Here is a 72,089-nt window from a genome sequence, read left to right on the forward strand (position 1 = left end):
AAGGATCTGATGTTGCCAAGATGGCCATTCGCACTAGATATGGTCATTATGAATTCTTAGTGATGCCTTTTGGTTTGATGAATGCTCCTGCAGCTTTCATGGATTGATGAATCGGTGTTTCGACCATATTTGGATCAATTTGTGGTGGTCTTTATTGATGATATTCTAATCTATTCTCGTACTGAGGTAGAGCATGACGAGCATTTGAAAATCGTTCTGCGGACTTTGAGAGAGCATCGTCTATATGCCAAACTAAGCAAGTGTGAATTTTGGCTTCAAGAAGTGTCGTTTCTGGGGCATATATTTGCGCGAGGTATTCAGGTCGATCCAAGCAAGATCGAGGCTATTGTGAATTGGAAACGACCCAAGAATATCTCTGAAATCCGCAGTTTCTTGGGCTTGGCTGGTTATTATCGACGTTTTGTTGAGGGCTTCTCGATCATTGCTTCTCCCTTGACAAAGTTGTTAAGGAAGAATGTGCCGTTTGACTGGGGTGAGGCACAGGAGAGAGCTTTGAGAAATTAAAGGCAGTATTGACTCAAGCACCAGTGTTGATTCAACCAGAGTCCGGGAAGGATTTTACAGTGTATACTGATGCGTCACACTCAGGACTCGGCTGTGTTCTAATACAGGAAGGTAAGATGGTGGCTTATGCATCCCGTCAGCTGCGACCGCATGAGTGTAATTATCCTACTCATGATTTGGAGTTAGCAGCAGTTTTTGCCTTGAAGATTTGGAGACACTATCTTTATGGAGAAAGTTACATTTTCACGGATCATAAGAGTTTAAAGTATCTTCTGACCCAGAAGGAGCTTAATTTGAGACAGCGACGCTGGCTAGAGCTTCTAAAGGATTATGATTGCGTGATTGATTATCACCCTGGTAAAGCTAATTAGCGGATGCTTTGAGTCGAAAGAAGGTAACAGAGTTGAGATTTTTAATGGCCAGGATGAATTTATATGACGATTGCACTCTGTTAGCATAATTACAAGTTAAGCCGACCTTGGTTGATGAGATCAAAGCTAAGCAGCCCCTTGATAGCTACTTGCTTTCCATCTTTGAGCTAGTAGAGCAAGGGACAAGCTCAGATTACGCCCTTGATCAGGATGAAGTTTTATGCTTCAAAGGTCGGTATTGTGTGCCGGATGATGCTGAGTTGAGGCAGACTATCCTCACGGAGGCTCATAGTAGTCCATATGCTATGCACCCCGATGGAGATAAGATGTATCGGAATTTGAGAGAGAGGTATCATTGGGTCGGCATGAAGAAGGAATCTCGAATTTGTGGCAAGGTGTTGACTTGTCAGCAAGTTAAGGCGGAACATCAACATCCATCAGGTTTGTTACAACCTATCAAGATTCTGATGGAAATGGGAGCGTATTACTATGGATTTTGTTACTGGTTTACCTATGACTCCTTCGAAAAAGGACTCAATTTAGGTGATTGTTGACAGACTTACAAAGTCAGCTCACTTCATTCATGTACGATAAATTATACGTTGGACAAGTTGGCGAGGTTGTATATTTCAGAGATTGTTAGATTGCATGGTGTTCCGTTATCTATCCATTTCAGATCGAGATCCGAGATTTACTTTGAGATTTTGGAAGGCGCTACATACGGCTTTGGGTACGAGATTGGATTATAGTACCTCCTTCCACCCACAAACTGATGGTCAATCTGAGAGAGTAATTCATTCTGGAGGATATGTTACGTGGTTGTGTAATCGATTTTCATGTAGCTGGGAGAACTTTTTGCCTTTGGCTGAATTCGCTTATAATAACAGTTCCAGACCAGTATTCGTATGGCACCCTATGAAGCACTCTATGGGCGTAGGTGTCGCACCCCGATTTGTTGGACTGAGTTGCGTGATAGGAAGACTTGGGACCTGAGTTAGTGCGGGAGACAGAGGACACATTCAGATTATCCTGACCGTCTGAAGAGGCATTTGATAGGCAAAATCTTTTGCAGATCAAAGAAAGAAAGATATACAGTTTGAGGTTGGAGATCAGGTCTTTTTAAAAGTTCACCCTGGAAGAAAGTATTGAGATTTGGACGTAAGGGTAAACTGAGTCCGCGATTATTGGGCCGTATCGTATTTTGAAGAAAGTTGGACCTGTTGCTTATCAGCTCGAGTTGCCTTCCCATCTTAGTCGTATTCATGATGTTTTTCATGTGTATATGTTAAGGCGATACCGTCCAGATCCAAGTCACATCATTCCGGTTGAGGAAGTAGAGCTGAGACCTGATTTATTATATGAGGAGGAGCCCATTCAAATCTTAGAAAGAGATGAGCGAGTTCTTCGGAATAGGCGTATTCCAATGGTCAAAGTTCAATGGAGTAACCGAGGCCTCTCAGAAGCTACTTGGGAGACATTGGAGTCAATGAAGGCTCAGTTTCCTCAACTGTTCTCATAAGGTAAATTTCGAGGACGAAATTTCTTGTAGAGGGGGAGAATTGTAACAACCCGAATATTTACAAAATAATATTTAATTGAAATTGGAGGTTAATTGTGAAAATTGGTAAATTGTTGGTGACTAAATCAAAATTTATGAGAGTTTATAGGCCATTTTAGAAGTGAAGGAAATCCAAGGACCAAGCCTTGAATTTACCCTAAAACTGTCGGCAGCTTTGATTATAAGCGTGCATTTGGTTCTGATTTTCAGAACCAAAATGCTCCCAATTTTCCTTTCCCATACGCAGTTTCCAACTCATATTCCAACGCCGTCTAAATTCCGATCATCGTTTTAAAACCACCGTTGTGTTCATCATCGAGCGTGGAACAAATCCTTCAATTTAATTGAAGTGAAAAGCTGCAAATGTTGGGAATTTACAGTCAAAGTCTCGACGTTTTCTTTAGCTCTATCGCCGGAAAAATCTTAAATTCACCGCCGATCGTTGCTCGTTTACGACACCTCCTGCACCATCGTGTTCCTTGTGTCGTTTCGAGTCTGCCGGTGTCAACCTTGTTCATCGTCGACGGCGGCGCGTCAGGAGGTGGAGCAGTCAAAGATTCGGCCGAGTTGAAATCGAGCTCTCCACCGTTCAAAAATTTGAACCGATCTTTGTAAGTATCTCGAAATCGCTTAAAATAATTTTTAGAAATTTTTCCAGAATTTTTAGACCCCCGGAGGAGGCCTCACGCGCCGCCGCAGGGAGAGTGGAAGGCTGGAAACCGGTTTGACCGGTTCTGACTGGTTTGACCGGTTCAAACCGGTTTGACCGGTCTGACCCGACCCGACTGACCCGACCCGACCCGACCCGACCGTTGACCGTTGACCGTGACCGTTGAACGTTGACTTCCTTTGACCAAAACTTAAAATGGCTTTGACCGACCCTTAAACGACCGTAAATCTTTTCCGAGTATACCTATTCTGATAGTTTTCGACGTCCCGAATCCGTTTCCGAAGTCCGTTTCATCAAATTCGAACCTGAAAGCCTCCAAATTGACGATCAAAGTGGTTGACTTTGACTTTGACCAAGAATCTGAATTTTTGAAAATTCATACTTTATGTTTTTCGACGTCCTGATTCCGATTTCGCAATCCGTTTGGCCAAATTCAGACTCGAAATACCCCAAAATGATAGTCAAACCCGAAAAATACTTATATACTTAAGAATTTTAGCTTTGAACAATTAAGTAAGATTTGGGGTTGATTAATTATTATTGTTTGAAGGTACAAGAGACTCTCCGGATCGTTCGACAGCTCGACCCAGCTCTTCTAGATCAGTTAAACCACGTATACCAGTATTCACCCGTTCGAAAACTGTAACAGAGCGTGGTGAAACCAGCAATCAGTAGATCTACTATCTGAACGCATTATCGAGGTGTGTTCCTGTTTACTACATAATGGTTTTATATGTTTTGAAATATGGTACATTGAAATCTATGAATTATTATTGTTGGTACACCGATTTATTGTTGATGATTTATGGACTTTGATGACTGGTATATGGATATTGATTTTGGGATTGATTGAACTACAATTGTATAGCTGATCAAGCTAAAAACGGGCCTAATGTGACTCTTGAGGGCCCCAAGATGTTTCATTAGGTCGGCTTTCCTTTGCTGTGTGCTTAGGGTAAGCTATATGGACTTATTGACTTGGGCTTAAGGATACAAACTTCATAGCCTATCCTTAAGTCGGCTTTCTTTTTGCTATGTGCATAAAGTAAGCTATATGGAAAATAATTTTGGGAACTACTAATGGTATACCAGAAAAGGGTTTAAACTATGATTTTCAAAAGTTAAGCTCTTTAACGAATTTGTGAGATTTACTAGACTATGATTTGTTTAATGTATCTATTGTGATTTATGGTAATGTTGGGACACACTGAGCCTAGCTCACCTTTCGAAAATGTTTTTCCCCTTTCAGATACTGTTGGTTAGATACTTCGGTTCGAGCACTTGGAGGATCAACATATCTCTTGAAGTATATCTGATTGTAATATTTTAAACTTGCAAGTTGACTTTATTCTGGTGACATGGACTTATTTTAAAGTATTGAATTTTATAATGATGATACTTTTGCTATTACTATTCAGTTTATCGTGGTTTTGATTTTTAAGATATGTTTTAAATTAATTTATTACTGATTGGTTTTATATTTAAGAGTTGAGTTTTAAATAGTATAATTTATTATAATTTCATGTCATGAATAATGTGGTTTTACATTGATTGGATAACGATTTTGGAAAATGTCTTTGTGATCCACTAGACTTAGTCGAAACGCATAGGTAGGGTCTAGGGGTTACATTTTATTTATCTTCATCATCCAAAATGATCATGTAAGAAACTTTTGTCTCTGTCGGCTATTTAATAAAACAAGCTGTTCAACGTTGATGTGTTTTGGTATAATCTAAAATTTAGAGTGAGCCATTCTTGACTGGTACCTTTATGATTTAATTTAGCTATCTTTTTTTAGTTTAATATGAATATACAATAATATTTGTTTAAAAATTAATTATTTAATAATAAATATTTATTATATTCTAATAAATATCACGATTAAATTTGAGACTTTAAAAAATTACATGAAAAGAGAACTCATTGACCTAATTCTTTAAAAACTTGATTTTCAGTGCAATTGTCTTCAAATTAGAGATGTAACAGGTGAGGTAAGCACGAATCAACTCATTTTAGTGGCTAAAGGAATTATTGTTATTCTTAAAAATTAAGAGTTCGAGCACAATAACTGCAAGGATGATTGCATGTTAATTAAATGATTGAAAGTATTTAGAACATATATAAATTTATAATCAACTTAACTTAATAGCAATAAAAAAAATGGTGAGGGTAAACCTGTCATAATGGTCACTGGTGCCGAAATAGGGGGTGGTAGTTGATTTCTTTTAGATTCTAAACTATATTAATAAACATCATTGAAATAATTTTTTCAAGATTAAGATTATAAAAAGTTATAAAATGATCATTAGATATCTTGTTTAATTATAAAATGATCATTATGTTGTTAACTATCATGAAAAAAGATAATATGATATATTAAATCAATAATAATTTTTTTTATTCTTTAATTATAAATAAAATTTTGTTTTTGTTTCTAATGTTTCTAATTCTAACCAACGATTTTTAAAAAAATTAATAAAATTCTGTTTTTTTAAATATGAAAATATATATTTTAATTTTAAAACTATATAAAAATATTTTTCAGATTATAATTTTATGAATTATATATATTCAAATGAAACCCTATTATTCTTTTTTAAAACAAAATTTTCTATAATCAATTTCATCAGATTGTAATTTCTGCATATTGGAACACAATGCAACGTTGGTAAATTAATGCAAACTTATAATTTGAATACAAGTACGACTATAACTTTATAAACTATTGAACTATAAGAAAAACAACAATATTTATGAAACATCTATAAATTAAGAATATATAACGAAATTTTGTAATTCAAAACTGTCTTAATCATTTCATATATATAATTTCAAATTGAAGGAAATATAAATTTTATATATAAATATCTTTATTCCTTAACCCAGAGTAGCACGATAAAGAGAATTATTGAGTTTATGTGGGTGGAAAATGCTATGGTGGAAGTAAAGAATTCATGGTGCCAATCTATATGTTTTTTTCTTTTGCAAATTCAACTACCAGGATTTGGGTGCTAGAACATGGTCTTTGGCACATTCAAAACAAACATTTATTTTTCAGGAAATGGAAACCTATTTTAAGATATTGGATTTTGATTTGGTTAGGATGCAATTTTATCTCGTGCGCAAGCACTTAGGTGTAAATCGATGCGTATCCATCCTAACTAGGGTTAGATGCACTTGCATAATGTGAGTGACGTGAAATATTTCCAAGCATGGATTGTGTTTAAAAGACCTTGAATGTTATGACGATGTATAAGGGTATGACATTCCTCCCTAACTACTAGGGTCTCGAAGGAATCAAACATCGCAGATTAATCCTAAATTTAAGCAATGCTTTAGTCGTCCTTCGGTTTCAAAAATTCAGAACTCAAATAGTACTCAATCTGCTCTTTTGAGTTTTTAACTTGAGACCTCCTTTAATTTCACAAATCCCAAGTTTGATTAATACTCGAGCCACACAAAAAAATTCTCTACTTTAAACAGTTTCAATAATAGAAAAAGGTTAGATTACATTTCATTGAACATTGTAGCCGTGCTATTGTAGTGCCTATCTCGTTATTATACAATGAGAGATAGTCAATCAACGTTTTCCAGCATCGTGAGAGCGAATAAATTTATTTTAAGGAAATCATGTAAACAAATTTAAATGACCATACATCTGATCTCATGACTACTGACGAGTAAACTATTTCGCTTTTATTTTCTTTTTTCTTACTCTGTTCGATTTAGTAATTATATCATTATTAATTTTGTTGTTTTATTTCTCGAACTAGTGTACTGAAAGCAGTTGGTTCTACTATACCTAAGTCAAGTAAGGTGATTTTGTGTGATGGTTCCATTGTTACTGTTGAAGTTGCATTGCCTTGGTTTCTGCATTATTTCTGAAATCGTAGTATATTTGGGCATATTGATAAATTTTTATCTAAGAATGATCAAAAAGTTTCTAGAGTCTATGATAAAGAATGGCAACGGAGTTATGAACGTTGCTCATCGTTGAAGAATCAAACCTAGAAAGATCTAGTCTCGATCAAAGAATGAAGGGGAAAGAGATAGAGGGGCAATGGCAATTAAGGTTTTTAGGGTTTGTTGTAAATTGAATAATTAGGGGTTGTTGTAAATTGAATAAGAAGAATAAGATTAAAACAATAAAGATAAAATAAATATAAGGGATAATAATAATAATAATATGATAGGAATAACTTAGTCAAGTTAGGGTTTTGTTAGTGATGGGCAAGAATGGTGATTGGATGGTGATGATGATGATTGATAGATAGTTATCCTACGAACCCTCCTAGCTGCAATTGACTAGGCAAACTCGATAATCAGCTCTAACCAGCCCTCCTAATCGCAATGAGAAGCCAATCCAAAGTGTGAAGATCTCCCTCACGAAGAACTTGAAAGAACTTAATGATGAAGAATGCTTTTAAGGCACAAGACAATCAACACTTGCAAAAATGAACTCTCATTGTATTATAGTCAAGAAAAGATGTATTTACAATGGTGGGAGAAGCCTCCTTTATATTGGGTGGGAAGTCCTTGTCGTAACATGACTAATGAATAAAAGATAATGTTTCGAGTCTATCCTAATTTCTAATAAAATAACAATAAACTAGGAATAATGTTTTAACTTGATCTTAATTCCTAATAAAATAATCAATCTAATTTTAAAAGATAATGCATTTAAATTATATTACAAATAATCAATAAAATATTGAAAATTTGTAATATTTAGAAATTGACACTTTAAAGGATTTTAAAGATATTTTCAGGATTGTCTCTGGTTGTGTCATTAATTGACCTTGAAGTTATTTTAACTTTGAGTTGTTGAGATCCAAGTAGATGTAATAGGAATGAGTAATGGATTTCCTTCATTAAATTCTTCAATCTCCATGTGAGCATGAAGTCCCTTGCTAATGAAGGCTTGAACCACAACTTGAAGCTTGTCTTTCAGAAGTTTGGACTTAGCCCATGTTATTGGACCAAGTGGAAGAGTCGGTCCATCTTCTTTTGTCCTATGATGTGTCGTGGATATACCATCTCCCCCTCTTTAAAAGGATTTGTCCACGAATATGAAATATCAAAGGGAGATAGATCAAAAACATTAAAGGATACACTTACGTCATACTCACTTGGAAAATCAATGTGGTAAGCATTGTCATTAATTCTCTTAAGGACTTGGAATGGTCCATCACCACGCGGATCAAGTTTAGATTTCCTTTTCTTTGGAAACCTTTCATTTCTCATGTGGATCCAAACCCAGTCACATGGTTCAAAGACAACATGTACTGACCTTTGTTAACTCTGTTTGCAACTGCTTCATGTCGAGACATTTCTCTGCCCAACGACAGAGAGTGCAAATAGTACACCTCAAGGGGTGTAACTAGTATAAAAAAAGTAAGTGCTTATCCTCCTTGAATCAGATAAAATACCAAATTGTAGAGTCGCCACCAATCTTTTAATTTGGTGAGATTGGTCACCAAAATGTTATATTATTCTAATAATATTCCTTAGAATAATATTAAAATAATACAACTCGAGTATGCTTACCAGAAAAATGAGTTCGGGAGTCGATTACGTATGGGGAAGGATTAACACCCCCATAACGCCCAAAATTGGTACTGGTATTTATTAATTATAGTCTTTGCAATAAATAATAAATTTGCTCTTTAAATTTAAATTTACAAATAATTTAATATAGATACTAAAAATATTTAACATAAATATTATTAATACATTATAATATTTAATATCAAAATTATATAGATTAAATTATAAATGTATAATAATAATAATCCTAAAGTACTATTAATAATTAATCATATAATAAATATTTAAAATTTTTATCATAATTCAAAATAATCCTAAAATAATGTACTAACAATGTAATTTAACCTTAATTATTAATTAAAATTTAAATAGAATTTATTAAAATCCAAGGACTAAACATGCAATTTTACCCTAAATATATATATATAAACATAGTCAAGGACTAAAATGAACATAAATAAAATAAAAAGACCAAATTAAAATGCTCAGGAACTGTTTTCGTGACCAAAATGGAAGGATTACAAAAAGTGAGGTATTACGGACATAGTTTGACCACACACTAATTACCTAGAAGCCCCTCTCCCAAAACGACACCGTATGGGAGATGATATAAATGGCCCGAATTTGGCCCAAAGAGGGTAAACCCTCTCATTTCTCTCGTTTCACTCTCTCTCTACAGAATGAGAGAACTATTCTCTTTATCATCTCTCTAAACATCCTCCATCGGAAGAAGTTCGGTCACTGACCGGTGGCCGAGAACCACCATCTGCCATGGTGGCCGAAATTTAGCAAACTACCCTAAAATATAGATCGACTTTCCTTCTTTCCAAATCCGACTTCCCTTTTCTCTAAAAACCCTTTAATAAGCTTAAATCTAGTATTTTTACCTTCGGTAAAATCGTTTTCCCGACGACCTTTGGGCTTCGACGATAATAAGTGCTCTTAACTTCTTCCATATATTTACTGCTTGGTCGTTATCTCTTCTGTTTCCGGTGCTTGGTTTATCTTCTCTTGCTGTTATTGTGTATATCGCTTCTCTCTTTGTGTGTTCTTACTTACTCTCTCGTTCTTATTTGCGTTTCTTTTTGTTTCTCGCTGCTTGCTATGTTTTTGGTTTTCTTGCATGATAGGGCTATTTATAGTCCTCTGGAGATCCTCTGTAATGATGAGGAAATCCGGTGAGTCACCGGACCTATGGTGATTACTCACCATAGACCGATGTGTTGTATGGTTCTTGTTCATCCTCTGGAACCTTCGGGATAACTCTGGAGAGGCGACAATCATCGTGGCAGCATCTGGTTGGGGCAATGAGAGGCGGTGGATGGAATATGACCTAGGGTTGTAATGAGCAACTTAGGGTTTTACTAGTTCGTTTCTGGCCCTTGGATATGTCTATGATCGAACGAAGAAGAGCTTCTGGTAGCTGGAGCATCTGATGAAAACCCTAGCGTGCACGGGCCTTCCCACATGCTTACTGAAATTGGGCCGCCCGAACTGGTTGCTGGGCCTGGGTCTAATCTGTGGGTTTGAGTCTAGATTGGGCTCATTGTAATTAGGCTGTGTGCCTTGCTTTGTAATCGGGCCTTTGGGCATTGTAAACAATAATATAATATTAATATGTCACTCGGACAAAAATGACTGTCGACAACTACCCCTCTTTGCTTATTTTTTTGTAAACAAGAATAAAACAAAGATAGAAAGACAAGAAGTTTTCGTCGAGTGAATCTCTTGCTTTGCTGGGAGATTCGTTCCACTACTCTTTTGTGGAGATCGAATTTTGATCTGATCGTGCTCCTGCTTCACTACTCTTCTGTGAAGGCTGAGGATGACTTGCAAATGATTTGCTTCACTATTCTTCCGTGAAGGCTGAATTTGCATTACTTCACTACTGTTCCGTGAAGGTTGATCTTGGATGACTTGAAAATGATTTGCATCACTATTCTTCTTGTGAAGGCTGAATATTCATTACTCCACTACTCTTCCATGAAGGTTGAATTTGCATTAAAAATGAATTGCTTCACTATTCTTCTGTGAAGGCCGAGGATAACTTGCAAATGATTTGAACAGAATCAGTTTCACTATTCTTCTATGAAAATCGAGAATGATTGACTTGATAAGAATCTAATTTCACTACTCTTCCATGAAGATCAGACTTGAAGTTGTGTTACTTCACTACTCGTTCATGAAGATTTCATACTTTGCTGAAAAATCTGTTCCACTATTTTTCCATGGAGAGCGAATTTTGATCTTGCTCTTGCTTCACTATATTCTGTAAAGGCTGAGGATAATTTACAAATGATTTGAACAAAATCTGTTTCACTACTCTTTCGTGAAAATCAGACTCGAAATCGGATTACTTCACTACTCTTCCGTGAAGGTTCCATACTTTGCTGAAAAATCCGTTCCACTACTCTTCTGTGGAGAGCGATTTTTGATCTTGCTCTTGCTTTACTACTCTTCTGTGAAGGCTGAAGATGACTTGAAAATGATTTGCTTCACTACTCTTCTTGTGAAGGCTGAATTTGCATTACTCCACTACTCATCCGTGAAGGTTGATCTTGCATTAAAAATAACTTGCTTCACTATTCTTCTGTAAAGGCTGAGGATGACTTGCGAATGATTTGCTTTACTACTCTTCCTGTGAAGGCTGAATTTTCATTACTCCACTACTCTTCCGTGAAGGTTGATCTTGGATGACTTGAAAATGATTTGAATAGAATCTGTTTCACTACTCTTCCATGAAGATCAGACTCAAAATCAGATTACTTCACTACTCTTCCGTGAAGGTTCCATACTTTGCTGAAAAATTCGTTCCACTATTTTTCTATGGAGAGCGATTTTTGATCTTGCTCTTACTTCACTACTCTGTGAAGGCTGAGGATGACTTGCAAATGATTTGCTTCATTACTGTTCTTGTGAAGGCTGAATTTGCATTACTCCACTACTCTTCCATGAAGGTTGATCTTGGATAACTTGAACATAATTTGTTTCACTACTCTTCTGTGAAAATCGGGAATGATTGACTTGATAAGAATATAATTTCACTACTCTTCCGTGAAGATCAACTTGTAATTGGATTACTTCACTACTCTTCCGTGAAGGTTCCATACTTTGCTGAAAAATTCGTTCCACTATTTTTTCGTAAAGAGCGAATTTTGATCTTGTTCTTGCTTCACTACTTTTCTGTGAAGGCTGAGGATAATTTACAAATTATTTGAACAGAATCTATTTCACTACTCTTTCATGAAGATCAGACTCAAAATCCGTTTACTTCACTACTCTTCCGTGAAGGTTCCATACTTTGCTGAAAAATCCATTCCACTACTATTCTGTGGAGAGCGATTTTGATCTTGCTCTTGCTCTTGCTCTTGCTTCACTACACTTCTGTGAAGACTGAGAATGATTGCCTTGATAAGAATCTAATTTCACTACTCTTCCGTGAAGATCAGAATCAAAGTTGTATTTGCTTCCACTACTCTTTCGTGGAGTTTGATTTGACTTGAAAAGAACCATCTTGCTAAAAGATTTTCAAAAAATCCATTTTTGGAAAATATTGAATGAGAAACGTTGAAAATTGCTTTCTCATTTTTTCAAAACAACTTGTTGGTTGGGCATGTCCCAAAATACTACTTCCTTTGTGGACTGCATCTATCTATTTGTGAATTTGGATCCTACCTTATACTCGTAAGGTATTTTGTCCTTGCATCTTTCTTAAAATGTATTTATACAAATGCAATGAAATGCATGATCTTTATGCAAATAATGTTCTTATGAATGTATGAATGCAAAATATCGGTTTAATCTTTAATTCAATCCAAAGTTTGTTCTTCCACTCGATCATTCCTTTCATTTTTGAATAACCATCTGATCAACTTATATCTTGTGTCTTCTTTTACCTTCAGAAGAACCGTTTCATTTATGGGACTCTTGCCATATTCAGAATTATGATCTTATTGCCCCACTTTTCTTGATAACACCGGCTGTCTTTACCTGAACTTGTATAGAAATCTGATAAAGCTTTCATCTTTGAAAAGAATCTATCATCTTTGTAGAGCAAATGTAACTATGCTAAACTCAACAGAGATTAATCAGGATATCAGCCACGTCTATTCTAATTTGACTCTTGAAACACATCACAAGAAGGATTTATCCTAATTCATTTCATGTCTCCACATCTAACCTAGATATCGAACAAGATTATTCAAATTTTATCATGTCAAGATGTATAACAACAACTTGTCGTTCAATCTTAGTTGGCTCCACTAGTTTTTTGTCGTTAAAGTTCCAACGTTCTTTCTATGGAAAGAAATCTTCATCATATCTCAATTCTGATTCTTGGTTGAAGACAAACTTCATCTTAAGTCAACCACATGATCGCAACATTGGTTCAACACTGTAATTACTGGTTCGTAAAATATTTGACAACATATTCATCATTTCCTGTGGTTTCTATCTAAATTCTCAACCAGGGAACTCTTTGAATGGTGTTCAGAGCTTTTGTATAATGTCACAATGATACTTCAGTAAAAATACAAGTGATATCATATTTGGGAACACTTCACAAAACATTCATCTTTTCCTGTGGCTTTAGCCTGGATAATGTAATCGCAAGGTGGACAAAACACTGATGTATGGGGAACTCGATTGTCATCATTTCCCCATTTTCCTTCTTCATACCTTTCTGTTTTAGGGGAATGATTTTTCCTAGAATGATAAGGGTCCAGCATGCCCTAGCATTTTGCTAATACAAATCTACTAATGTAATCATTCAGAATACCCGGTAGATTATTTTTGTCTGAAATGGGCCTTCATGATGCCCAACATTAAAATGCCCCAACATTATTTTATATTGATGTGAGCCTTCAAGATGTCCCAACATTCTAAGTTGTAATTCACTCTTAATGTCCATTCATGCTTCTCATGAGATCCAATTTTGATAATGCCCCCTTATAGGTACACATGTCTCTATTCGTGCCAAATATCTTGATCTTGAATGCTCTCATTCCAGTGTTACTAAACAACAATGTTGTTAAGCAACTTGAGGGATTCTGTTGAGTTAATTGATCGATGAAATAACCAAGAGGGGGTGAATTAGCAATTAAAATTTTGGTGGAAGCTTTTGCAGAAAATAGAAAATATTTGCACAACGATTTAAAGTGGTTCGACTTTCTCAACCAAAGTCTACATCCACTACCTTAGCTATCCACACTAAGGATTTTCCAAAAATTCACTAATTTGTCTTTCTTTTGAGGACAAAGAGTAACCTTACAAATCTCTCAAGAATTATACCCAAAATTCTTGAGAACACTATCTCCCAAAGAGAACAATACAAATTTCGTAAACTTACAGAAAAACCTCACAAGGCAAGATGTTTGCACAATTCTAGAACAAAGAAAGAACACTCAAGAATGAATACAATTGAGTACAAGTAGTGTTCTTGAAAGCAAAAATGAATATTGAATGAAAATTGGCTTGAATTGCTCAAACTTTATGTTTAAGGCTTTCTCTTTGATTCTCTCTCAATATTTGTTGATCAATGGCTTCAAAACTTTTTTATATACACCTTGGATTGATTCTAGCCGTTGGGAATCATTTGGGTGATATTAGAGCCATTGTAGTGTGAAAACCTTCTTGAAAATAGCTGCTGGGAGCATGGGGTATCGATACACCTTCAATGGGTATCGATACCTGTAGTGTAAAATTCAAATATTTCGACCGTTAAATGACCAAGGGTATCGGTACCCATTGGGCATTATGTTTTTCTCAGAGCCAAAATTGGCATAGGGGTATCGATACACCCTATGAGGGGTATCGGTACCTCCCTATTTAAAACTTATATTTGGCTCGATTAAGTCTCGAAATACTTTATAAAAAGTGTTTCAAAAATATTTTAAGATTGAAACACAAATTTACACTTAAGTAAGGATTAAAATTGACATTTGAAAAACTTGGAGTAATATTTTGATATTCGAATAGTTTAATCGAATATACTTTTAAAATAATTATAAAATCTTAAAATTCAATAATACTTAATTTGTTATATTGAAACATAAAAAATATTTTCAACAATCTCCCCCTTTTTGATATAACAAAACATTTGGGTAATTTTAAGATTTTCTTTGAAAGATCATTTTCGAAATCAATTTTGAAAAATTACTCCCCCTTACTATTACACCTTCTCCCCCCTTTTTGTTAAATAAAAAAGACTCTAAAACGATTTTAAACAAGGTTTTAAAAAAATATCCAATTGATATTTAGTTATAGCGTAAGCTTCTAAGATCAAAGTCAAAAGAAAGATTAGCCATTAGTCCATAATCAATATTCATAAACAGTGTGTAATGGTAATTGGTCATGTATTCTAAATGATGAAAATGTAATATTTAAAGATTAAATTGAAGTTCAAATAACTAATAATCATTAAAACCAAAATAAACATCCAAACAAACAATTTAAACATCCAAATTCCAAAACACAAATCCAAAACAAGCAAAATGTTTTAAAAACAATGTTAGGATCCATTATGATTCATCCTAAGAAAACTCTCTTGTTGTGTCGGCTCATCCTTGGGAACTTGATCGTCAATATCTTGAAATAGCTCTTGAAGTTCTGGATCATCATCCGCTACCGGTGCCGGAGGAGCTTGTGAAGATCTAGCTCCCCGTGTTTTCTCAGTGGATCGAACCCATTGATCCTTTTCCTTTTTCCATCCCGATTTCTTTAAAGACATCGAGTTGATTTTGTTTTTGAGAGGGATAGTTATATCAAGCCAAACCTTAAGCTGGTCTTTGATAAATAATTTACTTAGAAGACAATCGTAAACTAGAGTTTCACAAAGTTTCTTATTAGGAACAAGGTTTACGGTTTCAACAAGTTCAGCAAAGATAATTTGAGGTAGGTTTATTTTCTTATTTTTCTGGATACAATGTATCCACCAAAGGTCTAAAGCTATAAGAGTGGAGTATTTGCCTCCGGATGGTCTAAACCAACCAAGAGATGATCAGATGAAGAAAACGATCGTGGTGATCTAACACACTCGCTCTCAACTTGGCTTTGTAAGGAGACCCTACTACTTGTTTGTCATTATATAAACCTACGTTATCTAGTCTAAAGGTATCAGTGATGGTGTCAGAGTCCATATAAAGAAATTGACCTAGAATATATGATCAAATTCCTATTATTTCGTTTCGAACTTCGTTTTGGACACAAACCGCATTGGAATAGAAAATTCGAACAAGTTGTTGGTAAAATACGGGTTCGAGTTGAAAAAGTTTATCAAATTTCCAAGCTTGTAGGGTAGGAAGATATCTAAAATTTATATCTAACATAACTTGAAGAGAAGGAATACGTTTTTCCCAAATTTTATAAGACTCGAAGAGATAAACAAACCTATGGTGGAGATTTTCTCGACGGTCAGGTTCGTTAAAACAAGAATTCAGTATAGTCATTTTGTGGTTATCAAGGTTAGGATTTTGTGGTTGAATAGGAGGAGGATTTGGAGGTCGGTTTGAACGACTAGATGATGGCCTAGGGCGTTTATGAGACATGGTTCAAGAAATAGGAATATGATAGATACCTGCAATTTTAAAACTTATGTATGCAACAATATCAATCCCAAAACTCAAATGAATCCTCAATATTTCAAGGTTATCTAACCAATATCCTAATGGGCATTTTTGAAAAACTATGTTTGAAAACAATGTTTGAAAATCAATATGTAGCTTTCAAAATAACATAACTAAATCAAAAACAACAATTTTAAAATCAAAATATTTTTTTATTATTTCGAAAATTTTAATATTTTTTTTTTTGAAAAATCTTATGTTTTTGATGAAATTAGTTGTAGATTCTTGTTTTAAATCAAAATCTAAGCAATGCCCAACATCCATTTCAACCTAGAACTCATTAAAACTAGTCTTATGTTCAAAAATCAATGAAATAGAGGTTTTAGAAAAATTACCTTGAAATATGATGATTTAGTGGATTTTGATTTTGTTTGCGCTAGTTTGATGACTGTAGCAGAAATATATGTTGAAAATTGAACTAAGTCCGACTTGAATTGTTGAAAATGAGCAAAGTGAAGAATTTAGGGCAAGAGAGGAGTGAACGGTGGGAGAGCTTATAATTTTGGGGATTTTGACAAATAAAGAAATTTGGCATTTAAGAACCAGAACCCGATGGGGGTATCGATACACATTAAAAAAGGGTATCGATACATGTTGAAGGGGTATCGATACTTAGTGCACAGAAATGTTAAAAATATGTATTTAAACACTCAAAAATACTAAATTAATTAGCTCTAGTGGTATTGGCAACTTATAAATCGAAAATTAACTATGTTCAATCAATCAAATCTATCCTTAAATTGTATTTGAACGTATAATTAATTTTCTCTAAAGATCATAAACTCCCCCTAACTATTAGCAAAGAATGCAATCAAAAATATTATTTTTATAAACATTTTTCAAAACTAATTAAAAGTGCTAAAAAATCATTTTAAACACTAAGTATTGATGCAAAGTATCAAAAAATTCTAGAACCACATCTTCTTTAGCGACATGATCTATAATGAAATGATGTCTAATTTCAATGTGCTTACTTCTAGAGTGTTGGATGAGATTTTTAGTGAGACAAATAACACGAGTATTGTCACACTTGATAGGTATGGTACTAACTTCAATTCCATAATCTAAAAAGTTGTTGTTTCATTCATAAAACTTGTGCACAACAACTACCGGCTGAAATGTATTCCGCTTCAGTGGTAAATAATGCAACGCAATTTTGTTTCTTTGAAAACCATGAAATCATCATATTTCCTAGGAATTGGCAAGTACCAGAGGTGTTTTTCCTAACTATTTTGCATCCTCCATAATCCGCATCATAGAAGGCATGTAAGCTAAAGCTAGAGTCTCTAGGATACCAAAGTCCTAAACTAGGAGTGTCCTTAAGGTATCTAAAGATTCTCTTAACGACTAGTAGATGTGATTCCTTAGGGCATGATTGAAATCTAGCTCATAAGAAAACACTAACCATTATGTCCGGTCTACTTGCGGTCAGATATAGAAAAAAAACCAATCATTGACCTATATATTTTAATATAAACACATTTACCTCATTCATCTATGTCAAGCTTTGTTGATGAGCTCATTGGAGTGCCATGAGGTTTCCCATTTTCCAATCCAAATTTATTGAGCATAACCTTGACGTATTTTGCTTGATTGATGAAGATGCCATCTTTTCTTTGCTTGATTTAGAGTCCCAAGAAAAATGAGATCTCCCCGTCATGCTCATCTCGAATTCACTCTGCATTAGCTTAGAAAATTCTTGGCAAATAACATCATTAGTAGAACCAAATATTATATCATCAACGTAAATTCGAACTACTAATAAATCTTTACCTTTATGCTTTAAAAATAATATAGAGTCAACCTTACCTTTTGAAAAACCATTTTCAATTAAAAAAATTTGACAATCTTTCATACCAAGCTCTAGGAGCTTATTTTAAACCATAAAGCGTTTTTGTCAATTTAAAAACATGATCTGGAAATTTTGAATCTTCAAAACCTGGAGGTTGTTCCATATACACTTATTCTTTTATAAAACCATTTAAAAAAGCACTTTTAACATCTATTTCATATAATTTAAATTCATTGAAACATGCAAATGCTAATAACATTCTTATTGCTTCTATCCTAGCTACTAGAGCGTATGTTTCATCATAATCTATGCCTTCTTCTTGAGTATAGCCTTGAGTAACAAGTCTAGCCTTGTTCCTTACTATATTACCACTTTCATCAAGCTTATTCCTAAATACTCATATAGTACCTACAATAGATTTATTACTAGGCCTTTCAACTAATGTTTATACTTTACTTCTCTTAAATTGATTTAATTCTTCTTGCATAGCCATAATCCAATTTTCATCGTCTAATGCTTCTTTGATATTCTTAGGCTCTATGCATGAAATAAATGCAACATAATTACATATATTTCTAAGAGAAGATCGAGTTGTTACCCCTTTGGATGGATCACCTATTATCTATCCATCCTTGACATAGTTGTATTCTCTTAGGTAAGAGACTTCCATTTCTTCAATGGTTGGATTCTTGAGAACGTCATGAGTTTCTTCATTTTTGATTTCTTCATTTGATGACGGTTCTCCAACGTCATGTCTAACGTCATTTGCTTTTACAATACCTACATCATCATCAACACAAGAATCCTTCATTGGAAGGGGATTATAATCGAAAACAACATGTATAGACTCTTCTACAACTAAAGTTCTTTTATTAAATACTCGATAAGCTTCAGAATTTAAGGAATAACCCAGAAAAATTCCTTCATCACTTTTAGCATCAAATTTGCCAAGATTTTCTTTACCGTTATTTAAAACAAAACATTTACATCCAAAAGAATGAAAATAACTAATGTTAGGCTTTTTATTTTTGAAAATTTCATATGGAGTTTTCTTTAAAATAGGCCTAATCATTACTCGATTTATAACATAACAAGCGGTATTTGTGGCTTTATCCCAAAAATATTTTGGCAAATTGTTTTCACAAAGCATGGTTCTAACCATTTCTTTTAAAGTTTGATTTTTTCTCTCAACAACTCCATTTTGTTGATAGGTTCTTGGTGCTAAAAAATTATGGCTAATACCATTAGAATTACAAAAATCGGTAAATCCAAGATTTTCAAATTCAGTTCCATGATCACTCCTAATACTAGTTATAGAGTAACCTTTTTCATTTTGGATTACTTTTGAAAACGTGATGAATTTTTCTAATGCTTCGTATTTAGTACTTAAGAATAGAACCCAAGTATATCTAGAATAGTCATCTACTAATACAAAGCAATATTGTTTTCCACTCAAGCTAACAATCCTAATTGGCCCAAAAAGATCTATATGGATCAATTGTAATACTCTATTAGTTGATACATCATTAATGGACTTAATTGAAGATCTTCTATGTTTTCCTTTAGCACATGCATCACAGATTTTATCATTATCAAATTTTAGCTTTGGCAATCCTCTTACTAAATCTCCTTGAATTAGTCGTTGTAAAACACTTATGCTAGTATGTCATAGTCTTCTATGCCATAACCAACTATCACGCTCATCCTTAGCAACTAGGCATAAATTAGTCATATTTATTGAATCTAAATGCACCATATAAATGTTTCATATTCTATGATCAACAAGCATAATCTGATTAGATGCAATGTCAATGACTTTACAACCATTAGTTTCGAATAAGACATTATATCCTTTATCACAAAATTGACTAATACTCAATAGATTATGCTTTAATCCATTCACATATAAAACATCTTTAATTTGTATAGAAGCGATATTACCTATAATACATATACCTTCAATGTGGCCTTTTGAATTATCACCAAAAGTCACATCTCTTCCATTTTTGTCGTTAAGCTCTATAAACCGGCTCTTGTCTCCGATCATGTGTCTTGAGCATCCACTATCAAGGTACCATGAGTTTGAACTTATTTCTCGTGCCTTGTAGCAATGCTCATTTCCCTACAAACATAGATTAATTTTTATTTTTGGTACCCAATTTCTTTTGGGTCCATAGTCATTAGTTTCTAAAATTTTAGTCCCCTTGGGTATCCACTTGTGTAGGATATCCTTATCTTTAGTAGTAATGAGTTCTTTAGGAACCCATATACTTCTAATGATTTTTCCATTAGAGGTTCTTCGGGGACCTTTGTGATTGTAGTTTTTAAAACTTTTTCTAACAAAGTTGGATTTTGAACTTTCTCCATTTTCAAAGTTTTGTTCCAACTTTATTAAAAGAAGCTTTAAGATCATCAATTTTCTTTTGATGATCATCATTCACTCTTGAAAGTAGGTTATGCAAATCAATATTTTTCTTTTCAAATTCATCTAATTTGATTTGTAATTCTTTGACCTTACTTTCAAGATCAATGTTAGTTTTGGATATGAGATTATTTTCATTTTTCAATTTTGAAATATCATTTTTGTATTTTAAAAATAATTTCTCATAATCCGAAGCCAACCCAGTGTATTCCTCTAACAACTCATCAAAAGAATAATCTTCGAAATTAAATGAGCTAGAGGTCACCTGAGAATCCTCCCCGAAAGCCTTCAAGCACAAGTTTGCTACTTCTTGTTCCTCTTCATCGAAAGCTTCATCATCGCTCCATTGAGCCACATGTGCCTTATGCTTCTTCTTGGATTAACCATTTTTCTTTAATTGTGGGCAATCGTATTTGACATGTCCTGGCTTTTTGCATTCGTGGCAAATGATCGGGTCTTTCTCCTTTGGTTTATTCTTGAAGCCTTCATTTCATTTAAATTTTCTTCCTCTATTGGGCTTCATTAATTTTTTGAACGTTTTGGCAAATAATGTCATTTCCTCGTCATCTTCATCAGAATCACTCTCATCTTTTGTGGATTTGAGAGCAACTCCATTATTCTTATTCTTCTCCGTCTCTTTCTTTGGCTCATCCATTTTCTCGAGGTCTACCTCATCTTGAAGCATCATTTAATGCGTGAAGAGAGAACCAATAAGCTCATCGAGGGTCAAGGATTTTAAGTTTTTAGCCTAGATTATCGCAGTCTTCTTTAATTGCCAAGATTTTGGAATAGAGTAAATTAACTTCCTTATAAGCTTCTCGTTTAGAATGATCTCTCCATATGATTTGAGACCATTGACGATCGTGGAAAATCTATCCGTCATAGCTTTGATATATTCATCTGGTTTCATCCTGAAATTTTCATAACTATGAGTTAGAAGACTAATTTTAGATTCGTTTACCTCGTTTGTGCCTTCATGAGTGACTTATAGTTTATCACATATCTCCCTGTTGGTTGTACAAGATAAAACTCTTCCGTATTCATCTGGTCCAAGAGCACAAAATATAATATGAATAGTATTTGAGTTGAGCTGGAACATTATTGTCTCTGCTTCACTCCACAATCTTGAATGAGTGGAAGGTATGAAGTATTTGTCTTCTATGATATTCCATGCTCCCTTGTCACTTGCTTGAATGAAGTACATCATTCTATTCTTCCAAAAAGCATCATTAGCTTTATTGAAGAAATGAGACTTATTGACGGGCATTGAATCAAAACTAAGGTCGAAGTTTAAAGTGGAGGCCATTGATGACTTGAATATCGATATAACTCTTCCCGAATCAACTCAAGAGGCGATTAAACCTTCAAATGAGTAAGGCTCTGATACCAATTTTTGAGTTAATTGATCGAAAAAATAGCCAAGAGGGGGTGAATTGGCAATTAAAATTTTGGTGGAAGCTTTTGCAGAAAATAGAAAATATTTACACAGCGATTTAGAGTGGTTCGACTTTCTCAACCAAAGTCTATGCCTACTACCTTAGCTATGCACACTAAGGATTTTTCACAAATTCACTAATTTGTCTTTCTTTTGAGGATAAAGAGTAACCTTACAAATCCCTCAAGAATTATACCCCAAATTCTTGAGAACACTCTCTCCCAAAGAGAACAATACAAATTTCGCAAACTTATAGAAAAACCTCACAAGGCAAGATGTTTGCACAATTCTAGAACAAAGAAAGAACACTTAAGAATGAATACAATTGAGTACAAGTAGTGTTCTTGAAAGCAAAAATGAAAATTGAATGAAAATTGGTTTGAAATGCTCAAACTTGATGTTTAAGGCTTTCTCTTTGATTCTCTCTTAATACTTGTTGATCAATGGCTTCAGAACTTGTTTATATACACCTTGGATTGATTCTAGTCGTTAGGAATCATTTGGGTAATGTTAGAGTCGTTGTAGTGTGAAAACCTTCTTGAAAATGGCTGCTGGGAGCGTGGGGTATCGGTACACCTTCAATGGGTATCGGTACTTGCAGTGTAAAATTCAAATATTTCAATCGTTAAATGACCAGGGGTATCGGTACCTCTAAGGGGGTATCGGTAACTATTGGGCATTCTATTTTTGTCGGAGCCAAAATTTACATAGGGGTATCGGTACACCCTATAAGGGGTATCGATACCTCCTTATTTAAAACTATATTTGGCTCGATTAAGGCTCGAAATACTTTATAAAAATTGTTTCAAAAATATTTTAAGATTGAAACACAATTTTACACTTAAGTAAGGATTGAAATTTTCATTTGAAAAACTTGGAGTATGATTTTGATATTCGAATAGTTTAATCGAATATACTTTTAAAATAATTATAAAATCTTAAAATTCAATAATACTTAATTTGTTATATCAAAACATCAAAAATTTTTCAACAGATGCTCTTCATGTTATCAAATCTTAAGAAATGATCACCTTCTAACTGAGATATGTGCATCTTCTGAATGAAGTAAGCATCTTCTTCTTGACTGTTTGTCTCAAAGGGAATGTTATAAGTCCAACTTCCCTCAAACTTTTGATTTCTCGGGCCACTTGTTTTCAAGAATATGAAATGTTTCATTATTCTGGCCTTGCTCATTTTTTCTCTCAAATAAGAGTAAAATAGGCATCAACTTGCTTCACGATTCTTTCTTATTTGAGACTATCCAGTTTGAAAATGTTCTTCCTCCTTTCTTTATCAAATAATGAAAGAATTTTGGAAAATATTACCCCTTATAGGTTCACAATATAATCAAATCATAAGCATGACTTCAAATAATATCAAAAGAATCAACAACTTTTATTATTTAAGAGTTATAGATCTTTGACAAGCATCAAGATTGAGAAGTTAGTTTCAGGTTGGCTTTTCTATTTTCTATGGTTACATCTTAGTGAAGATGTCACTCCTCTCTCGCTCTTTTGTGAACATTGTCACATACCTCACTTTCTTTGACTTAGTATCTTTAACCGGATGCATACAAAATGACATAATCTAGTATAATAGTTACTAGATTTTCTAGAATACTTCTATTTTAATTCTCTAAAATCCTTGATTCTAGCCAAAGTAGTGAAAACATCGGTCTAACAATAAGATTTTTGTGTGCACATGTGTGAAATAGACTATAACAAGTATTATTTACAATAACTTTATTTGTCATTTTGGCTAGTTGAATTCAGCTTGATTGACATTAGCCTTCACTGGGCTAATTGAAACTTATCCATAAAGCCAGGGCTATTAACCAATTGCTCTAGAGGGATATCTTTTCTGCATATGACTCTTACTTTTTAAAAAAAACATGTTATAGTCTATGTGTTTGGTGAAAATAAAAAATCTCATTGCCAAATTTCAATTCCCAAGCAATTGACTTTAGACTAGATTTGTCAAAGTTTCATCGTCGAACCTTATCAATAAAAAGGTAATCTAGTCACTTTGTAATGTTACAAAAGATGCCCCACGTTTTATACTTCTAAATATCAATACCAAGCCTTTTGTCTAATTTCTTGCATTGGAGAAGTCTCTCTCATATTTGTAAAAGGATAGTCTTTGGGATGTATTTCTTCTGAGGTAAGGTCAGGGTTCTTTTTTTCTAGTTTTCAATCATGATACTTTTGTCAAAGATGTATAACTCTAATTGTAAAAAGCTTTTAATCTAATTATACTCAAAGAAATACAAGATTACAGAATTGATTCAATGCTTATAACTGAAAAAGCAATACATTTTTATTAAAAAAGTGGCGGAGAAAAGAACAAAAACATGTTCAAACAAGATGCTACAAAATGAAAGGTACAAAATTGGTGGATAACAACTTCCATTGTCCCATTATTCATTGGATATCGAATGTATAGTCAGACCAGGATTTTTGTCTATATTTACCCCCCGTTTCTTGATCATTTCTTGGGTAGCTTCTTTGAATGAGTTTTTAGATACACAAATCTTAGTTTTTTCCTGAGCTATCTTTGATCAAATCCTGTCAACATTTTTCCTGACTGACAGTTGAGCTCAGTTTTAATTTCAGAACCAATCGCTTTAGTGACGATTGTTGTATCCTGGTTCTGGATATTTCTTGAAGCTGTGATTGAAGTATTATCCACTATACTCTTTAAATTGACCTCTGCTTCTCTTGATTTTAGAAGATCTGATATAGGTGTCTCTAAGGTTGTATATGTCTAATTTCTTCTTAAACTTGTAGGCCAGTCTCGAATTACCTTTCCTTTTCCTTTTCCTTTTCTTCTTTTTTTTTATCCATCAAAGAAGTATCAAAAGTTAAGTCGGTCATACATACTTCATCTTTCCTAGCTTTACCTTATCCTCTTTTTTTTGACACTATCAACTTCATTTTTGGGGTTGACTCCCAAGTGTTTGATCAAAATGGATTGACTGTTGGCATCCACTTCTATAATTCCATAAGTTAGAAGATCTTGAACTTGTCGTTTGAAGTTGCCACAATTTTTGATAGAGTGTCCTCAAATTCCAGCATGATACTCACAAAAGACCTTTTTATTATACCATATTGGGTAAGAGGCACCAAAGGTTTAGCCAGACATGGGGCAATAAGTTGGGCTTTGTGTAATTTGGCATATAACTTGCTACATGAGATCGAAGGTAAACAGGGTAGAGATTCCCTTGATATGATTGTTTCTTTACTATTGCTTTCCTGAAAATGTTTGTTTTGAATGTCTGACTTTTGACCATCGTTTTGAGAGATGGTGACTTGAAAATTTCTCCTTCTCAATCAGCTTTGAGTTTCTGATTAACTTAGGTTTCCCATTTTCAAAACATAACAACCCTTCTATCATAAGGTCTTGGACTGTTAATTTCAGCATTATGTAATTTTCGTTAGAGTGACCAAAATCTCCAGAATAATAATTGCATGGATTCTTGATATTTTTCCAATTTGGATGCAAGTAAGTACTATGAGGGATGGGTGTTACAAAACCATTTTCAAAGAGAAAGGGTAACAACTCTGAATACAAAATTGGAATTGGAATGAGATGTGTCATCCTTTTTTCCTTCTTGCCTTTTTTTATCCATTTTTAATGGGACTTATTCCATGTTTATCTTCTTTGAACCAACTTCAATATCCATGTTTTCTATCATATTTCCCAATTCATAAAGCTGATTGGATTTCTACATTCCATAACAGGTTCTTGGTAATTTGTCATCATATTGAAATCCAGACTTTTTCCCGAGGCTTTCATCTTTTCATGTTTTATAGGGTCTTCTAACATCTTGTCCCCATATAGCAGTATAACTATCATACCCGTCATCTTAGACATCTGTTCCCTGGACTCAGCTTGGAACCTTCTTGTTTCTTCAAGCATTCCTCGTTGGATTTCTATAAGTTGCTCTTGGATTTTTTTAATCTTTCTAACTCGAGCTAATATTCCAGTTATTTCTTTCAATCTTTTTTAAGACCTTCCCTGATTCTTGAATGTACTTTCAGAATTCCTAATTCCAAAATCCTTTACTAATTACTCCCATGCTTTCATGATTAACATATGCTATGTAGAACATGAATGTATGTTAATGTGTGTATTAAAAGGTGTAATTCAAGAGTGATCATCTTAAAACAACTTCTATTGAACATAAAAAGTTTTTTGTTTAATACATCCGAAAGATCATTACATATAAGGGATAACTTTCCCTCCTAATTTTTCTATCTCCTTAAAAAGCCAAGTTAATTTCCATTTATGTTCCAGAATCAGATTGTCATTCTGCTTAAGCTCCCTTGTAAAACCAGCTAAGTACAACAGCTTGTGGGTCACCATGCTTGATTGGGCCGCAACTTTCTTCATGTCATTTTTTTTCTTGAATCTTACCTGCCATTTCCTAAAGTTGTAGACAATATTGTTCATTTTCCTTTATCAGAGAACCTTTATGTTCAAGAAGTTCTTATACCAAATCTCTATAATCATCCACCATTTTCATTAATGTGTGGCTCTAAGATCTAGTGGATTTTAATTCAACATTATTCTCACATTCATGGATCATATATGAAGTTTCCATGTTGGTTGTATCCTTATTCAATATCTGGTTTTCAGCTTGACATTTTTCCAAATTGGTGATGGTTGCATTGTATATTTCTTCGGCAATTTGCAAGTCACAAGAAAACTTATTTGCTTGATCCTCATGTATCTTTTTCCAGTAACCATCATCACTCTTCAGTTTAATGATTCATGTCATCCATTTCTCTGGAGTATTTCCTAGTCCAACATCTTTAAAGGTTTGACTGACTTTTCAAAAATCATTAAGCATGGCTTCAACTTTTGTGCTCAATTTCTTATTTTCGTCTTTCCAAAAATGGGCTTGAGCTTCATAAAAACTTTCTCCCTTGTGACTGTTTCTATTGATGCTTTTACCATAAAATGATTTGGTACCAATCTACCAGGATTTTTATGTGCATACCCCTCCATTGTTTTAAGAGCTTCCTTAAGATACCCTTCTTTGGTTACTTTGCAGTTCACTTGATCATAAAACCCATTATCCATAATGAAAACCTTTGATTTTGATAATCACTCTTGAATCAACACCCTTGATCATGCCTTGATTATGCAAATGCAAACAGAACAATTAATATATGCATCTTTATATAAGAAAACTGTTTAGTACTGCTTAATGAAAAGGAAATATCCTATATATTATATATACATCCTAACCTCATGTTTTCTAGTTCTATGCTTTATTTGGAAAAATAACTTAACCGCGTGATTTCTAGTTCGCATGCATTTATTCAGAAAATAAAATAAACTAAATAAAATAAAAGACTCAACATGTTTTCCCTTGTGCGATAACCTTTCAAGACTTCTTTGGATAGGTTCCACCTAGACTCTAGTTCTAAGTTTTACTATATGCTGGGTTTTGGCTCTAAGGTAAAAGGGTCAACGAATTGTCCTTTGTTGGTGTCCCCTTAGACTGCCAAGCCCTCAATCATGGTCCATTACAGACTTTCGGATTAAGTTCAATTCGAAGGAACACGCTTCCTTATATCCATACGGAGGTGAAAACCACACGATGAACATAAGGTGCGAGCTCAAAGAATGGTCCCCTATCCTATACTGAGGTGAAAACCACACGAGAGAGTAGTTTATCATTCACTTAAACTGGATAAGATCAAAGTTTTAGCTCATGTCATGAATGCAGTGCACAGTGGGTGAGGAAAATCATAAAGATGATAAAATAATATACAACCTATTATTCTATTCTAATGACCCAAAATTAAATATGTACATATAAAAACAAAAGGTTAGTAAAAAATAATAAAAATAATTAAAACAAATTTATTATTTACTACAAAGACAAATAATTAATAAATTGGTGGGTGGACTCTTTTTTTTAAATTCCCCAGAAGAGTCGCCAAGCTGTCGAGACGTTTCTGTGCCCGGAAACAGAAAGTGCAAATAGTACACCTCAAGGGGTATAACTAGTCTCGAAAAGGTAAGTGTTTATCCTCCTTGAATCAGATAAAACACCAAGTTGTAGAGTTGCCACCAATCTTTTAATTTGGTGAGATTGGTCACCAAAATGTTATATTATTCTAATAATATTCCTAAGAATAATATTAAAATAATACAACTCGGGTCTGCTTACCAGAAAAATGAGTTCGGGAGTCGGTTACGTATGGGGAAGTATTAGCACCCCCATAACGCCCAAAATTAGTACCGGTATTTATTAATTATAGTCTTTGCAATAAATAATAAAATTGCTCTTTAAATTTAAATTTACAAATAATTTAATATAGATAATTACTAAATAATATTTAACATAAATATTATTAATTACATTATAATATTTAATATCAAAATTATATAGATTAAATTATAAATTATGTATAATAATAATCCTAAAGTACTATTAATAATTAATCATATAATAATAAATAATATTTAAAAATTATTTATCATAATTCAAAATAATCCTAAAATAATGTACTAACAATGTAATTTAACCTTAATTATTAATCATAATTGAAATATAATTTATTAAAATTCAAGGACTAAACATGTAATTTTACCCTAAATATATATATAAACATAGGCAAGGACTAAAATGAACATAAATAAAAATTTCAAATTCAAATGCTCAGGAACCTGATTTCGTGACCAAAATGGAAGGATTACAAAAAGTGAGGTATTGCGGACATAGTTTGACCACGCGCTAATTACCCAGAAGCCCCTATCCCAAAACGACATCGTATGCGAGAGGATATAAATGGCCCGAATTTGGCCCAAAGAGGGTAAACCCTCTCATTTCTCTCGTTTCACTCTATCTCTACAGAATGAGAGAACTCATTCTCTCTGCCCTCTCTCTAAACATCCTCCATCGGAGGAAGTCCGGTCATCGACCAGCAGCCGATAACCACTATCGACCGTCACCACCGACCATCATTCACGGTGGTCAGAATTTCACAAACTACCCTAAAATATAGATCGACTTTCCCTCTTTCCAAATCTGACTTCCTTTTTTCTTTAAAAACCCTTCAATAAGCCTAAATATAGGATTTTTACCTTCAGGAAAATCGTTTTTCCGACGACCTTTGGGCTTCGGCGATAGTAAGTGCTCTCAACTTATTCCCTCTATTTACTGCTTGGATGTTATCTCTTATGTTTTCGGTGCTTGGCTGATCTTCTTTTGCTGTTATTTTGTATATCTATCCTCTATTTGTTGTGTGTTCTTGCTTGCTCTCCCATTCTTATATGTGTTTCTTTTTGTTTCTCGCTGCTTGTTGTGTTTTTGGTTTCCTTGCAGGATAGGGCTATTTATAGTCCTCTAGAGATCCTCTGTAATGATGAGGAAACCTGGTATGGGACCTATGGTGATGACTCACCATAGACTGATAGGTTGTGCAGTTCTTGTTAGAGCAACGAGAGGCGGTGACTGGAATAGGCCCTAGGGTTGCAATGAACACCCTAGGGTTTTACTGGTTCATTTCTGGCCCTTGGATCTGCCTCTGATCGAACGATGGAGAGCTTCTGGTGGTTGGAGCATCTGATGAAAACCCTAGCGTGCACGGGCCTTCCCACAGGCTTACCGAAATTGGGCCCGAACTGGTTGTTGGGCCTGGGTCTAATATATTGGGTTTGAGTCTGGATTGAGATCGTTGTAATCAGGCCTGTGTGTTTTTCTTTGTAACCGGGCCTTTGGGCTTTGTAAACAATAATATAATATAATAATAATGTGTCACTCGGACGAAAATGACTGTCGATACTTCATATGTTTTCTCCATCCTTTGTTTATCTTTGGCATGAATATCCTTGACCATATTTCTTTCTTTTCTCCATCGACACTTATAATGTGATCTAAAGGTAAATGAATGAGATCCAAAGTAGTTAGTGGATTGAATTCATAAACTATCTCAAATGGAGAATAAACTATAGTGTAATGAATTGATATGTTGTAAGAAAATTCAACAAAAGGTAAATATTTTCCCAGTTACGAGTGTTCTTATCTACAAGAGCTCTAAGTAAAGAACCTAGAATATGATTTATTACATCGGTTTGAGGATAACAAGTGGTGGAGTATAGAAGTTTTGTAACTATCTTACCCCATAATATATTCCAAAGGTTGCTTATGAATTTTGTATCTCGATCGGATACAATAATGCGAGGGATGCCATGAATTCGTACTACCTCTCGGAAGAATAGATAACAATGTCTGTGGCGTCATTTATTTTATGACATGGAATGAAGTGTGACATTTTTGAAAGCATGTCCACAACCATAAAAATGTTATCTCATCTTTTCTTGGTGTGAGGTAAGCCAAGAATAAAGTCCATCAACAAATCAATCCAAGGCGATGAGGAAATTGATAAAGGAGTGTAGAAACTATTCGGATTTACCTTAGATTTGGCTTGTTTGCACGTGATGAGTGAAGCACATATTTTTCCATGGTTTTCCTCATGTACGGCCAAAATAAGTGTTCTATGACCATGTCGAGTGTCTTGTTAACACCGAAGTGACCCATTAATCCTCCTGAATACGATTCATGAACTAAAAACTCTCTCAGTGACCCACTAATCCTTGTTGGATATAGTTAAAAGAACCTGTTAAATAGTGGGTGTAAATCTCAGAAAGTCTGGGTCAGTAGATTAAAGTTCTTTAACATGTTCAAAACCCAGAATCGTTATATGCATTTGAGTAATTAATGTGTAACTTCGAGATAATGCATCAGTTACGATATTATATTTCTCTTATTTGTATTTGATTACGTAAGGAAAAGATTTAATAAACTCAACCCATCGAGCATGTCATTTTTTTAACTTATCTTGTCCATTTAACCACTTTAATGATTCATGATCCATATGTATGACAAACTCTTTATGAAGAAGATAGTGTTGCCACACTTCGAGTGCACGAACTAATGCTAGAAATTCTTTGTCATGTGTGGAGTAATTCAATTGTGCAGCTTTTAAATTTTCACTAAAGTAAGCGATAAGTTGTTTTTCTTGTATGAGAATTGTGCCTATGCCTATATCTGAAGTATCACATTCTAATTCGAAGGTGTTAGAAAAATTGGGAAGACGAAGGATAGGTGCAGAACATAACTTACCTTTTAAAAATTCAAAGGCTTCTTGTTGTGGTGAATCCAATTGAAATTCAACCGATTTTTTTATAATTTCCGTTAAAGACACAACAATGGTATAAAAATCTTTGACAAAGCGATGATATAATCTTGCTAAGCCATGAAATGATCATACCTTGGTTATGAAAGATGTTGTGGGTCATTCTTTTATTGCTTTCACCTTTTTGTCATCAACATAGATTCCCTATGCACTTACTATAAAGCCTAAAAACATAAGTTTATCTCTACAAAACACACACTTGTCTATGTTAGCATATAAGAGTTCTCTTCGGAGAACTTCAAGAACTAATCGAACATGAATGACATGAGAATCGAGAGAGGATGAGTAGATAAGAATATCATCAAAGTAAACGGAAACATATTTATCTATAAACTTCTTTAAGATATGGTTCATTGGTATTATGAATGTGCTTGGGGCGTTTGTGAGTCCAAAAGGCATAACGAGTCATTCGTATATTCTGAACTTGGTCTTGAAATGTAATATCCCAAAATCAGGCTAGTGACTAAAATAGAAGTTTTGAAACTTTGAGGTCTAATTTTGAAAGATTGAAAAGTTTAAGGATTTAATTAAGAAATATTTTGTAAAGGATGTGTTAGTAAATATATGAAGAAGTAAGGGTAAATTGGTCATTTCAAATGAAAGATTTTATTTTTCCTTTATAAGGAATGAAACATGTGGAAATGGGAAAAAGAGAGAAAGAGAAGTTTGGAAACTTGCTTCTTCTTCATCCTCTCAACGTGAGCTCTTCATGTCCAAGGTGAGTTTGATTTTCAGCTGGTTTTCTTGCAATTAAAAGAATGTTTTTATTAATGGAACATTAGGAAAGATTATGAGAACTTAAAAGGGGATAGAAAATCAAAGAAGTTATGGAATATTTAATATAAGGGGTCATTAAGTGAAATTATAGAAATAAGTTAGTAAATAAGTTTTGAGGTTAAATTTAACTTGTCATGATTAGAATTAAGAAAATCAAAGTGTTAGAACTAAATTTAGAACATGTTGAATATTTGGGATGATTCTTGAATTCCATATGGAGGATGAGATTTTGAGGATAAAGATGTATTAAATGTCTAGGAATTTGTTTGAGTATGTGTCCTTGAGTTAAGGGTATTAAAGGAGCTAAGTTATGAAGGATTTAAGTTAGAATGAAGTAATTTTTGGGCTTAAAAAGTGATTTCTGGGCAAGGGGTATCGGTACCCATTTATCAGGTACAATACCTCAAGAGTAAAAATAACGAGGGGATTCAAAAGGTATCGATACCTGGGAAGGTAGTATTGATACCATACCGATACCATAAGGGAGATATCGATACCAAGGAGATATCGAATGTAATTTCTATACTGATACTCGTCTTGGTATCGAATACCCTCAGCTAGGGTAGTACCGATACCCTATAGGGGGTATCGATACCTATTCAAAGGGAAATTGAAAATAAACTTTTCTTTTAGTTTAAGAAATTAAGGATCGAATCATATTATTTGGAATGCTGATATGTATACATGATTGTGTAGATATCGATCGAGAGCAACGTTCGGACAAGTTTTCAAGTAATAGTCATCGAGAAGAGATAAAGGATCGGTATTGACTAGTGAGGCCAGGTGAGTGCATATTAGTTAGTATACGATGTCTAAGGGAAATAAGACTTTCGACGAGTCTATTTCTTATATTAGAATGCATGAACTCATGAATATAAGCATATGTTTGATATGAGTGTATGTGTTATATGGTATTGCATGTGTTACATGTTTTGTATAAATGTATGCTAGTATGTTAAGACATAATAACCGGTATAAGTAATCTATGTGATTATGTAAGTTATATGATATTAACATAAGAGATTAAGTGACATGAGTTATATGATCATATGAAAATGTGACCATGAACTATGAGAAATAAACTATGAGATTATGTGCCTATGTGATATGAATATGTGACATTAGTTATGCGAAACTAAGCTAAGTGATTGCATGTGCATGTGAAAATGTTATGTGAAATAAGTGAAATGAACTATCATAAAAGATAATGCCCATGTTATATGAATTGAGAGCTAGAGGTATAGTTGGCATGCCAAGAGTCTAGGGTTCTACGTGGTCCTTCGGGATATATATGTAATTCTGTGTAATATATATGTGGTACTTCGATACACTTATTTGGTCCATCGTATTATGTATATGGTTCTTAAGGAGTGGTCTTTCAGGAAATATGTGATATGTAGTCCTTCGGGCATAGTGGTATTCGGGACATAGTGGTCATTCGGGACAAATTTTAAGTTCCCCTAGTGGAAATTATACGAGCTGTGGTCACAGCATAAGTGCACAACCTCAATGAACTCACATATATTTAGTTCTCCAAAGTACATAGGCTAATAAAGATATCATATAAATAATTTGAGGTGATTGTTATATGTGGTTTCGTATTTGGATATGAGTATGTTAGTTGCATGTGTTGCATATGTTATATTATCTATAAGGAAATATGTTTGTATGATATATTTGAATATAAGAGAATAAAATGAACTTATATGATATGTTACAAGTAATTACATGAGAAATGATGTGAACTTCATGAGTTTAGGTATATGTAATAAAGTGGTGGATTATAGGATTATATGAATAGAATCATTATGATCGTACAATGAGAATATACTTTGTAAGTGAACTAGTATAATGAAAGTATATTAGTAAATGAGAATTGAGATAAATAAATAGTACATTAAATATGAAACATGTACATAAATAAGTTGTATATGAAAGTTTATATGTTTCAATGAAATGATGATCTAAAACTTGTTAAATTCTTAGGTGATATAAAACACAATACAAAGATCTAGGAAATGAAGTCATATGAGAATATCATAGAAATTAAGTTATGATAAATTATGATAATATGTTTATGTGGCAAATTATGTGAAAATGAACTAATATAATATAAAGAATTAATACACAAGAATATGATATAGACTATGTAACAAGAGTCTATAGGTTATATGATAAATACAAGCATATGGAAATAAGAGATAAGATAGATGATTACGGTATAGAAATTATATGATTAAGAATTATGTAAAAGGAATGATTCAAAGGATAACAGGAGAATGTGATATAAGATGAGTGAGGTAAATATATGTGATTATATGAATATGAAACAATGTACAATACTATATGATATAATGATATATGTGTATGTATATTTTTATTATATGAATGTGTATATAAGATTGTATGATTTGATAGTATAAAGCATGCATTCATTGTTAAGAGTTATAGTTACCTTATACGTTTTATATGCCTCAATAAGTCAAAGACTTAGCTTGTGAATGTTTCACACGTATGATTCAAGGAAATTATGGATCGAAGAAGAGCAAGACAGATCAGCTCTCCTTTACTATAATCAGATCAGAGAAGAGTTTTGAATCATATGTATTTTATTATTTGAAAGTAGTTGGCATGTAATTAATGTTTTAAATTATATATGCTCTGATCAATTTTGAAGATATTTTATTTGCAATAATATGAACCTTTATTGAATAAAATTGGAATTTTTTCATGATGATATACAATTATAAGTTTGAAAAGTCAATGTGACACCTCGGACTCGGATCGGGTTGGGGTGTTACATGAAAGCTGTCTTCCATTCGTCACATTCTTTCATTTGGATTTGATGGTAACCGCTTTTCAAGTCTATCTTTGTGAAGATACATGATCCATGAAGCTCATCTAACATATCATCTAGGCGTAGAATAGGGTGACTTGATTGTTATTCGGTTGATAGGTCGACAATCTACACACATTCAAAATGTGCTATCTTTCTTCGGAACTAAGATGACTAGAATTGCACAAGGACTAAGGCTTTCACAGATATAGCCTTTTTGTAACAACGTCTACTTGTCGTTCAAACTCTTTTATTTCATCAGGATTACAACGATAAGTAGGACTTTTAGGAATCGATAAGCATGGAATGAAGTCAATTTGATGTTGAATTTCTCTTGTAGGTGGTAAACCATCTGGAGGGTCACTCAAAACATCAGTAAAATCCTGTAAAAGTGAAGAAAATACACTAGGCAAACTTGTGAGATTATTATAAATCGAAAAAATTGAGTATTCGAAACGGATGAGGATACACGACATGTTTTGACAAAAGATCTCTCATAATTCTTTTGTGCTCACATAAATGTTTTGTGACACTCTTTTTTTCTCATAACTATGTTCACTCACATCCTTTGAGTCATTTTTGTTTTGCTTTTATGGGTTATGACCTCTTTTTCTTTTGCCTATTTTTTGAATCTCAACCTCCTCACAAATTCTCTTTTGATCAAATAGTATATCTTTTGGTAACATCGGCCTAAGACTAAAAGGTTTGCCATTTATGTTTAAAGACTTGTTCGTCTTACCATAGTAGGTAACATCATTTCCATGGCCTTCCTAGAAGAATGTGAGATACTTGTATCGGAAGAACATCACATCACACATTATCACAATACTTGCCCATCTTTAAATTTACAAGACATTGCTTAGTGACTTTTAGTTCAACATTCTCGTTGAGCCATTGTAAACAGTATGGTTTTGGATTTCGTTGACAAGGAAAAATAAGTGTGTTCACATAACTGCTTATCACATTAACACAACTTCTATTATCGATGATCAAAGAGTATGTCTTATCTTTTATCTGACATCTTGTGTGAAAGATGTTTGTTCTTTGTATATCCGAGTCATCCACTGCTTGTATGCTTAGGTTTTGCCTAATTACCCATCAATTTCCATCAAAGCCATCACTATATGAATCCACTTGTGCATTTTTCTTAATAGGGTTGGGACAATCTGTATCTGATTCAGAATAATAAGTATCATCCTCTCAAATTATAATATTTTTCATACTGAGACAATCACAACTGACATGACCATATCCTTTGCTTTTGTAGAATAAAATATCTCTTGTTTGAGACTTTTTAGGGTTTTGATCATGTCTTTATTAGCCGCTTTAGGCTTTTCATCCCTCATTTTCTTTATTACAACAACGGGTGGGATAGAAGAAGAAATGGAAGGAGTATAAGTACCTTGATAAGTTTCCCTAATGCGATACTTCATTTGAAATTGTAATTCGATTATCATTTCTTTTTTAAGCGTGTCTTCAAGGTTTTCATAACCATGTAAATCAAGAATATCGACAATGTTCGGGTTTAATCCAATGACGAATCTTGTGATTGTGACTTCATTTCTTTATTGATGTTAGCACGATTCATTAGGGATTACATCTCTTTATAGTAGTATTCGACATAACTTCTACCTTCTCATAGTCTTTGAAGTCGTTGCTTAACATCACAAATGTAATGTTTCAGGAGAAAGCGATCTCTCATAACTATTCAAAGTGCTCCCCATGATTCAATTGCTTACACTCGATATTCTTGAATAACATTTCTTGTTTGCATCCACCATGTAAGAGCGTATTCTGAAAATTCCATGGTGATGAGTGGAACTTGTTCTTCCGGTGGACAATCTTAGTAGGAAAACATAAGATCAACTTTGCTTTCCCAATCAATGTAACCATCTGGATCATAAGCTCATTTGAAAAGTGAAATTATGAATTTCGGTTTAGTAAAAAGTTTCGGCATTTGAAGTCGAGATTGTGCATGTCTAGGTTGTATTTATTCAACTCCTATGACTTCTCTTGGTGGATTATCAACATTCAAATTTACTTGTTGTTGTCTTTCCATGGTAAGATCAACCATTTGTGTTTACATTATCATTGTTTGTTGTTATAGACCAGTAAGCATTGTCATTTGTTATTGAATAGTTGTCATAAGGGCTTGTATGGCCTCGGCAACTTCTTCGTTTTTTACCATTCTGAAAAGTCTCAACACTAAAAAATAACAATGTGTAAAATGGAAAAAAGAATAATCAAAGAAACAAGAAACCTCACAGTTCACTCCAAGAAAGTAACACAACCGAGAGGCAAGTTGGCCGATCTTGTACTCTTTAAAAATCTCTTACCAAGAAGTCTCACAATGTTTGTATCGAATTTCAATCTCTAACAAATATGAAAACAAAATAGTAGCTCTAAGAAATCAAAGAAGGCTAACACTCTAATTGAACGAGAATGCAATGAAGAAGAAGTATGCAAACTCTTTTAATCCTACTAATACAAGAAGAGAATGTGTTAGACAATGTAAGTGAACAAAGAATGGTAAAACAAAAGAACTTAAAATACTAAGAATAAAAAAAAGTTGGAAAAAACCAAACCCAAAAAACCAAAAAACGCAGGATTAACTTGAGCAATGTTTTTAAGGGTGTTACCGATGTCTAAAAAATCTAATTTTTTTTGAAGTCTTTCTTTGAGTTTATAATCAGCCTGTAAATTTTCAACCCAAAATACCATCAGTAGTATCTTGTATAAATTCTTGAACGGAGGGAACTTAAATCTGCCAAACAAATTTGAACGACGCTTTTAAGGGGTCTATTTATGTCCGATTGAATTGAATTTTTTTAGAACCACTCTTGGGATAAGTAATGTACTTGTAAAAATTAGTCCTAAATTCCTTCATTTGCTTTTTCTAAAAATTTTGCGTTTTTTGTTGATTAAAAAGAGCAAACTAACAAGAAGAAATTGCGACAAAATTAAAAAAAATGCAAAAAGAACCTGAAAACGATCAATTGTTGTAAACTAGCTCTGTTGGGGTACCTTGGCAGTTTTGTGTTCAAAAACAAGCAAGATTGCTTGATTCTTTCCAATAATCGACCTAAATTGATACCAAATGATAAAGAATAGAAATGGAGTTATGAACGTTGCTCGTCGTTGAAGAATCAAACCTAGAAAGATCTAGACTCGATCAAAGAATGAATGGGAAAGAGATGGAGGGGCAATGATAATTAAGGTTTTTAGGGTTTGTTGGAAATTGAATAAGATGAATAATATTAAAACAATAAAGATAAAATAAATATAAGGGAAAGTAATAATAATAATAATAATAATAATAATAATATGATAGGAATAACTTAGCCAAGTAAGGGTTTTGTTGGTGATGGGCGAGAATAGTGATTGAATAATGATGATGATTGATAGATAGTTGTTCTACGGACCCTCCTAGTCGCAATTGACTAGGAAAACTCGATAATTGGCTCTAACCAATCGCAATGAGAAGACAAACGGAGTGTGGAGATCTCCCTCACGAAGAACTTGAAAGAACTTAATGATGAAGAATGTTTTGAAGGCACAAGGCAATCAACACTTGCAAAAACAAACTCTCGTTGTATTATATTCAAGAAATATGTGTTTACAATGGTGGAAGAAGCCTCCTTTATATAGGGTGAGAAGTCTTTGTTGTAACATGACTAATGAATAAAAGAAAATGTTTCGAGTCTATCCTAATTCCTAATAAAATAATAATAAACTAGGAATAATGTTTTAACTTGATCTTAATTCCTAAAAAAATAATCAAACTAATTTTAAAAGATAATGCATTTAAATTATATTACAAATAATCAATAAAATATTAAAAATTTGTAATATTTAGAAATTGATCATTTAAGGGATTTTAAAGATATTTTCAGGATTGTCTTTGGTTATGTCATTAATTGATCCTGAAGTTGTTTCAACTTGAGTTATTGAGATACAAGTAGATGTAGTAAGAATGAGTAATGAATTTTCTTCATAGAATTCTTTAATCTTCATGTCAGCATGAAGTCCCTTGCTAACGAAGGCTTGAACCGCAACTTGAAGCTTGTCTTTCAGAAGTTTGGACCTGACCCGTGTGATTGGACCAAGTGAAAGAGTCAGTCCATCTTCTTTTGTCCTGTGACGTGTCGTGCATGTATCAGTCTAGAGGGTTAATAAACTTTGTGATACTAAGGAGGACCTAATTCTGAAGGAATGCCATGTCGTAAAGGTAAATGAAGCTAATACAAATCGATACATGTAATTCTTTGATTATGCAAAGAAGTCTGAGGTATTTGTTGATAAAGCGGATAAGGTTGATCAGTCTATTAATATGAAGAACACTAAATTTGTTAATAATGTGCCTAGAACAATTAGTTTAATAATTATTCAGGTTGAGGATAATGGATTTCCTCCATAATAGTTAAAAAGATTTTAAAAAATCATGGAACATGAACCAAATGATCTCAATGGTTAAAGGAATGATTGGTATTCCTATAGTTCTCAGGTTCGAGCACGATGTCTATAAGAGTGTTTGAATGTTCATGTTCTAAAGATTCTCAAGTCTCAATCATTTGATAATGAAAGCTCAAAAACCCTTACAATTTCTGATGCTCGAACCTGAAATCTCTAAGAATAATAATAATCTCTTTAATCATAAGGCAATTTGGTGTGTGCTACCTTATAATAACTTTAAACTAATGAAAAGAACGCACAAAGGATTTGACCATATTGTATCACCATTTTTGGTCCAATTGCTATGGTGAGAATTTTCTAGCAAATTATCCTCAAATAACTTAAAAAAGGGGTTAATTCAGTATATTTGTTTTACAAATTTTATTTAAGAAATATATATATATATAGTTTTTCGACTTCAATTGTTTAGTAATATAATCATAATGTGTTAAAAATAATTAAAATATTTGTTTTAGATTAATAAAATATTAATATAATGATAACACTCTCTGCAAATATAACTGCTCGAACATAAGACCTTTAAAGAGAACATTTATTTTTGTCATTAAAACTATTAAAAATAATATATATATATATATAATGTTTGCAACTTAAGGTGATTTGTATACCTAACATAAATATTGTCATACAAATGAAAGCACATAAAAGAAACTAAAAGATTGAAGAAGAAAAGAAAATTGCATTTACAACTCAGCATGGGCCATTTATTTTTCAATTACATAAAAAATGCATTTACAGCTCAAACAAAGTGCATCACATGCATAATATCTATCCAACCAAGAAAAAGAAGAAAAAAACATTGTGTTGAATCAATATTTGTGGTATCGTCATATTCACATCAACACCAATATTTGTGGTATCATCATATTCACATGAACACCATCCTAATGCACAAGCTCAACACCACCATAACCAATCTCTTGCTCCCCAATCTTTGAACCCCATTGTTATCATTAGAGTCTGGTCATCTGTCGGCTCACTGTCTACAGGTGTGTCTGCATCCGGTGCACTTGCTGATTCCACCGGTTTAAACATCTCCTTAGGCAACAATACCTTATTAATTTTGTACACGATTAATGGTTCTTCATCTTTCACAATCCCCGTGATCTTGGCGATCACAATAGTGGTGTCCAACATCACCACCTCGTCGTTTTTGTCCACTATGAAATCGAACTTGTTTGCTCCGTCCGTCGCCAGCGTGTTCATGATCCCGGTGTTGGTTTTCAGCATTTGCATGTTCATATACACCAGAAGCCCATGGTACAACGGCAGAGACTTTTTCTTCGTCGCCGTCAGATTCTTGTATTTGGTCATGAAATCTTTGACGACCTGGTCGGTCGGGCAGAACATCGTTAAACCCGAATCGAGATTTTGGTTGAATGTTTCGTCGGCATCCGTAGCTTTAAGCAAATTCGTAAACGCTTTACAGCCTTGCTTCATCATTATTTCGGTTATACTAAGATCGGTCGGCGCGGCAGTCGGTGCTTCTTTTTCAGCTGAATCCAGAGGCATGTAGTAAGAATGAGTAATGAATTTTCTTCATAGAATTCTTTAATCTTCATGTCAGCATGAAGTCCCTTGCTAACGAAGGCTTGAACCGCAACTTGAAGCTTGTCTTTCAGAAGTTTGGACCTGACCCGTGTGATTGGACCAAGTGAAAGAGTCAGTCCATCTTCTTTTGTCCTGTGACGTGTCTTGCATGTATCAGTCTAGAGGGTTAATAAACTTTGTGATACTAAGGAGGACCTTGTGAAGGAAGGCCATGTCGTAAAGGTAAATGAAGCCAATACAAATCGATACATGTAATTCCTTTGATTATGCAAAGAAGTCTGAGGTATTTGTTGATAAAGTAGATAAGGTTGATCAGTCTATTAATATGAAGAACACTAAATTTGTTAATAATGTGCCTAGAACAATTGGTTTAATAATTATTCAGGTTGAGGATAATGGATTTCCTCCATAATAGTTAAAAAGATTTTAAAAAATCATGGAACATGAACCAAATGATCTCAATGGTTAAAGGAATGATTGGTATTCCTATAGTTCTCAGGTTCGAGCACGATGTCTATAAGAGTGTTTGAATGTTCATGTTCTAAAGATTCTCAGGTCTCAATCATTTGATAATGAAAGCTCAAAAACCCTTACAGTTTCTGATGCCCGAACCTAAATCTCTAAGAATAATAATAATATCTTTAATCATAAGGCAATTTGGTATGTGCTACCTTATAATCAGTTTAAACTAATGAAAAGAACGCACAAAGGATTTGACCTTATTGTATCACCTTTTTTGGTCCAATTGCTATGGTGAGAATTTTCTAGCAAATTATCCTCAAATAACTTAAAAAAGGGGTTAATTCAGTATATTTGTTTTACAAATTTTATTTAAGAAATACTATATGTATATATATAGGTTTTCGACTTCAATTGTTTAGTAATATAGTCATAATGTGTTAAAAATAATTAAAATATTTTTTTAGATTAATAAAATATTAATCTAATGATAACATTCTCTGCAAATATAAATGCTTGAACATAAGACCTTTAAAGAGAACATTTATTTTTGTCATTAAAACTATTAAAAATTATATATATATATATATTTAATGCTTGCAATTTAAGGTGATTTGTATACCTAATATAAATATTGTCATACAAATGAAAGCACATAAAAGAAACTAAAAGATTGAAGAAGAAAAGAAAATTGCATTTACAGCTCAGCATGGGCCATTTATTTTTCAATTACATAAAAAATCATTTACAGCTCAAACAAAGTGCATCACATGCATATTATCTATCCAACCAAAACAAAGAAGAAGAAAACATTGTGTTGAATCAATATTTGTGGTATCGTCATATTCACATCAACACCAATATTTGTGGTATCATGATATTTACATGAACACCATCCTAATGCACAAGCTCAACACCACCATAACCAATCTCTTGCTCCCCAATCTTTGAACCCCATTGTTATCATCTAGAGTCTGGTCATCTGCCGGCTCGCTGTCTACAGGTGCGTCTGCATCCGGTGCATTTGCTGATTCCACCGGTTTAAACATCTCCTTAGGCAACAATACCTTACTGATTTTGTACACTATCAATGGTTCTTCATCTTTCACAATCCCCGTGATCTTGGCGGTCACAACAGTGGTGTCCAACATCACCACCTCGTCGTTTTTGTCCACTGTGAAATCAAACTTGTTCGCTCCGTCTGTCGCCAGCGTGTTCATGATCCCGGTGTTGGTTTTCAGCATTTGCATGTTCATGTACACCGGAAGGCCATGGTACAACAGCAGAGACTTTTTCTTCGCTGCCGTCAGATTCTTGTATTTGGGCATGAAATCTTTGACGACCTGGTCGGTCGGGCAGAACACCGTTAAACCCGCGTCGAGATTTTGGTTGAATGTTTCGTCGGCATCCGTAGCTTTAAGCAAATCCGCAAACGCTTTACAGCCTTGCTTCATCATTATTTCGGTTATATTAAGATCGGTCGGCGCGGCCGTCGGTGCTTCAGCTTCAGCTGAATCCAAAGGCTGGATTGGATCGATGTTTAAATCATTAAATGGGAATTCTATATGTAAAAGACTTAACAGATTAATAAAATCAAACACTTACGTGACTGATTTGTATGATGGAGATATTATAAGGAATCTCTTTAACGGATTTAACGTAAGTAGCATTGAGTTTCCCGTCGTTGTCTTCAGCGCCGAATCCAACTTTCCCGCCTTTAAGATTAGTAATGTTGACGTACCCTGAAGTGCCCTCAGCGGCGCCGGTGGCCTGGAACATGGTGGAGGTCAACGTTGTTCCTTTGGAAATGCGGTGGAGCTTCTTGGAACCGAAGTAGTCGACGAGTACGTGGAGGGAGAGGACGTTCTTGAGGGTGTAGAGGGAGAAATGTCTGGACAGGAGAGACGACATGGCGGTGTTGTCGAGGGCAAGAACGGTTATGGTTTGGCGTCGGTTGATCTGTGAAGCTAAGTGAGTGGCGGTGAGGTAGTGATTGAAGGTGGAGAATTGAGGGTATTTGGCGAGGATGCGAGTGATGTTGTGTGCATTGGTGGTGGTGGTGAAGGAGAGGAGTAGAAGATGGTGGCGGTTGGTGGCGGCGACATGGTGGTGGGATTGGAAGTGGAGGAGAATAGCCTTGGTGTTCGAGTTTAAGTAGGGTGTTGGGTGAGCATTACCAACTAAGAGTGAACGGGATGGGGACCCTACGTTAAGGTGGGCCCCTTATCCCCACTATGATTGAATGCCCATCATTCATTTCTCGCCTTGCAATTATTTAATTCCAAACAGGAATTTACTGACACCCTCGTCATTCGAGTTTTTATTTTAAAAACCTAAAGTTAAATAGTCAATGTCAACCATATATAGAATAGGATGATTAAAATTTAACTTTATATCATTTAATATGTCTAAAGTTTAAAGTTTGTATATATAAAAAAATATTCGTTGAAAGATTCATATACCACAAAATTAAGTTTACATTACATATCAATTCAGATTAACTAGAATAAAGTTATAGAAAATCAAGATGATGACAAAAATAAAGTTCTCCATTAACATCTCCTTGTTCCCTAGGTTGTAGGTTTAACATTCATTAGGAATAAAATTTCCCTTCTTAGATAGACATTGTTAAAAAAAAGTTAATTTTTAGAGGGTTATAATGTAATTTTCATTAACTAAAGGATTAAAAATAATTAAATTATTAAAAAGAGACAAAATTAAATATATTAACTTTTTTTGATTCATTAATTGATTGAGTGATCAAAAAATGTCTATGTTGTTCTATATTATATAAGTTTTAATTTTGATATTTAACTTGAAAATATAATATATATAAAAATATATACTAGCTTTTAATTTAGGGATTAAATAACTATAATAACTTTTAGATGTATTTTAAAAATCTATATCCCTTTTTATATATTTTAATTTAATGCTCACGTATTGAGACGGCGGTGGAGTTTAAATCTCCTTATAATATAAGTATTTTCTTTATATTATTTATTGATGATTTAATTTTGTATTCTTTAAAATTTAAAATTTTTATTTTTAAATTTCTAATATAGTTTTATATGTAATAAAATCATACATAAAAAGATAATATCATCGACGAAACTACGACGACTCTTAATTTTTGTTTGATGATACTTTAAGTCATTGGAAGTTGAATATATTTCTTAAATTGACTTTTGAGTTATTTTCATTTTTAAATTTAAATATTTATTATGTATCTGTTAATTTTAAAGTTATATAATTTTAAAAATAATATTTTATTCTAACATTCTCCGGATATTATGCCTTTACCATTCAATACAACTTGATTTTTATTCGTATTTGGTTCATTATTATTATTTTACCGTAAAATTTTTTAATGGTTAAATTATTGTGTTTTTACCCATAAATGACTCAAAATAAAAGTGGAAAGTACATAAGTTATTGTTTGTCTATATATAGAGATTTTTACGCAGTGATTAATTTGCAGGGATTACTTTCATTACAGACGCGCATATGAATATTACATATGAAGACTATTCAACTATGTATTTATTTATTTATTTATACATGCATTGTATTTTATCTTTATTTTTAATTTTCTAACTGTCGGAGGTCTTTCACGGAATATGTTCTCAATCGGCGTTGGAGCAGCCTACTACCCTACTTCTCCCTTACCCCATTGCATATGAGAATAGGGTTTTATTGTTTTTGTTGTTGTATTATGAATAATTTTTGTAAGGCTCTACCGACAGTCCACTCTTCTTTTTTTACGGTTAGGATTTTGTTTGCAGGCTGAATTTGGTTTTATTATTATTATTATTATTGTTATTTTCTGACTGTTGGTTTAATGACTTGAATGGATTAGTTTTTAAAGCTATTAATGTGAAAAAAGAAACACATTTGTTTCAATGAATTATGATTTGAGATTTTAACAATCAATTATTAATGTTTAAATGAAATAATATTACCATAAATAAATTGCCAACTAACTTGATATAATAGATCTTGCAAAAGTTGATACCTACGGATAGCGGTATAACGCGACACATCGTGAATAATTTACGATTGCGGTAGGAGAATGATATTTGAAAATTATTCGATCCAAAATTTTGGATATCTAAAGTTTTGGATCATTAAAATAATGATTGTATCTAATCTAAAAATGGATATTTAATTTTTTGGATCGAATATTTAGATTTAAATTGTATATTTTGTGACTTTATGCAACACCTTCTATACCTCTACTATATATAGGATAAGATCATGTTACACAATTCAAAACTCTTTTAGTTTTACACAGATTTAGGACCGTTGGATGAGCGAAAATAGACGACGGAGATTAACGGTATAAAATGATAAAATATTCGCTGGAAAAAAAACAAAGAGTCGATATCAACCATCAATTTTCACTAGTCAAACGATCCTAAATTTACAACTAAAAAAATTACTTTGTGTAAGTGGATCCTAACCATATATATAATCATTCACACGCAATAAATAATTAAATATTCTAATTTTTATTAAGCTACAACATTAGTGAGTTAGTGGGTTACTCACTTATTGGATTAGTGAGTTACTCACTTATTGACCTGAAGACTATCTAAACTCTAAAGATTCATTTTTTACAGATTATTGAATAACTCGAATTGGAATTTATCTGATCTCTATATGATTTGATTTTTTCTCAACTATTTATTCTGAATTATCTAATATCAAATATTCGAATTTTTAGACCAGGTAAATGAATCAACGGATTAAACTTTTTTGCACACTCAACTCTCAAGTACCATGAACAAACAAAACCACATATAGGCCAACACCTTAGAACCAGGGTTAGCAATGAGTTTATATTTTGACCCAAAAATATAATTAGTAATCAAGAGTCATATTGAGGATGTTTCTAGCAAAGAAAAAGTGATTTTTCACTGCATAAGAAATACTAAATACTTAAAATTGATTTAAAATTATTATTGGAAAAATAATTTTCAACTTAATCTCAAAGACTCAAATCTCCATCTTTTACTATAAAAATCACTTTATAGGTGAAATTATATTTTTATCTCAAATAGTATATTTTCAACATAATGTCTAAAATATACATTTTATATTTTCAAAATAATTTTTGAACAATAATTCCAAACAGTTAAATCTTAAGGTGTTTCAAACATTTTAAAATTTTCTTTTATATCACTCTTCAAAATTACTTTTCAAAAATAAATACCAAATTGGCCACTAATAAAGATTTTTTATGAAATAAAAATTCTTGGTAACCAAATATTTGAATGGATGAATAGAGAATATTTTTCGTCTTTAGAATTACGAGAGAAATTTATTTTATAAAAATGTAATATTTTTTTATCTTTGTAATTTTTGAGATTTATGTTATAGAGATGGATTTTGTAGAAATGTTAGAAGAGTGATTTGAGATACTTCAGATTTTAATATATATATACTATTTTTTTACTTTCGTAATCTTTACATTTATATTGAATTATTATTATTTTTATTTGTATAAATAAACAAAAATGAATTATATTAAATCTTATCTCCTATATATGATTTGTTTTATACTTCAGAAGAGACAAGGTCGGTTGCTAGGCATTTTAAAATTGCTTAAATTAGTCACCTCCACAACATTCTTATATTGACCAGATGAAGGAGGCCCATAAAAAATTCAGGGAAGATCCAACAGTACATCAGCTGACTGGATCAGTAAAATAATTTAAATTTTTAAAATATACGTTGTTAATATAAGATTAAAAACGATAAAGATAGGTTGTAATCGAAAATTTTGTCAATAGTGTTATTTTTTAGATTAGATAAAGTAATTTTTTAAGAAACAAAATAAAATGATAGATGACTTTATTAACTCATTCTGCGGTGAATGTACACCCACAGTTCGTTGAGAATAAGATCTTGTATCAAATGTCAATAATGAGTGGTTTGATTAACTCATTCTACTAATTTGATATAAGTAACGAAGATTAAATGTATAATTACATCATTTTATTAACTGTCACATTAAATGCTAATGATATAGTTTAACTGAAATCATTTAAATATTTTTTTCCTGAAAAGCATTTAAATAAAATTTTAAAAAATCGGTGTTCATATTAAAATTTTCATAGTTAAGTGGCCGTGAGTATAATATATCCTTTAAACAATTATGAGTTAAATTAATTTGAATTTAGAATTTAAATATTTAAATAATTATGAATTGAATACATTTGATGCATATTTTAATTCTCCATTCTTAATCATTGTTATTTTAATTTATAAGTCTTTAAAATCAAATAAAATTATATATATATATATATATATTATTTACAGGGAAGGTATTCATTTTTTTTATTATTTTAATTTATAATTTTTTTTAAATTATTTAATCAAATTATATATTAATTTTTTAAAATAATACTAAAAAATATATAATATATAATAATTTAAATTTCTAAAAGAACGTATTCTCATCTCCTCGATCCATCCTGATTACAATGTTTGGGCACATCATTCCTTGGTTTCAAAGATAAGGCTGAGCCGGAAAATATACTAAAGCTGAGACTTGATTCTTTAGAGAAAAACATCTGATATTTAAAAAAAAAAAAAATCTTCCATTAATTAAAATGTTAAACAAATGGTTAGAGTTAGGAGTCGGCAATGCACTGAAAACGACTTGTATTTTTGCTCTCTTCCTTTTTAACATTTTCCTTTTTCTTTTGTAAATATCTTATATTAATATACAAAATATATAACAAATATTATATGATAATAGGGGTAGGTCACTTTAATTTTATTTGGTGCGTCGACTTTGGATTAAATATCTTGGCTTGATTATTCCTAAGCTCCCAACTTTTCCTAATATCTCTAATTTTCTTTCTGCTTTACTGCTCCTCCCCTCGCTAACTAAACCTAAAGCTTCAAGAGCAAAAGACATAAAATGGCAATCACGGAATTTACCCTTTACTTTTAGCACACACTTTTTTAAATCATTTTTTATTTTGTTTAGTGCTCAAACTATTACTTTAGTTTAGATTTTATTTTAGTACTCGTCGTTAAAATATTAACAATAATATTAACGTATCATTATAAAATAATACTAAGTTATTATTATAAAAAATAAAAATAAAAAACATCACAATAACAGTTGTGTTAAATTTTAATAATAAAAACTAAAAAAGAAAGAGTTGGAAGGAGGTGGAGTTATAAAGTGGGCAAGTATCATGGATTCAAGTGGAATTTGCTATTACGTCGCCCACACTTCTCCCCCATTCAATGCTAATGCTGTCCCACCGAAATCCATTTCTTCTCTCCAATTTTTTTAATAAAATATATTTTTAATTAAAAATTAATGAATCAAGTGATTTAAGCCCACAAATGGGCTGCCCTTCAACTGAACCATGCCAAGACCAATGCTTGTTAATTTAACCCATCACCCAGGCATGAGAATGTTGAGTTTTCATTGGAATCGCAAGCGTCTAATATTCGAAACATAGCATCTAAACTAAAAATGGAAGTGTAAAAGCAAAATAGATGAGGAGCAAATAGCCCCACACATCTCCCAAATGCTTAAATCATTTTCCCTTTCAGATCAACTATCCAAACTCGTCAGTTCATAAATCCCATTTTTACTTCATAGCACTAATTCTGTTTTTATGATTAAGGTTACAACATTTTTACTATGCTTCTTCTTCTTCTTCTTGCCTACAATTACATATCCCACAAAATGGAAATGGAGAAGAAAAACAAGTAGCCTAACAACTTGACTTAATAATTCTCAGAAACTAAAATTTAGAAAATCAATCAACAATTAATTAACATCAACATTTTCCTTCATTAAAACCATCCTCCATACAATCTACTTTTCTTCTACCTTCACCTCACGGCGCCTCCTCCTCCTGCTTCCTCACTACCGGCGGCGGATACACCACGTTTCTCCATGCTCATCTGATGATGAAACCCACCCGAGCCGTAAACGTGACCTTGATGATGACCCATCATCATCATCCCTCCGTACATCCCTCCTCCGTTAAACCCACCGCCCCCCGGACCTACTCCACCTCCACCCGAACCCCCTCCACCGCCGCTTCCACCTGCCCCGCCTGATGAACCACCGCTGGCCCCATCTTTTTCTCCCCTTCCCCATGTTGCTCTTCTCGCCTTCCATCTCCCTATACTTCTGCAGATAAATCTTCAGGGGCTCCACGTATTCCTCGAAGCCGAGCGTAGTCATGGCCCAAAGCAAATCATCCCCGTTAATGGTCTTCCGTTTTTCGCGCTGGCACTTGTCGGAGGCTTCCCCCGTGATGAAACTGATGAACTCGGAGACGCATTCCTGGACCGTTTCTTTAGCATCTTTGGAGATCTTAGCGTTCGCCGGCAACGCCTTTTTCATGATCCTACTGACGTTGGCGATCGGAAGGAACCTGTCTTGTTCACGCGCCGACGTTTCGCTGTTGTTATGTCCCCCCGATTCATTGTCCGAGTCCGCCATCGAAAAAAGATCAAATCCCAGACAAGTTATTCTATATATTAACGGAGAATTTGGGGGTTTGGTGGGGCTAGAATTGGGATTTCACGATTATCGTTGTGGCTGGTCGAAAAGGAAGAACGGCTTCCGGAGAAAGAGGGATGGAGTGTCGGATGCAGAGAAAGAGATTGTTTAGATCCGTTGGATAAATGGGATAATTATGCATCGGGGATGACACGTGGTTGGTTTTGGACCGTTTGTTTATCGATAAGAGTGGACTCCGAGAGTGGAATACAAATCGTTGGATTATGTGTGGGATCCTGATATCTAAAGGTTTGGAAACGAAACACGTGGTGGAAGAAATGGAGAAGAGTGCGTTTTTACTTTTTAGGAGCACGAGAGAATCTTTAGACGGCTGCTGCTGCGGCTCCGCGATTTTGGCTGGCTGAGCTGAATCGAGCTGCCAATGGCAACTCATCATCCTCTCCCTCGGTACACGCGGCATATGCTGAGCCTTTGATGCTTCATACGCCTGATTGTGGACATCTCTAAATTTTCAGTGCTCCATTCTCCCATATTTTGTTTAAGAAATGGTTTGTAACGCCTAGAATATAATCCTGAATAATCTATAATGTTTTTTTACATGCAAAGACATTAAACAAATGTACTGAATTTATATGACTTAACGGGAAAGTTATATCATATGACAGTCTTAATATATAGTTAAGGAAAAACGTTATTAATTTTGTTATTATTTTTTTTAATAAAATCGTTAAAAAATTACTTAAAACATTATTATTTTTATCGGTTTGGATATTATTGACCGTTTTACCGAGTTTGATAATATATCCGGTAAATTTACCTAAAATATTATTTTTTTTCTACCGAATATATTACCAAACCCGGTAAAATACCCAATAATAATAAAATCGATAGAAATAATAATGTTTTCGATAATATTTTACCGATTTTATTAAAAAAATAATAAACTAATAACGTCTTTTCTTAACTATATATTAAACTGCCGCACGTGAGATTTCTCGACTTAAAGAGATAGTCTCAAATAATTATAATCACTATGAATGACAGAAAGGTTGTTAAGATGGAAAGGAAGGTTTGAGTCGACGAGGTGGCAGAAAGGCATCAAATAAAGGCTTCAAATGTGATGATTCGAAGGTCGTCTCCCGTTAGGGTAATTCTGCGGTGCGGCCCTAAAAAACGGTTAATATACGGTGTGACCAGTTAAATAAGTGATCGTTAAAATTTAGACCGGTTATGTTATATTATTTAATCGAAAATATTATAAAGTACAATAACATACTAGGTAGCGCTTATATAATGTAATAGGTAGCGCTTATATTGACCTATTTTATAAGTAAACCGGTATATTTATACCGATAGCATTGCAAATTTACCTATTACATTATAATATGTTGAAAGTGTCTATATTTTTTTATAAAAAAGATCGATACTTTTTTTAAAGTTATGTAATTTATGTTTTAATTTTTAATAGTGTTTCATGTTTTCTACCTACAATATTAATTTAATAATTTCATTTGCATAAAAAATTATTTGATTGTTTTGATATTTTATAAAATAATATTTTAAATTTAAATTTAACAATATTAACCAAAGATAATAATAATATGTAATATATATGTTTATTGTTTTAATTTAATGATAATATACCGTAACATAAAAAATAAATCATTAGATACATATAATTACTAAATTGATATCTTAAAACTCACTCAAAAGATAACCTTAAATTAATGTTTTCCACAGTGAAAAAAGTATGGACACTTTTATAAAAAGGATAGATACTTTACAATATAAGCACTACCTATTACATTATAAAAACGCTACATATTACATTATATAAGCGCTACCTATTACATCATATTTTTACCTATTATATTGAAAGTGTTCATACTTTTTATAAAAAGGATCGATACTTTTTTAAAGTTATGTAATTTATGTTTCAATTTTTTAATAGTGTTTCATGTTTTCCACCTATAATATTAATTTAATAATTTATTTACACAAAAATTATTTGATTGTTTTGATATTTTATAAAATAATATTTAGAATTTAAATTTAACAATATTAACCAAAGATAATAATAAATATGTAATATATGTTTATTGTTTTTAATTTAATAATATATATCGTAACGTAAAAAATAAATCATTAGACGCCTATAATTACTAAATTAATATCTTAAAACTCACTCAAAAGATAACCTTAAATTAATGTTTTCCACAGCGAAAAAAGTATGGACACTTTTATAAAAGGATGGATACTTTACAATATAAGCACTACCTATTACATTATATAAACGCTACCTATTACATTATATAAGCGCTACTTATTACATTATATAAGCGCTACCTATTACATTATATTAGAGGTCGGTGTTGGCACGTCACAAGTAATGAATTATTTAACGCAGCAGGCAGGGGGCTATCATAATGTTGGATTTACACATAAAGACCTCTACAATGCACTTCAAAAAGGTAAAACAAAGGAAATCGTCGATGGGGATGTGAATGCGCTTATTGCCTACTTTGATTATAAGAAACATGATGATCCCGGGTTTTTTATGACATACTCGGTAGATGAATCGGGGGCATTGTATAATCTTATTTGGTCGGATTCTACATCGAGATTGGATTACACATGCTTCGGTGATGTAATTGCGTTCGACACAACGTACAAAGATAATTTGTATGGTCGGCCAATTATGCCTATTGTTGGTGTCAATCATCACCATAACACAATTGTGTTTGCCACTGCCATAATCGCTGACGAGACGTCTCAATCTTTCGAGTGGGTGCTACAGAATTTTTTAGAAGCCATGATGAATAAATCACATATTTCAGTTGTCACCGATGGGGATAGGGCAATGCAGAGGGCTATCAAATCTGTTATCCCTTATGCTAAGCACATATTATGTTCTTGGCATCTTTCTCGCAATGCACAAGCTAACATTGGTGACCCAAAGTTTACAGCAGCATTCTCAAAATGCATGGCTTCCTGGTGGACAACTAAGGAATTTGATATTCAATGGCGTTCGGTTGTTTCAGAATTCAACGTCCAAAAGCATCCATGGGTGATTGAGAAGGGAAATACACGACACTTATGGGCACAAGCATATCTAACCGGTCATTTGTTTGCCAATATTCGCTCAACACAAAGGTGCGAGTCTATGAATGCTTCACTAGCTATTGCACTGAAACACAAGAAGACATATTTAGATGTTGTTCGTGCAATTAAAGATGGAATTAGTAGAATGCGTATGAACGAGTTGAAAGCGGATTACTTAAGTTTCCATACGAAGCCCTTCCAGATCACAAAACTGGTCGACCTTGAAAGCCACGCCACTGCGATTTTTACCCGTAAATCTTTTCGTGTGTTCCAAGATGAACTTATACGGGAGACATTGTACCGGATTGAGGCAGAGATTAAGTCCTTATTAGATGAATGTCAACATTATATTTTGTCAAAGTACGCAGAAAAAAATAAGAAATTTGAAATTAGTTTTGATTCTCGTACGAAAACTCTAATTTGCTCCTGCAAAAAATTCGAGACCGTTGGACTTCTGTGTCGCCATCAACTTCACATTTTGAAGCACTTGGACTACACATATTTTCCCGGGACTTTGATTCAAAGTAGGTGGACTAATGATGCGAAGGCTTCTGTACCCAGTTATGTTGATTTGAATGTGTCTCCACAAGTGATGCAAATGGCAAGGTTCGCTGCTCTACGTTTAACGTCAAGTAGGTTATGCTACATTGCATCAAAGACAGACGTGTCTTTCAAAACCGCAAGAGATGAGATGAAAAAACTAATAGAAGAATTAGAAAACTCGTTTGGTTTGAATGATTCAGTCAACCAAAGCATTGTAGTAAACAATGTTCGTGACCCTCAACGAAAACAACGCAAGCGAAAAGAAGTGCCGAAGAACAAGGTCGAGAAGAAAATTAGGCGATGTGGGTACTGCAACGGTGAGGGACATAACAAACTAACATGTCCTCAAGTCAAGCTCAGTTTGAGTACAAGCACACACCTACATCAACTGATTTTTCGAAGACGGAATGGAATGACAACGATCTCATATCGTAAGTATCAACATGACTCCTATTGTATGTATATATAATATTTTGAATGAAGGAAGAAAAACCGCGTTACTTAAAATTACCGACACAATATTAAAAAGTGTCGATATAGGTTGTAGACCTATTCGCTCATAAAACCGGTATATTTATACCGGTTATATTACAAAATTATCTATTACATTATAATTATGGGTTCCGATGTGTAAATGTCGACACTTTTTGACAAGGTATCGACACATTTTTCTTCCAATCTGGACATAAAGTACCGACACATATTAAAAAGTGTCGATATAGGTTGTAGACCTATTGCTCATAAAACCGGTATTTATACCGGTTATTACAAAATTATCTATTACATTATAATTCTGAGTTCGATGTGTAAATGTCGACACTTTTTGACAAGGTATCGACACATTTTTCTTCCAATCTGGACATAAAGTACCGACACAATATTAAAAAGTGTCGATATAGGTTGTAGACCTATTCGCTCATAAAACCGGTATTTATACCGGTTATATTACAAAATTATCTATTACATTATAATTCTGGGTTCCGATGTGTAAATGTCGACACTTTTTGACAAGGTATCGTACACATTTTTCCAATCTGGACATAAAGTACCGACACATATTAAAAAGTGTCGATATAGGTTGTAGACCTATTCGCTCATAAAACCGGTATTTATACCGGTTAAATTACAAAATTATCTATTACATTATAATTCTGGGTTCCGATGTGTAAATGTCGACACTTTTTGACAAGGTTCGACACATTTTTATTCCAATCTGGACATAAAGTACCGACACAATATTAAAAAGTGTCGATATAGGTTGTAGACCTATTCGCTCATAAAACCGGTATATTTATACCTGTTTGCCATTCATTATGGACCAAAAATATCGACACAAACTACAAAAGTGTCGATACATTATTTAGACCTATTCTCTCATAAAATCGGTATACTTGTACCGGTTAGATTGAAAAATTACATATTACATTATACTTTTGGGTTTCGATGTTTATGGGATCGACACTTTTATATATGGATCGACACTTATGGTTGCACCCTGTTTTGCCATTCATTCTGGACCAAAAATATCGACACAAACTACAAAAGTGTCGACATATTATTTAGACCTATTCTCTCATAAATCGGTATACTGTACCGGTAGATTAAAAAATTACATATTACATTATACTTTTGGGTTTCGATGTTTATGGGATCGACACTTTTTATATATGGATCGACACTTTATGGTTGCACCCTGTTTTCCATTCATTCTGGACCAAAAATATCGACACTAACTACAAAAGTGTCGATACATTATTTAGACCTATTCTCATAAAACCGGTTACTGTACCGGTTAGATTGAAAAATTACATATTACATTATACTTTTGGGTTTCGATGTTTATGGGATCGACACTTTTTATATATGAATCGACACTTTATGGTTGCACCCTGTTTGCCATTCATTCTGGACCAAAAATATCGACACAAACTACAAAAGTGTCGATACATTATTTAGACCTATTCTCTCATAAAACCGGTACACTTGTACCGATTAGATTGAAAAATTACCTATTACATTATACTTTTGGGTTTCGATGTTTATGGGATCGACACTTTATGGTTGCACCCTGTTTGCCATATTGTAAATTTGCCTTTTACTTTAAAGTATCAACATGACCCTTAATGTGTATAAGAAACATGTACAACAACATACTGCTAACTTTTCTCATCTCATTCATAATTATATTCACATACAAAATTATAAATCGTATACAAAATTATAAATCTTATACAAAATTAACCCTACATTTACATCATTGCATCCTTTTGTTATTCTATGTATCATGGCAGCTTTTGTATCTCCTGTGTTCGTTGATTTTGATTGTGGCTTACGAGATCGTTTATATTCGCGATCGATCCCACTCTCCCAACAACCTATATTCAAATTGTCAGAACGTTAAGTATGTAAACTACAACATTCAATCTACGACTTTTAACAATTTTACCACAAACGAATTTTTCTTTCCACTTACAAAATCACCAGTTGCCCTGTAGAACCGATCGATTCCCACATCATCACATACATGCCGCAATCATGTCTGTTACAAAATTTGAAAAACCACAATGTCAATTATTTGAATACTGCATAAATTAAGCTTTCTATTTGTGATAACATCTCATACCCATTCAATTGCTTATTCTTCTTATGCTCCACAATTTGAAATTTTTCAAGGGATACTTTCTAGAGATCCACAGGATTCAACCCAAATGCGTTTCTTATTATAAAAATCTAATATTTTAATCTGCATTAAAATAGAAGAAGTTATGATCCAAAAAATTAGCATTATAATTTACATAATATCCTTTCATACATACATACATACATACTAATCTCTTAGCATCCTTCACTCTCTGTTTAGTTGCTTCAGTTGTAAACATACTATCATATATTGTTGCAACACGATCTACCTATCCAACACAATACCAATGTGAATTATGGTAGTTTATTGTGATCATGATCTGCAACAAATTTCACACCCAATTGACAAAATTCAACATTCTATATCCGAAAACATCATTTGCAATTGGTATGGTGTCTTACTTCTCACAGTCGGTGAATTTCACATAGTTATCAGTATGGGAACCCAGAAGGTAGCAATACTCTCAACACTTTCTTTGCTGTTGGCATCCAACGCCTGCTGCTGCAATTACGCAACAAACATTATTAATTTACCGTCTATAACACTACTTATCTCCATTTATTATTTAACTCACCGCTAAGTGGTATGGAAGGTAGCCAATCTCCGGAGACTTCTGAGAATCGTAGCATACTGTCCAGGCGAGCAAACCAATAACTAACAAAATAATTACACAATCAGAACATATTCAATAGTTTAACATTTTCTACTTTATACTTACCACACCCAACCCATTCCGTAGGCTTCAAGTTGCAACGTCGTATACACCAGCGAATTGATTTCCCATTGAGATTACAGAATATGTATGAATCATTAGGATTAATATGTTGTCATGAAATATTTAATATAACTCACAAAGCAATATTTCACTTACTCCAATTCTAACTCACTATTCCATAAATAATCACAAATTGTAGCTTCGATGTCATCAATTCCGCTTGGAATCCGTTTTTTCAACCTACAATTTTGCATACAAATTTTTGTCACAACAACATAATAAAATCAAATTAAGTTTCTTTTATTCAACTTACCTTCTGCTTCTTCTTCTGGGGTGAAGGACATTCTGAATCCAAATCTGTTGCTATAACACTCTCCGGTGTATAAATGACATCGACTTCCTTCCTCCTTATTCTTCCATCCTCTTCTTCTTCCTCCTCCCTCTTTTCTTCTCATATTTTTCAGTTCATCGTATTTTTTTTCTACATAGCTCTTCATCTCTTTTATTTCACCCTTCAATTGATCTCCTTCATCCAATATTTATCAACCACCCCCTTCACCCCCGTAAGTTCACTCCTCAATTCCACAACCTCCTTAACCACTCCCTCAAATTTTCACCCGTCACCATCTTAATATCACCCTTAACACCCCAACTTCTTTCACCACTTCACCCCTCAACACCTCTACTCTTTCACCACTCCATCTATTTTTCCTTCCACTACCCCCTTATGCCTCTCAAGTGTATCTTCGACTCTCTCAAGTTTCTCTTCGACTCTATCAAGTTTCTCTTCGACTCTTGATTGTCTTTGCATGATATCAAATTGGATTTTTTTATATCAGCCAATTCAGACATCAAAATGTCGAAGTTACTATGTTTTTCCTCACCGTCATCCCCCAATACAACCATCTCTCTTCTCTCTGCCTCCTCTACATCCTTGCCAAAACCTTCAAAATTAAATTACAATATTAAGACATTGATTATATCTTAATATTATTTAATTACATTTATTACCTTTCTTGTTTCTTCGCTCTATCCAACTTCAACATCACTCTAACCACCTCTTCCTTCCCCATGCACGGATGCGTGCCACTCCGGTTCTTTCATAAGCCGGACTGCCTCACAGCCCGACCAAAAATCGAACACATGCAACCTGCATTTATAATAAAATTATATTTTATATAAAACACAAAAAAGTTCTTCAACTCATTTACCTCTAAGATTGCTATGCACCTTTGAGGTATCTGGCTGCCCTTTTAAAGGTGATTATTGATTCAATTATTGATTCAATCAATCTCGAATGGATATATTCAGCCCAATGAATTCACCCTTCAAGCCTTCATCGCAAATGAGCTTCATATGTTCCTTGTTCGTTGACGTAACCCGTTGGACAAAGAAAGATACCGACAAGGTATAATAGAACTCTGGCCTTCAGCTCATCCCCAACGTAAGATCCACTTTTTATTTCCTCTTCATTTCAGCATATGTCACCTTCTACTTCAAACCATATTTGAGGCAAGTGCTTTCCAGTCCTACTCTTACAGACTTCTACAACACTTTTGCCTTCATTTTCTACCCCCAATACGGCTGCAGCACATGGGATCCCGAGAGGAAATGAAAATCCCATACTTAGCAATACATTGTCTGAATCAAATTGCGCCATCAAGGATCGCACAATTCCCTCCGAATTGGTCGATCCCTTACTCCTACCAACGATCCAAAACCTATTTCTCCCAGACATTCACTGACCCTTCTCCTTAAGGTGTTTAATTAATTAATTCACCCTTTTAATGTGCATCTTGTCGACACTTCCTACATTGTTTAACATATAATGTATAGTTCTTATATATTTGTAACGTATTACAAGTTTAATGAATACCTTATTTCATGTGCTTTCCTCCGTTCTTTGTATTCTTTACTATCATTCCTTGACTGTGTGATGTAAGGTTCCTTTCAGCATCACTCATTGAATTCCATTTGGACCTCACATCTTTGTCACCTAATATTAACATAAACGTTTCTTAATCAATACATTAACACTAAATACTACTCAATTTCAATTCATTTTACATACCGAACCGCTCTATGTGCCATCTTCCTTCATCCTTTTGCATTCGGCCATACTGTCAACATTTAAAATTTGTAATCAATTTAAAGTTTATCGATACTTTAATCCAATTACCATTTCAACAATAATAACAAAAAGAAATTGATACTTACTAGAAGTACATATATCCACCCTTTGGTTGCTTTCGAGTCTCGGCCTCAATTTCAAAGTCATCTGCGCCACCAACAATTTTCCAACCCATTGACTCCATTTTTACTTCATATATCAGTTTACGCAAATCAAATTATTTTGTTACATACACTTTATTCAATATACAAATATAGATAACTACTCTTGTGGTAAAACGATTTTCTTCAAAAGAATTTGAATGGTCACACCAAAATGTGTCGGCACATTTATACAACCTATAATATCATTTTCTACCTATAATATTTAATAAAAGTATCGACATTTATATTTTACCTTCAATATCACTTTCTACCTGTAATCGGTCCCAAATGCTTCTTTGCTCCAAAACCTCAAACAACACATAAAAACCCTATTCGTGATTACTGTAATAATAAAAAACTATGGTTTCGACAACATACTTTTCGATTCGACTGCATCAACAATAGGGATGGCAAGCGGTACAATTTCGTGGATTCCGCACCGCACCCGCTCCAATTGGGGCGGGGATGGGTATAATTTTAGTGGGTAGTGGGCGGATGTGGATTTAGAAAGTGGTACCCGTCGCGGGTAGTGGGCGGGTAATGGGTTTGAGACCTTACCCGCCCCGCATCCGCACCGCATCCGCCCGCCCCACATCCGCCCGCCCCACATCCGCCCGCCCAACTAAATATCCATTAAATTTTGGACCATTATGAATTTAGGTGTAATTTTAAGAGCTAATTTATAAATCCTAATATTGTATAAGATATAACTTGTAATTTAACCAAATATTAGGGATAAGTTATGCATAATTTTTTTTCTTTCAAACTCTTGTCTTCCTCTCAAGCTTATTCAGGTATGTTTCTTCCCTTTTTACTTGAAATTAATTTTGTAAGAGTCAATTCCGTAGTAATTCGTTTTAAGCTCCTCTGCATTTCGTTTTAATAGTTTAATTTTATTTGCTCGTACTGATTTTTAATTATTTTTTAGATTCATCTTAATGTTTGTTTTAAGCTTAATTTCTTAATGTTCTACAAATCAGTATCTTGTGACTGAGCACCCACGTTTTTTGCTAACAGAGTCATGTCGTTGCTTCTCAAATCTCTATTTTTAACGCCACTGAATAGAATTAAGTATTTCACTTGTGCTTCTTAAACCTCCATTTTTAACGCCATTGAAACAGACTTTTTCAAATTCAAATTTCAACCGAATATTTTGCATATTGGTTTTATTATGGTGTTTTATGAGAATGATGATTGTAATACTGGAGTATCAGATGTCACAAGTATTGCTTGAAATTTTAGAATGTTGTGCCAAAGAACAAAAACATTATGTGTTTGTCATTTATGTTTCTAGACTTTAATTATGTCTTTTTATGATGTTTTATGTATTTTAAGATCTATATTAACACTTAACTCAGATAATCATGGTTTATTTTATTATGTTTCTTAATAGATGTGTTTGTTTTATGTTTGTTTCTTATGTATAACTTAAGTTTGTTGTCAGGCGGGTCTAGCCGGGTACGTCTCTAGTGGGTAGTGGGTGTGGGGATGGATTTGAGAATGTACCCGCGTAGGCGGGTGTGGATTTGAAAATTTTTACCCATCATGGGTGGTGGGCGGGTGGTGGATTGAAAAATATTAGGTGGGTATGGGGATGGAGGAGGGGGTATCCGCACCCGACCCGCCCGTTTGCCATCCCTAATCAACAACAAACAAACTTCGTTTTAGAAACGCCTTCTGAAATGCAGCAACAATTACGCTTCGATTTCAAAAACTCGTCCGTTCTATCGATTTTCAGAGGATATTTAGATATGGCCTTTATATTTTCACCGGATATTTATTTATATTTAATCGTACAAATACAAAAGTGTCGATATTTTATGCCAGGTGTCGATACTTTCGAAAGGATAATTACCTATTTCTTTGAAAGTGTCGATAATTTATACGTATTACGAAAGTATCGACACTTTCAATATATCGGTATCATTTTACCGGTTTTATCATTTTGATACGGTTTTATATTTTACCTGTTATATCGTTGTGGATCGATATTTTTTTAAAGTATCGACACATTATAGGCGCTAAAACTGCTTCTCTTTTAAATTCACAAAGTGTCGATCCTTATAAAGTATCGACACTTTCAATATATCCGGTAACGTTTACCGGTTTTATCATTTTGTTACCGGTTTTATCATATTTTTACCTGGTATATCGTTTTGGATCGATACATTTTTTAAAAGTATCGACACTTTATAGGATTTAAAACTGCTTCTCTTTTAAATTCACGAAGTGTCGATCCTTATATTAAAGTACCGACACTTTAAATGTATCCGGTAGCGCTTTACCGGTTTTATCATTTCAATACCGGTTTTGTCATAGTTTTACCTGTTATATTGTTTTGAATCGACACATTTTTAATTGGATCGACACGAACCGACAGTTAAGTTTGCCGGTTGCACAATTTTTAATATTCTTCATGACTTAGACCTACTACATTATTATTAGTCAACATTTCCGGTAGCGCTAAACCGAATTTATTAAATATTTTTTAATGTATCCGGTAACGCCGTATATTAACCGTATATTAATCTGTCTTTCCTGAGACAATCCCCTCCCGTTAAGGATAGCTTGATTCACATATTTCAAGTCAGACTCAGTTCCCAAAATACTTGAAAGCAGAATCTCTGTATTTTATGGATGTTTTAATTAATTCGGTCAGAGTTTTCCTTAATTTGGTTTCACATATACACTTTTCAACGAAGGAACCTCATACTTTTATAAATAATTTGTTTAAATGCACGTTTCCAGACTTTGTAGAGTTAATTCAGAGGCATCTTCAGATGCACACATATCAAAGAATTTTTTGTTCTTCCTGGAGGATACTCAACACTTTTATTAGGGTGTTTCGTTTTAGTTGAACTAAATTAGGTGGAGTTATCTCCAAGCTCGCATATGTTCTCCGCATAGACTTTCAACGCCTTCAATGAGTATATTATAGTATTTAGGTGAGATTTAACTCCAGCCCCATGTCTATTGTTTGCGGGGGATGCTCGACGTTTTAAGGAATTTTTTAGTTGGTTTGTGCGGAGCTTTTCTCCAATTATGTGTATAAGAGTGAGGTCGAGTTCGGATTTATAGTGAAAAATCTCTTACCCGACCCGAGATAATGGTCCAATTTTCTTCTATATATTATGGATGATTGTTATAATACCAAAACTCGGGTCGAATTTTAGTTCAAATTTGAGTGAAAAAAATATGATTCTTGAGTCGAATCAGATTGACCGTAAACCCAATCTAATCTAACTCATCGCCATCCCTAATTAGGGTTGATTTCTAAGCATCAAAAGGCTGAATTCAAATGCACGCCATGATTTGGATGTTATTAATAATAAGTTTGATGCTTAAGTGAAACAATTGATACTAAGAAGCCTATCGAATGCTGGGATTGCTATGCTGCAAATCTTGCACCTTGTGATGTGAATGGAAGAGGTGAAAGATGGGATAGTTTGGTTGCAGAGAGAATGGGAAACATCGGATATGCCTTCAATCGGACTGTTTGGAGAAAAATCCATAGCAAGGCTAAAGAATTTTGCTGAAATGTACCCTTCATACAACACTACTTGAGCTGTGATGAGTTGGGACAATACCACCCAACCATGATCACGTATTAAACCACCCACTGTCATTCATGTGAAACCCTCTATCAACATTGAGCTTCGCCATGTTAAATGGCGGACAATGCCAACTCGAATCATTTGAGTCCAATTCATTCGGAGCATATTAACTTTGCCCATGTTATTAACGATGCAGAATTATTACCATTCTCTCACAACTTCCAAACTATACATCCCAACAAATGCATTCATTTCACCTCTCTTACCTCAATTTTTCATCTTGGCTTCACTACAGCAAAATAGAGTTTTAGCGGCGTTTTTTTAGTCCTATAGCGGCGTTTATAAGTGCCGCTAAAAGCACTTGTGGCGCTTGGAAAAACACCGCAAGAAGCACCGGCCATTCCAGCGCCGCTAAAGTTAGCGGCGTTTGAGATAAAAGGTCGTTATCTATAGCAGCGCTTTTGGAACAAACGTCGCAAAAGGTCGGTATCTATAGCGGCGTTTTTGGAACAAACGCCGCAATAGGTCAAGATCTATAGCGGCGCTTTTGGAATAAAAGTCGCAAAAGGTCAGATATATAGTGGCATTTCTGGAACAAACGCCGTAAAAGGTCAGATCTATAGCGGCGTTTTTTGATACAAACGCCGCAAAAGGTCAGGTCTATAGCGGCGTTTCTGAAACAAACGCCGTAAAAGGTCTATCTGTAGCGGCATTTTTTGATACAAATGTCGTAAAAGGTCAAATCTATAGCGGCGTTTTTTGATACAAACGCCACAAAAGGTCAGATCTATAGTGGCGTTTTTGGATATAAATGCCGTAAAAGGTCAAATCTATAACGGTGTTTTTGGATACAAACTATGTATTTAGTGGCGTTTTTTATACAAGCGCCGTGAATTAAAACTAATTTTTGAAATGTTGTTTTGTACTATTTTGTTACCCAAATTTAACCTGTAGTATTATCCAATAAACTTGACATCATAACAACAAACTTGAAATCCATAACAAGAAACTTGAAATCCATAATAATAATCAAAGTTTACTAACGTAAAATATTATAGTTAAACATTGTTAACTAGAGTAAACAACAATAAATCAAAGTCTCACATTTTTCTTCTTCTCAACTTCCTTGGAAAGTACTTGTCATCGAACTTCTCTACGTTAACTCTAGAGATATCAAGCTTGGTAGAAGTTGCAATAACATAGCATTGGTTCACCCGCCTTAGAGGAACACCATTGATCTTGAATGGTCCTACAGTGAAACATTATCCAAATATAAGCAAAAGCATGAGAGATTCAAATAAAAAAAAACCTCTAGTTTACTAGAAATAACAAACGTGTATCAATAAACAAGCCTCCATATAAGATCCACAAGAGGCACACATGGACAATATCTACAATTGGCACCCGAGTAAATCTTGATCATGATTTCATGATCACAGGGCTTAAACATGCAGTTGAATGGTTAAATGGATTGTATCAACAGATTCAACATATAAGCAGATGTATAACAAAAAGCAAACGCACAACATTTTGCTTGAGAAAAACACAGAAATCAGTTCAAACAGCCACAATCCATGCTGAAATAATCAATTAATTTTCATAATTTATTACTTTAGAAAGATTTGTAACTGTCTTAGATCGAATGCTCCAATTTCAGTTAAAATTGAACTAACCACCAATTTAATTCATCTAGGTTAATCACAAATTCAGTCAAGTCGACATTAACATTTATTTAAGTTAAATTAGCTGATCTTCAGTTTGGTTACGAAAAGATTTACCGATAGAACACTACCAGAAATTTAGAATTACAGTGGCAATTACTGGTTTCATTTCTTGAAGATAGTTTCCAAAAATGCTTTCAACTACGAAACAAAACATAGGTAAAATGCAACAATCAGAAATAGTAAACAACATATCAGAGCATACAACTCACTGTCAACCAAGCTAAATGCAACAATCAGAAACAATAAACCATCCTCATCTAGACTTGAAAGGATCTTCACATTGAATCAAAGTGCATCAATCAGAAACAGCAAACCATCCTCACCTAGACTTGCAGGGAACTTCACATTGAATTAAATTTTCTATCCAATAAAGTATCAAATGCAAAAACATGTCCCTTTTGCATGTCTTCAATGTGCCATAAGGATTTAAACAACTCATGCTCACATGGTACACAAACCATCTAATAAATATTTTTAACAAGGCATTCTCACCAAAGAAACCCACAAGTGAATTCTGTTGGTCAATTACCTAGCTCACTAAAGCAAATACAAAGAACCTCAAATTTCTCACATACATAACCGAAGGTAAAAGCAGCAATCCATACATATTGGGCATTAGAACTCGACCCTGGGAGTGTTCCTCTCTCAAACCACATTATTGATTTAGATTTTAGAAGCATAGGCCACCACAATGTTTTTTATCAACATTCCAGGGGAAAGCTTTATGCTTTGAAGAAGAGCAATTAACTATAAAACTTAAGATTTTCCCTTTTGATCCAGATTAAGGAAACTTTTATTTCATCCTCATAGTACATGTTACATGATTGGCTTAGTTAATTGCTATCGTGTAACAAGGACAGTCCTATGATGCACAGTGAGATGGCCTGCCTTTCAAACCAGATAAATTGTTTGATTCTAGTTAACTTACAAGTTTCAACAAGATGGAATTCACACTTATCCTTAAATCTTTTTCGACCACAAAATATTATTTTATGTTGAATTCCTTAGCATGAAATTAATCATAATTTCATGACCTTGACGCTTAGTGAATTTCTTTTCTCAAACTAATCAAATTCAAATTATCTAAAAAGGGGAAGTTTTATTCAGCTGTATTGCATAAAGCATATCAAGCATCAACTATGCCAAACTTCAAATTTTTGGAGATATTATTCACTATTTGATGAACTAAAGGAATTTCACCAAAGATTGTTGGAGGAACTTTTACTTCATTAATGGAGCAAAGTAATAACATAAATGACAGGCTTAAATATAACAAATTCCACAAATTAACTCAAAGAGGAATACAGGCTTAAGTATTCTATGAAGCAATCTATCAGACTTTAATACTTTCAAGAAGGAAAATACGGTCCCAAACCTCAAACATTGAGAAGCATCATTTTGTTAGAAAAAGCAATGACAATCCAATCCGGTTGAGCAGCAGACCATTGCAACTGATTGATTTCTGAGCCAACAGAGTACACACACAAATTGTATTCTACTTTTCATCAATTACTTGCATCTTACCTTGTCGAATTCTCTTGCTTTTTAGAGTATTCAGCTTCTCCGGCGACTTAGGGCAAGGAATGTTTTCCTTTATAATTGATAAATTAAATAAAAAATTAAAACAATTTCAAAGCAGTAAAGAAACATATACTCTTTGACAAATTATAAATAATACATTGTTGCAACCAAATCCGTTCATTAAGTTCTGATTATCAGGAGTGATATAATCAGGAGTGTTGCATCCATCATAAAAAAATGAATAACCTAAATAAGAAATTCAGAATAATATAGAATCCAAAGAGTAGAAGATGTACCAAAAGAAGTCCTGACTGAGAATGAAATCCTTGTCATCGGCGGCGTCGAGGTCGGGACCGGAAGTGGAAGGATCATCCTGAGATCCGAAATCTAGAAGGTTCTGGGGGAAGAGAGAGGACGAGGTGGCGGAAGATGATTGGTGACTGTGAAACTGAACCTTAAAGTGCTTCTCCAATGTCCCTTGCATCCTGTTATGGCTTGGCCGAATCGCTCATCTTCTCTTCATCAACCAAACAGACCCCGATCTCTCTCTAATTTCTCTCCTCAACTCGCTCGTGCGGAATAATATATAAAAATGGGATTTCCCATTTTCCAAAGTATTTTTTACTGTACTTTTTTGGTGGGTGGAGGGAGAAAAAAAGATTTGAAATTGCGTGGGCAATTGCAGCACAAGTCTATAGCGGCGTTTGTAAACACAAACGCCACTAAAGTATGAGTCTTTAGCGGCGTTTGTATAAAAACGCCACTAAAGTACGAGTCTATAGCGGCGTTTGTATAAAAACGTCACTAAATCACGATTCTTTAGCGGCGTTTGTAAACAAAATGCCACTAAATCATGAGCCTTTAGCGGCGTTTGTATAAAAACGCCACTAAATCATGAGTCTATAGCAGCGTTTGTATAAAAAATCCACTAAATCACGAGTCTATAGCGACGTTTGTATAAAAATGCCACTAAATCACGAGTCTATAGCGGCGTTTTTGAAACAAACGCCGCTAAAGACTCGTACTATTGCGGCGTTTGTATAAAAACGCCACTAAATTATAGTCTTTAGCGGCGTTTGTATAAAAACGCCACTAAAATACATTCTTTAGCGGTGTTTTTATACAAACGGCGCTATAATAATATGAGTCTTTAACGGCGTTTGTTCTAAAAACGCCGCTACAAATGCCGCTATTAACCCACTTTGCTGTAGTGCTTGCATCCAAGGGGTTAAGGATTAACACCATAAAAAGTTGAATATTATTGCATTTCCTAGGATAAGAATCGATATCTTTATTTGATTATTCGCTTGTATTTTAATTTCTCCTATCTACACTTGTTATTAAGAGGCCTATGTTAGTTATCTAATTTCCTTTTTTTTAACTTTCGAAATGCCTACTTTTGGACCTCTTTTGCATGTATTGAGTATGGATGTAAAAAAGAAAGAAAGAAAGAACATTTTTAAACTCTCAAGATTTTTCAAATTTTTTGACTGATCCAAAGCTGGTAAAAAAATCCATGGGATCATTTCCTTTCTTAATGTTAAAGTGTAGAAAGAAACCTTTTTGAAGAATAATATAAACATAGCTTTTTGCACTATTTAAGGCCCTATTCTCATTTGTACTTTGAATGTCTCCTGCCTTCCTCATACATATAATAGATTAGGTTTTAGATTATTTTCAGATTTGTTGACATTAATAATCGTTACGTAATACGGCAGCGATTGCAACATGCTTAAATCCTTTTGATTTAATAATAATTGATATGTATGAAACGAGATGAGGCGTGGTGTACCGTTTTTACCCTAAATTTGATTGCAGGAACCAGATTGAACCTTTAAATATTACTCGTAATTTCGATGCAAATGCTTATTATTTGTCTACAGAGGCATAAAAATGATTAAGAGTAGGAAAATGATGCTTATTCTACAAGCAACAAATAGTGAAACAGTCGAATTTTCTGTGATTATTAAAGAATGGTGTTTCATAATAAAATATTAATTTTTATAATATTGGCCAAAAGCAATGGAACCCAATGAATTGTTAAGAAGAGAAGTTAATAAATCAAAGGGCATTTTTAGAATTACATTTTCTACTTTGAAGGAGACAACCCTTTCCTTGGAAATGAAAGAGATTGAAACTTTTTTTTTATTTCCCTCGTCTTTTTGGCTATTGACTTGCATGGAACAGAAAGTGATTGGAAAGACAAAAATGAAAGAGACAGCCCTTTGACAAATGGTGATTAGGTCTTATCCTATTCTACTGCACTGACACCTGAAATCTCTATAGAACCTTCTCTTTCTCTACTCTCCATGCTTTCTGCAACCCTATTTGTACTATGTTTTCTTTTTCTTACCTGAAATGGTGTTGCATGCACCCCACGTGTAGAATTACATTTTTAGAATTACATTTTCTACTTTGAAGGAGACAACCCTTTCCTTGGAAATGAAAGAGATTGAAACTTTTTTTTTATTTCCCTCGTCTTTTTGGCTATTGACTTGCATGGAACAGAAAGTGATTGGAAAGACAAAAATGAAAGAGACAGCCCTTTGACAAATGGTGATTAGGTCTTATCCTATTCTACTGCACTGACACCTGAAATCTCTATAGAACCTTCTCTTTCTCTACTCTCCATGCTTTCTGCAACCCTATTTGTACTATGTTTTCTTTTTCTTACCTGAAATGGTGTTGCATGCACCCCACGTGTAGAGACGACTACGTTTATCGTCATTTGACGGCTCTGAATTTTCGCTCTGGGAGATCGTACTTTGGGCAGGTTAAAGTGCGGCGGGCATAGTATAAAATTGAGACTGCAATCATAATATATTTTTTGAAGTTGTTGCTTTACCGCAAATCACATCAGTAAATAAAACATAATTTTTTAAAAAAAAAATCGCGTCATAATATCTGTAATAATTGTAATATTGCGTATTAACCGCGACAACAACTGTAACTGCAATTTAGTATTATGGTGACGGGTCGACATGCTAAAAGAGGTGTGTAGATTCCACACACGACAATAGAGGTGTTCATTCGATTAAAATGGTGGTCGATTGAACTGAATTATCATTAATTGAATTAATTTAATTTTTTTCTTTAACCGTTAATTGAACTGAATTTTTTTTTGAAAATATTAATCAAACCGAATAAATTTCAGTTAATTCGATTAAATTTTGAATTAACCGAGAATTTTTAAAATTTTCTAATTTATATAAAAATTGATTGTTTTAATTAAAAAACAGTTTATAATTAATTTAAATAATATATAATTATAAAATAAAAATTTTATATGGATTTTTTAATTAATTAATATTGATTTAGGTTTAAAAGTTATTGGATCTTAGATTATTAATTAAGTTTTAAATGGTTTGGGTTGAGTCTATATGTTATATATGATATATTTAATATTTAATTTTTGTTAATTCGATTAATTAACTGATTTTGAACCGAATTAACCGTTAATCGAATTCTAAAAAATTTATTAACCGTTCCCTGACCGAATTAACCGAACTAATTCGGTTAAAACCAAAAAATGAACACCCTACACGACAATGGGGAGCATGAACATGGGGTACGCGCTAATGTGTGCGGGGGGTGTAGTGAGGGTGTGGGAGATAGAGGAGGGGAAATACTTGTACATTATGAATGAGAACATAGGGGCGGATGATAGGTACGTGGCAGCAGTGGCTCGTGACACGACGATACACCTATGGGATTTTGGGGCACTGTTGGAGGGTAAGGGAAGAATGCAGGGACCTTGCCTGGGGAAATCTGGAAAAACTAAGTACATTCTCCAAACAAGTGTTTTATAATCTTCTTTTCGTTCTCGAGGTTCATCTTTGCTATATAATATATTCCTTTGCCTATTTAACTAAGTTATACATTTATATGAGACTGTTATTTTCATTTAACCTAATTTCCATTAACTGAATTTACTTTTTCTTTAATCTTTAATTGAATCGATTTTTTTAAAATATTAATCGAACTAAACAAAGTGATAAATGAATTAATCAAAATATTTTATATAATTTTTAGTTAGATTAATTTGAATTTGAATTAATCGAATTGAATTTGAGTTTGCAGCTCTCAGCAGTTGTTGCTAGTGTTAGAGCTGTAGACTCAATGGAACTCTGAGGTTTTCGAAGAATATAATAAGATCTCTGCATACTTGATATTGGATGAACAGCCAGTTATTCTATTTGTACAAAAAATCTAGGGTTTTTGCTTATATGCTTGGGTTAGTATCGCCAATGACCAATGGATTTATGTACATGTCGTATCCATCGATACTAAAAAATATTATTTAAAATCATACCAAAAATATATATAAAAAATTATTTAAACTAATACTTGTAAATTAATTCATTTGATAAAAATATATAAAAAAATCTTCAACTTTATCAATCAATTTTATAATAAAAATAATTTTTATTAATATTATACCATAAATTTATGAAAATTTTCTAGAATGCATGTCGCACACCGAAACATACCACTAATGTGACACACCGATATACACTACTAACTAAATTGTTCTTATTAAATAAATATGAAAAAAAATATAATCATCTATCCATAATTAATATTTTATTATTATTTAATTTAAATTTTAATATGAATATAATAAAATTATAGTTGTTTATTAAAAATTATAATTATAATTATTTCGAGAAATTTTGTTTGTTTAAGACTGAAACACTTAATTTATATAAATTTACATATTCATCCCAACAACAATCATCCGAATCAATCCACGATCCTATTCATCGTTGAAAAATCATATTCTTCAACCTCAACTTTAAATTCTCGTTCACCTTGTCCCCACCGATTTTTAGTTGCTTTACAATCACCCCTCTTCAATCTTGTAAGCAACCTTTATAAACAACCTCAAATTTACTTTCACCCAAAGATTACAATTTAAAAAAATATTTGTAGCATCGGTTAATTTTTCATATATAAACAATGACTTCAAAATTGCCTAAACCGTCATGTTCTGCCATCATTGGTGGTGAATGCACAAAATCACTTTTGAAACTAGTTCCAATGAAAATAGTTGAAGATTGTGTCTTTGTATAGGATGATTCTATAAGCATGTAACATTGATCAAAAAGGAACTCCAATTACATATAAATTGAAAATTATCAATAATTCCTTAAGTAGATGAATAAACAAATATGCAATTGGGAAAAAATTTACATGGTCTTAGGAAGAGCCTAGTGAGGATGACATTACATAACCACAAGTAAGTAACATGATTTTTTGGCGATGAATAGGATTGTCTGTGGTTAGTTTGATGATTGTTATTGCGATGAATATACAAATTTATATAAATTAAGTGTTACAATCCTAAACAAATAAAAAAAATACTAAAATAATTATATTTTTAATAAAAAATAATTATATTTTTAATAAAAATATACATTAATTATATTCTTATTAAAATTTAAACTAAATAATAATAAAGGATTAATTGTGGATAGATCATTATATTTTTTATTTTTATTTAATAAAAATAATTTAATTAGCGGTGTGTATCGGTGTGTCACATTAGTGATGTATTTCGGTGTGCGACGTGCACTCTAAACTCATCCAAAATTTATTAATATATATAATTTTAAGTGAAACACGAAGAAAAATAATTAAAAAATGTTCACATGAAAAGAAATTATTTCAGGGACAATCTAATCTAAAATGTTAAGAATTGTCAAATACCTAAAAATTTAGAAGGAATGTCATTCTCACCAATTTAATCAAAAAGTGTTATTGTTAATAATAAGTTATTATCCTTTGAAGGGAATGACGACAAACCAAACATGAAAATACAATTCTATAGAATATTATTCTTCTTAATAATGATCTTTTCTGCGAACCAAATACATTCTTAAAGTTTAAAATTTAAGACTATTTAAATCTTATACAACTCATATATATCAACTAATTCTCTCTAAGTTATAAATAGAAAAGGAAATTACATTTCCAACTTAAATTAATTATCTCTAAGCAAATTATATAAATATATTTTCTAAAAGATGAGTTTAGAGTGCACGTCGCACACTGAAACACACTACTAATGTGATAAATTGATGCACACTACTAATTAAATTGTCTTATTAAATAAATATAAAAAATATAACGATTTATCTACAACTAATTATTTAATATTATTTAATTTAAATTTAACAATAATATAATTAAATTAAATTTTTTTATTAAAAATTATAATTATTTTAAGATTTTTTATTTGTTTAAGATTTTAACA

General features: G+C 33.3%; 2 protein-coding genes and 1 pseudogene across 2 annotated transcripts; all 3 read right to left on the bottom strand.

The window, feature by feature from the left end:
- Positions 1 to 40,098: 40,098 nt before the first annotated feature.
- LOC120196844 lies at positions 40,099 to 40,755 on the bottom strand (annotated as a pseudogene).
- A 1,191-nt stretch (positions 40,756 to 41,946) lies between these two features.
- On the bottom strand, positions 41,947 to 43,565 carry LOC120196845 (fasciclin-like arabinogalactan protein 2). Its single transcript, XM_039198551.1, has 3 exons — positions 43,541 to 43,565; positions 42,859 to 43,457; positions 41,947 to 42,776 (listed from the first exon to the last, which is right to left on the bottom strand). Exons 1-3 carry the CDS (start codon positions 43,563 to 43,565, stop codon positions 42,135 to 42,137), a joined length of 1,266 nt encoding a protein of 421 aa, XP_039054482.1. The 3' UTR covers positions 41,947 to 42,134.
- Positions 43,566 to 49,116: 5,551 nt separating this feature from the next.
- LOC120196454 (nuclear transcription factor Y subunit B-3-like) lies at positions 49,117 to 49,970 on the bottom strand. Its single transcript, XM_039198258.1, is given in 2 exon segments — positions 49,117 to 49,386; positions 49,388 to 49,970. Coding segments are annotated over 2 exon segments (618 nt in total). The 5' UTR covers positions 49,739 to 49,970; the 3' UTR covers positions 49,117 to 49,119.
- Between the last annotated feature and the right edge of the window lie 22,119 nt (positions 49,971 to 72,089).

This window comes from Hibiscus syriacus, unplaced genomic scaffold (assembly GCF_006381635.1).
Source record: "Hibiscus syriacus cultivar Baekdansim isolate YM2019G1 unplaced genomic scaffold, ASM638163v2 tig00117034_pilon, whole genome shotgun sequence".
Taxonomy (NCBI): domain Eukaryota; kingdom Viridiplantae; phylum Streptophyta; class Magnoliopsida; order Malvales; family Malvaceae; genus Hibiscus; species Hibiscus syriacus.

What these genes read in the sequence shown, in the direction of transcription:
- LOC120196845 (XM_039198551.1), bottom strand. Translation starts at nt 43,565, where the DNA reads ATGACGAGGGTGTCAGTAAATTCCT. An exon ending in GAGGGTGTCAGTAAATTCCT is followed by an intron (nt 43,458 to 43,540) that starts GTTTGGAATTAA and finishes ACCTTAACGTAG; the next exon opens with GGTCCCCATCCCGTTCACTC. An exon ending in CCATCATACAAATCAGTCAC is followed by an intron (nt 42,777 to 42,858) that starts GTAAGTGTTTGA and finishes GATCCAATCCAG; the next exon opens with CCTTTGGATTCAGCTGAAGC.